Consider the following 53,611-nt stretch of genomic DNA (forward strand, 5'->3'; position numbering starts at 1 on the left):
GAATGAATTCAATCTTCCCTAAGTGTGCCACATGTGTGCAATCAACATCAGTCAAAGTGATCACGAGCTGTGAAAAGTGGCTACATATAAACAAGCCACAGACGCATGCACTCACACACGTCTACCAGAACTGGCAAGAAGTGGAGAAATAATTGATATAGTGCTTTATAAACATTTTGTACCAACTAAGACCCTCTGCAAATTCAATCAGTCTACTGGCTCTGGGCATTGTGACAGAGAGAGATTAAATGATCTTCTAATCAAAGCCATATGGCTCCACCACCACCAGTCTAACCAACAAGAAACACCACCAAGGGCTTGATATAAGGACACCACAGGCGTATAAAAAAGGCCACAGGTATATGACTGTCATAAAAGGATAACTGCCCTTTTAAATGTGTAGTGCTTGATGATCCGTGTCTTGATCTCTTTGTGCTTCCGTTCACTACAGTGTGTATTTTCTGCTAGTACTCTGACAATCTCTCTGTAAAAGTACATTTTAATACAGCACACTGGTGTTTTGAATGTTGTAGCTCATTTAATAGAATAAACAAATTGCACATTCTTGGCAGTTCTCTTTCATTTCACTATACCACACCAGTTTTACAGAGGTGGGTAACTGGGGTAAGTTGTTAGGATGAAAATCCACAGCTTCCTTTCTCAGTATATGTATCAAATTGCAATATTTCTAATATAATATTTTTGAAAATGGGCTTTATATTATAAACAAGCTTCGGGGGAAATTGTTTGAGCAGGTAATCCATCACAGAAAGGTTTTGTCTCTTTTTTATTTCCTCCTTTTTCACTTCACCTGCATGGAAAATGGGAAATATTTTTGAATCAACCTGCACTTGGACACTACAGTACAGCAATTAGACCTTGCCACAAGTAAAAGCAGACACGGTGGGGTGGCTTTTGTAATGGATTGCCAAATCATTTGGCAAAATAAGCAAAGTCTAGTATCAGCAAGACAGGAAAAAAAGTTGCTATAAATCCTAAACGGTGTTATCAAAAAGTATTTGGCCCCTTCCTGATTTCTTTGTGTTACTTTCTCACAGAAACAGAAACGTCCACGACGCAGGACTTTGTGTTCTCAACCTGTGGGTTAAGCCTCTACTAGCAGTGCATATGTAGTTCTTGGAGACCTCTATGAGCCAAGGATCTAGGGGGGTTACCACAATAACAAAGGCAATTACTTTTTCACACAGTCAGGTATGTTTGGATAGATTTTTTTTTACCTTAATAAAGTTACTTATTATTTCAAAATTGCATTTTTTTTTCTTTCTCATAGTTACCACTGTTGCTTCACTCAAGGACATGAGTTTAACTCCACCATCTGGCCTTTCAGTGTGGAGTTTGCATGTTCTCCCCATGTTTGCATGGGTTGTCTCTGGGTACTCCGCCTTCCTCCTCCTCGCCAAAGACATGCAGTTAGTGAGTTTGGGTTAATTGGTGATTCCAAATTGCCCATAGGTGTGAATGTGAGTATGAATGGTTTTCTGTCTCTGTCAGACTGTTGACCTGTTCAGGGTGTACCCCCACCTCTTGCCCTATGGCAATTAGGAAAGGCTCCAGCGCCCCCCAGCAGCAACCCCCCCCCCCCACAACCCTGATAAGGATTTGGTTTTTACTCTGGTTATTTTCATCTATTGTTAAAATGTGTTTGATGATCTGAAACATGTAACAAATATGCAAAACAAAAAAAAGGAAAGGGGGGGGGGTGCTCTGTGTGCTGTACCTTTGGGTTAAGACTGTAGTACTACTATAGTAAAGCATATGTAGTTCCTGGAGTCCTCTATCAGCTGAAGACGTAGCAACCCCTTCTTAGAATTATCACAACAAAGGGCAAGTCTTTAGTGCTGACCAATCCTAATCTTATCTAATAAGAGATAATATGCCATAAAAGGAATGAAGAATGTCCAACATGAAAGCCAGGACCCTGCCATGCTTCCAGTCCAGCTGGCTGGAGAACAGTCAGAGGGCAACTTCCCATGCCTTTCAGTCCACCAAAAACAACTAAGCCTCATTCCTTCACTCCACCTCAAATCTACATTTGGGTTTTAACAAGTAAACGCAGCATGAGCTGACTTGCAAGCTAATAGGTGAAGGAAATTGGAGTGGCCAAGGTCGCATTCAAACAGTGTTAATCTTGTTGTTGGGGGTGTAGCGCAGCTCCTTTGAAGCTCCTTAAAGCTGGTCTTGCCACGTCTATGTCAATCTGCAGAGGGTCACAAACACATCAAAGGCAGACTGAAATCTGCCCCGTGGGACACAAAGGAGTTTGTAGAACAACATTAAACTCTATTAACATGGAGCTACCGAGCAAAAAAGGCGTAGAACATTAAACCTTAGCTGGAGCTGCTACTCAGTATATAAGGAATAACAGTTACTATACTTGTTCAGTTATGCAAGTTGACCTGAATGCAGGAAGGTGTATGCGTAAATGTTTTGACCTCTGGTGATGAGAAAACCATTCTCCATGCCTTATGTTTATAAGAAAGCTTTTTACGTCAACATTATGCCCCTGACGGATATAATCACACATATTGTTACATGGGCAGCGTCACCAGAATATATAATATAAAGAAGCCAGAATATACATTAAAAGATGGTAAATAAAACTGCATTTTCCTTCACGATGTTCTGGCTGTGAGGGGCCTTGAAACACATTTTAACAATAGAAACCTGAGAGTTTGTGATTACTGTCATTTGATTACAGGAGTAGTAACAAAAGAACAACTAAAATGTCAGGTTTCAGTCAGAAGTAGAAATACTGCAAAACCTACTAGCTTTAATTCTGATTTGAACACAAAAAAGTACCATTTGATGTCTGAATTGATAATTCTTGTCATGCAATACCATTTAATCATTAAAACTAAAATGTATTTGGTAACTTGAAGGCAATATTTTTTAATAAAACAGTACACACCACACATTCTTTGTGCCATCTGGCACATATCCAATTGTTTAGGAAAATTGGAGCTTTAATCCAATACCCTCTTCTCCACTGTGACAGCTTGGTGCATCCTGGGAATCTGAATATGTGCGTTGGCGTTTTGCAAGTGGGAATATATTGTCAAGAGACTGGAGTTGAGAATCTTGACAATCGGGTGAAGCAGTCTGAAACATCTCTGGTTTGATTTCTGGAAAGGTCTGATCAGGGTAGATGAGCTTCAGATAATCTTCAAAGAGTTCTTTAAATCTCCTACATGTCACGGCAAGTTCAGTGTTACTCTGGCACTGAAGGAAGATAAAACGAAAAGGATGAAACAGTTTTAATAACAGGTGTCAAGAACTGAATAATAGTTATTGTTGCAGAATATTTGTCTATGGTACCTCACAGCAGGCCACACAGTTTCCAAAGATGAGCCTGATGTCTAATACAAACTCTGCGGGGTTTTGATAGCACATACTCTGCTCAGCCTCTAGACGGTTTTTCACTGTGGAAAAACTCACTGGTCCCTTTATAGTCAGACTGTCATCAGCATGTACCTGTAGTATTTAGAAAGGAAATGATAACAGAACAATAACACATTATTGTCATTTTAGTTTTTTCAAATCTGTGGTGTCCATCGACATGTAAACAGCATGCACATGGGACTATGGAGTTTTACCCTGTTTTGCCATGTAAAAGTTCAAATAAACAGCTATTTCAAGCCAAACCACCAGAATCACACTGACCCCTCAAGTCCAATTATCAAACACTGCAAGTTCTGGGCCTGCAATGAACTTACGGTTTATTTACAGTAAAGCTGCTCTGCCTCTGATTTCTAATTTCTGTCATCACTGATAAATATGGTGCATTACATACAATTAAAATTACAGTTACAGTAACTCCATCTGACAGTAATCCTGTTAATTTTTCCACTATAGTCAGTCTTACGTTCAGACTCACCAAGAGAGATGCAGACTTTTGAAAGACTGAGTTGAGCTCACTGCAAAACAAGTACAGCAACAGCCTCTCACACTTCTGCAACACAAAAAATAAGCCTGAATTAATACATGTCAGAACAACCAAACACATTTCTCCCATCTGTGGTGTGTCAAGCAGAATATTAAACTGGTAAGAGTTGTCTCTCAGGATCTCTCAACACCGTTCTGCTTTGTGTCAGCCCTTGCACTCTTACCAGTTGTTATCAGTTATTAAATGCATGATGCAATGTCAGGCATCTAGCCCTTCAGATACTAAGTTTAACAAACCACTGTTTTAAAGCAATGTAAATGTTTTACCATAAAAATAACAGCCTTGAAATCCTTTTGATGGTAAACTGATTTGTAACAGGGTGAATGACGTCTTTATTTCTACTCCCTGCCTCCAACGCCTGTTCTGGCAGTGTTGTACTTGGAAGTGCAGGTGAAATCTCCTGGGAAAATGAACTGCGTAGCTGAAGACTGAGCCAGCAGACAAGACCCTAGTGTGACAGCACAAGTCTTGGTTGCACGTAGGAGAAGGCAGTGCACTGCAGAAGCAGATGAGAATATTAGCTAACCTAACAGCTATCACGTACAGGATGACTACACATTTACTTTTTCCATCAAACATTTGCTTTATGCATGTTATTTTTTTTTTAAAAACAGAACTTTTCTTGTTAAGATAACAAACACAAAATTAGACAAGGAACTCCCTTCTAACCCAAGCTATTTCAATTTTATTTATACAGCACAAATCATAACACGCTTCAAGATGCTTTATATTGTAAGGTAGACCCTACAATAATAGAAAATCCCAACAATCATATGACCCACTGTGAGCAAGCACTTTGGTGACAGTGGGAAGGAAAAACTCCCTTTTAACAGGAAGAAACCCCAGCTGAACCAGGCTCAGGGAGGGGTGACCATCCGCTACAACTGGCTGGGCAAGAGAAGAAAGACATGAAAAAACTTGATGGTTCATTTCCCAATTGACTGACACTCCTGTTCAGGGAAAAGCAGATGAGCTGCACTATTTTACTACTTACAATTACTATTTTTTATTGGTGTTTGTACCCATGATTTAAAATCGTACATTTAGGAACATAAGCGCTGGTTACAAATTAAAGTAATGTCGTATAAACTAACAAGTTTTCTGCCTCCTACACACTATAAACAAGTAACATCCCCACATAAACCGAGACGAGTATTTCTATAAATGTAAAGTTATCTGAAATGTGCTGAATGTGAGAATGAAAAGACCAAATTTGAACATTCAGACATTCGGCCTATATTAAGACAACATAACTGGTGGATCAAACTGAGGTAAGATGGGATGATCTATCTTATTGCAGAGAACGCAGCTGTATTTACGGTTTATATCTTATATAATGTAGTCATAATGATAACTGGTGATTCTCTGTTAATGAATGAGTGGATTTGTTTTTTAAAAAAGATGCTGCTTACTGGTGTTTTACAAAACGGCTGTAAATTTGGAAAATACATGACTTATCAGATTATGCTGAATTCTGAACTTAATTTGAATTACTTGGCATTCAAGTCATTTGGCTATTGTAGTATTATCATTATTATAATTACATAAATGGTAGTAAATCTTTTTTTTTTTAAAAAGCACTGACTCGTTTGTCCACAGGGGAAAATGCTCCTTCAAAATCCGTCTCCTTCTTTATCGTTTTGGCTTCAGGTTTGCAGACATACTCCATCTCAGGCATTAACAGGTCACAACAGAAAGTGCAAAACCATTCCCTGCTGAAAAAGAGACCATTTACAGACTGAAAACAACAGCCAGTAAGCAGTAACTCACATCAACAAGTGCATAATGCTGCAGTCAGATGTAAATCTCACACCTCCAAGATGTAAAAATCAACTTGCCAAAAGTGGATTTGTTCTGACGTGCTTTTAATTCCACAAAGAAAACAAGTGATTGAATTGCTATTAAAATGAAAACATATGAGCTGTGACATTTTCATCCAAGACCAGTAATAAATAAAGTTTGATGGAGCTGACCTTGGAGATTTGAGGAGAGCTGGAATGTGGCACGTCAGATGAAAAGCTTTATGACATTTTTGGCAGCACAACAGCTGTCCTGTAGTCTGACACACAGCACACGAGGCCTCATTAGAGTCTTCCAGTTGGGTTTTATTTTGCTCTACCTGCTGCTGTTCCCCCACTGAACTGATATGAGTTGGAGGTCCAGTCTTACTCTGGCCCAGTGGCTCACTTGGAGCGTGTGAAGAGCAACAGGGTTTGTTGTCTGTGCTATGTATACAAGTCTGGACATCTTCACCTTGGGAATTTATTTGGGATTGGTCATCTGTGCTGTCGGGGAGGCTGGCTCTTTGTTTGGGATGTACCTAAAAACAAGAAAACAAGAACTGAAAATAACATAACCAACATTTTACAGATTTATCATGGCGCTGAAAGTTTTCATGATTGGTTATTACTGCATTATTATTATTATTATTGTTGTTATTATTATTATTGATAGTAGTAGTAGTAGCTTTAGTTTACATAGCATTTCCCTGTCTATTCCTTCCACCGTCTTGTATTTGTCAAAGTCAAAGACCATATGTACAGTTATACACAGGAATTTGAAACTGCAATGCTCCCATGGCCCTCAGTGTACACAAAAAATCTAAAGGGAGAAAAGGGGAAAAAATAATAAAATAAAATAAAAGTCTTATGTACAAGACAATACAATACTATACAATTATTTATGTATGTATTATTAAATACGATTTATGCATCACTGCCTTTTCCAGTCTTTGATATCATGTCTAGTTTGTGTCTAGTTTGAGTCTTCTTGTCTATGAGACAAGAAGACTCTTTGTCTTCTGGTTATTTCCTGTTTTACTTTGAAGGTGAGCTATCTGTTGTGCTTCCTCCTACTTTCTGTTCTTCCTCCCTCTGTGATTGCCATCCTTGCCCAAATTGTTTTCACATATTGCTCATTACTTTTACCTGTGTTCTTCTACTTCCTGCTGCTTGCTGAGTTAACTAGTCCCCTGTGTATATATATAATCCTGTGTTCCTCTTTGAGAAACACTGACTAAGCCCATTTTATAGGTGGACACCTGATTTGTTGATGTACTGATCAAATATGGACGTTTAAAGGGAAACGTTGGTTTTCATTTGCCAGTCATTCATAATATTTAATTCATTTATGCAGCTCCAAATCATAACAACATCCACCTTAAGATGCTAAACAATCACAATCATCTTTTTAATCACTTTTAGCCAGATTGTTTAACACAATCTTGGAAAGTGGCAGGATGCCTGAGGAATGGAGAAGTGTACTGATATTGCTGTTCAAGAATAAGCATGATGTGTAGATCTGTAGTAACTATAGAGGGATAAAGGTGATGAGACATACCATGAAGTTATGGGAAAGAGAGGTGACGATCAGTAAGCACCAGTACAGTACAAGTGCACTGAAGTCTGCTTCAATCACTACTCTCTCCCTCCTGGGGACACAGTCTAAACACTTCATCCACCTCATTCCAGAATTCCCCTTTCTGTTCTGACATCCAACCTGTGAGACATATGCACTGGCAACATTCAAGGTGACCCCTTTTCCAGCTTCATACTCATAATTCTGTGTAATACCACCTTCACCTCAACAATACTAATCTTTTCCTTCAAGATTACTCAATTTCTCTTCGATACCATGGTAGAATCCACCTCCAATGGTCTTAGCCTTGCTTGCCTTCTACCAGGTTTCCTGCCCCAAAAAATAAATCTACCCTACTTCTCTCCATCATGGCATCCAATCTGCTCCCTTTATCAGTCATAGTACCTACATTTAAAGTCCCTACTCTCACCTCTCAAACTCCTGTCTTTCCTTCTTTCTCACTGCCTCCTAACACGCCTTTCCCTGTTCTTCTCTCTCTCTTGGCTCTCGGCGAAGGCGGTTGCACTTTTTTCCTCTCCTCCTTCCCCTTATCTTCCCTGCTTAGCCTCTTGTCCTTGTCTTGTCTCGTGTGTATTACTTTCCCTCGAACAGTCTCTCACTGTCGTTCTCTAAAACCTAAAAGAGAATTATGGATGGGAGATTGAGAGACCAGTGTCTGAGCTGCTCGCATAAAAAGAAAATTGACAACATCAACATGCGGACACCATGGCGCCAGCTGGGGCTGGAGCCGAACAAAAACTCCCTGATAACGACTGTGTGATGACTTCCCATCCCATGCACACATTTCCCTTCCCCTTCCAATGCCTTTGATGCTTGTTGCCTCCTGGGAACACGAGGCGGGTCTGGGCCCGCGCTGGAGAGTCGGTGCGGTGGCAGGATGACTGCTGTGTTGCCTAGGATTACTCCTTATCCCCTACCCAACCCTCTTGCTGGTCACGTGCTCTATAATGTTGTACTGTGGACATTTACTGTATGTGCTTTTCTGTGCAGAGGAGTTTTTTTTGTTTCCTGTTCTCATGCTGTCCTCCTGTAGCCCAGCATGAGTAGAGGTCTCTTTTTTTCCTCTTGTACCTTTCCCATTGTAGTGTACATTTCAGTGTTTTTTCTGTAATGCAACCATTCTCTGACTTGTATCCCCATGTGATGTCCGTGTTGTATGTGTAAGGTCGGGGGGCGGGTTCATTCCACTGCAGGGCAACCTGCCACTGCATGTGGCAAATAAACTTTGAACTTGAACTTGAACTTTCTTTCATTGTCTTCAGCTTACAGTAGCACAGTTTTCAAAGGGACCCTATTGGCCAACAAGACCAAAGGCAGTTGTTGTTAATGCCGATCTAATATGGAAATCTCATTCTTTAAGATATGCATGGTTGAACTGGCCAAGATTTACCCTTCTTTATACAACCCTCACTGCTTATCCGGGCTTGGGAACAGCAGTAGGAATACACTGACTTGTGACTTGTGAAGTTACAGATAAAAGCAACTAGCAACAATACAAAATCTATACAGTATTTGAAATAAATCATTCCCTTCTTACATAACTACTTTCATCATCTGGCTCATCTTTGATGACAATTATAGGCCTTGGAGATGATCGTTGTCTCTTCTTTGCAGCAGATCCCACTGCTCCACTAGCCTGGTGTATTTCTGGGGCTTTCCAAAAAATGCTGCTTGGGAACAAAGCAAAAATCAATCAAAGATAAATTCACTTAAGAGACCCATAGCACAGAGTTAATAGTGCCATAACAGAACAAAGAGATAATCTGTGCTTGTATACTTGCAAAAGTGCGCATACTGCTCCCCCCTACCTTGTTTTTTTCTGGGATACTGGAGTGTACACCACTGAACTTTGATGTCTTGGTGCTTCAGAAAAGTTTACAATGCATTTGTCCATTATAAAAAATACAACATTACACATATTCTCTATGCTAAAAAAAAACTGCAAAAAAAACAATATGCAAAAATAATTGCAAACATACCATTTCTGCTTGACAAGGAAGTTTCTGCTCCCTGAGGATAGTTTGGTTTCACTGTATACATTGGACCAGTTGAATCATTTCTCCTGGTCATATATGTGGGCTCAGTCTAAACACACCATTGCAAATCAATTACTTAAAAGCAGATATTATACCATGACAATGCCTTCAGTCAATACAGGAAGTTGCTTACCCTCTGTTGTGAATGAGGTAAACTGACACTACCACTGAGGGGTGGCGGAGTTATTTGTGCATAGAAAGGTGTGGAGAAAAATCCATCCATGGGCTTGGTTTGGTAGGTGGAGCCACTTCCTGTCCTTCTCTGCTGATACTATGATGAATGGAGACAATACAGAAAAAGGGAGAGCATGCCACAATCATTTTACTGCATGTGATAAAAAAGGCCCCACCATTATGCCGCAATCTAAAAACCCAATGCAATGTGACCACAGTATGCTTTGAAAAGTCTCAATCAGCTTTCCAGATTTGTCTGCAGAAGACTGCTGCTCCTTTACTACTAGTTTCCTGTGCAGCTTTAACAACTTGTTCACATCAGTAGAAAACAAATGTCTGCACTTTACATGCCAGTATTGTCCTGCTGCAGAATTGAAACCCAAACATCCAGTGAAGCAGACTAAACAACTTGAATAAGAAGATATTATCAAGCCTTACTCAAGAAGTTTCCCCTTTGTCCTCTGTTACATGCTGGCTTGCTGTTTGTCATGCAGATTTATTTGATTTACTTTATTTTTGAGCTATAAGTTCATCCAAAACTAAAATCCTTCCTGACAAGGAAAGACATAAATTGCTCAGGATGTGAAAGCTGTCAGCTCTATTTAGGACAATGCCATCTGCTGTCTGTGCTTGTTAAGAAGGCTTGTCAGTCAAACTTAGGCAAGCACACATCCACACTCACACAAAGAAACGCACAGTAACCTGGGGAGAAAGTATGCTCCTAGTTGAGCTAACATGGTTGGGCAGAGGCCTCGTAAACCTGTGGTCTGGTTGGGGAGGCAAACTGTGGGAGGGAGAGCCTCTCTGTAGGGGCCCTGGGACAGTTTGCTGTAGTTGGATGCTTTGGTGCCATGTGCAGGGGGGAGGAGGTGGTTGGGGCTGCCAATGAGCTTGGGGGTTTAGCTTGTCCACCTGCATCTGGAGCTGAGCCAGAGTGCTATGGGGAGCTCCCAGGGCAATGCTGTGGGGTGAGCCTGAGGAACTCTGCCCACTGTGGGTGTGCTCATGATGAAAACCACCCAGCTGGTGGCCTGGTACACTCTCCACCATTAAAGTGCCTGAGAGGACATACACACAGAGACAGGATGAGCATAACAGGGAGTGATGAAATATATACAGTACAGAAAGAAAATTCCAGAGAACTGTAGGGAGATATATGTAAAACTCGAGGCAGTTAGTAAGTAAAATTATGCTAACTTGGGTTACAATTGGATATAAGCAACAAAAGATAACAATTTCAATTAATTTGTTCCATTTAATCAGTTACTGTATAAACTGTGAAAAATCCACATGTGATCGTATTAGTTTTCTTGTTTTTATATTTCAAAATGCTATGTATCCAGTTTACAGTTATGGAAATTCTGCTTTCCTCAGACACTTCTGTTGACTAAATTAGACAAATGTTGCATTTCATTATGATTGTCAGCCTCAGATGAATATAAACAGTAGGGGTGCAACGATACACAAAATTCACGGTTCGGTTCGGTTCGATACTTTGGTGTCACGGTTCGATATTTTTTTCGATACAAAAAAATGTTCATGCCTTTTTAATTTGTCATTTATTAAAATTATAAATATATATTTTAACTCAAAAGTACAGTTTTTAAATTTAATGTTGCTGAAACAAAAGTAATTTAAAAAAATAAATAATCTGATTGAGGAAACACTCATCTTTGGAAAAGAGAGTTTATTACAGAGAAATGGCTCTTTCCAAAATAAAAGCTATACTATACGCTTCTTCTGGGCTATATTCTCAGCAGCATATTATAGCGGGTCAGGGCTGTTCGGGGTTCTGTTTGTACAGTTATGTTTTGTTTATGTTGCCATAGTGACGGGTGACGCCCTCTCGCTGCGACGGTGTGTCCTTCCGGGGTCAGAGGGCGCCCTGTGTGTTGTTGTTGTTGTTGCTGTGCGGTTGCCGCGCTGAGCAGTTAGCTAGCGGCAGTGTTCTTCTGCAGATGTCAATAAACGGCTGTGCTCCCTGGCTAGCTCACGGGAAGCAAGACCAAACGATACCTCCGTCTCCTCATTGTCTGAGCTCGCCACAATATTAAACATATCAGGTCTCCATAAGGAGAATCATGTGCTAACGGCTGTCTAAATGACTCGGGTAAAGTTTGTAGCATGCATGCTTGTTGTTTTTGTCTGCTTCCACTTGTCTTTGCACTAGGATGATGTCGGCGTAAATGTGCAGTCATATTCGTTGTGTTCCCACTAGTGCTGTCAGCGTTAATCTCGTTGAAATGACGTTAACGCCACAACACGGCAAATCTCCGTTAACGAGCTATCCTGCGTGGGGCTAGATGGCCAACACGTTAACGAGCTAACTGCGCTAACACACTAGCTCCCACCCATGTAATTGAGCATTGCGTGGCACATCCAGCATACTGTTTTACTTTAGTCCATGACGCGCTTACCTTCAGGGTCATACGTCACATGAAAACCAAAATAATTCCAAACGCCAGATCTGAATGAGGGTGGGGGAGGTTCAATTTGCCATGTTGCAAGGAGAGCTTAACTTCTGTCTCGCTAGCTTGCCCTGCGCTCTTCCTTCTGACTATGCTGTCTGTGTGGAGCGCTCAGTGGATCTGCGCTCGACAGTGCAGCCTAGGCGGAGTAGTCGAACGCAGATTCACTGAGCGCTCCACACAGACAGCATCGTCAGAAGGAAAGTTGATAAAATAAATTACAAATGTTGTATTGTTCGATACATATGCGTACCGAACCGAAAGCACTGTATTGAACGGTTCAATATCGATACGAATATCGTTGCACCCCTAATAAACAGCTAGACAAGGATTTTCATTTAATGCTGAGCTCTGCTCTCAATGAATCCTTCATTTAGATAGATAGATACGTTATTGATCCCACAAGGGAAATTTGTGTGTTACAGCAGCATGATGAAGAGTAAAAACAGTACAGTACATACCATGTAAACAACACAATTAAATAAAATGCCACAGGTGCCTAGTAAGGAGGCTTATAGTGTGAGATAGTCCAGGAATTTATATATTTACAACAGTGATAAAAAAACAAACAATTAACAGTAAAAATGAAGGTAGTTCAAAACAGTCAGAGTAAAACTGACATTGTGTGAGAGAGAAGTGCAAATGCATTAATAAATAATAGGATTTGTCATCCAAGTTTTACTGGCCTTCAGCTAACTCCCCGTGACCATCTGACTCTCCTCATGCCTGTTTATTAATACTGTGCAAGTCTCACTTAGATCACCACCACAGATACAATCTTATGGAAGAATGCCCCTAAAATTATTAAGTAAAATTGAAATAAAATTTCAAGGTATACAAGTTTACTGGAGCAGAAAACAAATAATCCATTCATTCTCAGGGCTGTGGATCACATCATTTGTTAATCTCTTACCCAAATCAACATTTGAGGCCCAGTAAGAGGCTCGGCACTGGAAGCGTATGGTGCTCTGCGGTACGAATGAAGCACTGCATTTTGCCTGAAGGAGGTTTTCGATCTGAAACAGAATCTGCAAACAGAAGGAATGTTATCAGTCATTTTCAGAGGAGGAACATGCATGCTGCAAAAGCCATATGCTTGCGCTTCATCACATCCGAGACATACTAGGCTTAAAGACAATCTGAGATCAGGAAAACAAGACTGTGACAAGATACTGCTTTATGGTTAATTGATTAAAGAGGCCTCACCAAACGTTTACAGTACAAGAGGGCCGTGCCCCCATTCTTGGCTGTGGCCCATTTGATGAAGTCGATGACATGATCCAGGTGTTGGGAGAGATAGCCAATGTCTTCCTGTTGTTTACGCAAGAGACTCTCGTGATCTTTTGTAACAGCCTGCAAAAAAAGAAAACGAAAAAGAGGAGTGCAGTGTTAAAGCAGCTTGAGTGGCGGAACTCTGAGCCTCGAGGCCACACGAAACTCACCATACAAATAACATTCTTCTGGAAACAACTCCACAGCAAGCTACAGGACTACAGAGTAAAACTAGTCCATGATAGTTTTACTACACAGTATTGTTTTGCTGCATGTAATCGTCTTTGTCATACCTCAAGTTGATCAAGTAGAATTTTGCCCTTTTTGTTTATCGCGAGGATTAAACTGCTGACAGATTTCTTTATTTCATCACATACAGAAGTACGGTTCTGTTCCACCAGAAGAAGTCTGAAAAACATACATTTAAAGTGTGACTAAGAACAAAATATACATTTATTAATATGGAAGAAGTGACTTTTTTTTAACTAGACATCTTTAAGGAAAAATGAAATACATACCCACTATTTATGGAGTCTGATACCTCTTCTATCAGTTTCTTTTTCTCCTGTAACTGATGAGTCATATGCTCCATGTGCTCTTTGTGGTTTTTATAAGCATCTTCAAGGAACTGATAACTAATTCAAAAACATTAGTGAGTTAATACAGACAGGTTAATATGCATAATATGCATAATGAACTGGGGGGTGGGGGTGTAACTTAATCTCTCAGTGAATTTTTTTCTCCGCCTCAAATGCATCACATGGAGAGATCACAGTATCAATCAAATCAATCCATGAACAGTGGTGAAAAAAAATTGCAATAATAATGTATTGTGATATCATTTCGAGGGGTGCCTGGTGATTCCCACTTCTGTCAATCAATATTACTGAAACAATGCGGTACCTGTGGTCTTTATGCTTGGTGAGTTGGCAGTCCCGACAGGTAAGCAGGTCACATGTCTCACAAAAGAGTTTCAGTGGCTCTTGTTTGTGGATATGACAGAACATCGGCCTCTGATTCGACACAACACAAACGTCTGGAAAACAGCAAAAGGCTCACCATAGTTATTTTTAAACTAATTCTTACAGTATAAAAAGCATGCAGTGCATACTGATGTATACTTATCATTTTGCCCATTAAAATATTGCGGTAGCAAGAATCACATGATACGTCAGCACAGGCATTTAATTTTTTTAAAACAGCTAAATGAGCAGGTAGGTTTGAGTACCTTGTGATACTTCTGACTTCTGTCTGATCATATGGTCTTTGGTGAATTTGACTCTTTGGTGGGCCTCCACACAGGTGGTACACAAGTACTCCACACACTCAACACAAAACCCAGCAGCTTCTGTGTTGTCATTGCAGGTCATACAGAGCTATAGAAAGAGGAGTCAAGCATCAAAAGTTAATAAATATTTGGAAACATGACGTGGAGATGATGGCTCGGCACATGTTTTACCATTTCTTGTTCAATCAAGGGAATGCAATGATGACCCTTATCTGCTAAGTTGATATCAGTGAAGTTTCTACTGACAAGCATTGCTTCTGCTGCCCAGATTTCAGAGCTACAAACCAACAGAAGACAAGGTAGCTTTGTTTTTACAGATATCTCCTTTAATATAGTGTGCACCTGCCCATTAAATCACTGCAAATGGAAATCATCTAGTGCCTTATTCTGGTTCTTACAAGAGCAATGTTTTTTTCTGCATGGCCAATGACAAATAAAAAATACAAGTAAAACTTACGTAGTTATATTTTGATAATTACCCTCAAAAACCCAGCCTGTCCCCAAATTGATATTAATTCATTTGTTACCAACCTGGACTGCTCTCTCCACCGTGCTGCTGGGAGCCTCGAATGACTCCTTCACGAACATATTATCCACCACATCTGCCGCCATACATTCCTGCCTGCACACCGGACAGCGGATCACGTTTACTGGAATCAAGCAGGAGCATAGGTGTTGGTGTAAATCAGTAAAACTGTACATTTCTGGTATTATTTACCATCAGATTATATTTTTTATGACATTTAGACATTTGGGTGATTATGGTTAGAGGTAGCTACAAGCATTTGTAAAATGTATGCAGTTGTGCGTGCAGCTGCTCTGGTTGTAGAAAAGGTTGACAGCCATTAATCGGTCCTTGATCTGTGTTTGTAAACAAAGTGACTCACGTGGTTTGGTCGCGCCGTCGTCGCTCTGGGAGACGGACGGTTCCGTCACGTCCAGATTCCTCGACGGTAAAGGCAAGCACCTCTCGCAGAAAGTGTGCAGGCACGGCAGAAGTTTGGGCTCCTTGCTATGGAAGCTTAGATGACAAACGGGGCACGTGTCCAGGTCATGTTGGTCGAGTGCACCGGACCGCTCCTCTCGCGTGCTCTCTGCTTCGTTCTCGACTGACAGGACAGCAGTATGTTCCGACTCCTGTTTTTCCATCGCATCCATCGGAAACAGTTTCTGTTCTCCAAGTCTAGTTTACTCTGATTCAACGGCACGTACAGGGAGGGTAGTCTGAAGCGTAGGCTATATGTCATTGCTCTCTAGCCGAAGAGAGCGCCTACTTCGTACCTGCGTTGTCCTCCGCGCGCTCTCTATCAGTTCAGCATTTGTAAGCGTCGAGGGTATTATTGTCTACGTGTGATATTTTGGGGAAAATAATTTTTGGACTGTTGCAGCAAACAGGAAGCACTAAAGAAAAAAAAGGGTACCTGTGTCGCATGCTCGTGTGCCCCAGATGTTGTTGGTCAAATTAGAGCGCACGCGCTCGTTGAGGTAAGAGTGGGGCGGGGTCAAAATCTTGATATGAGAGCCACTGGCTGCGTGTGCTGTGCTATCAGGAGGACAAAGTCCACTGAGCAGCAAGAGTTTGCCTGATTCTTGTTATTCTGAAACTTTACACAGGGTTCAGTTCAGTACAGTAATACTGTGTTATGCTTCTGGTGACGTTATTTATTTATGGCACTTCATGATAGGCTGTGTGAAATTCAAATGTATTAGGTTTTGTTGGCTTCAGGCTTCAGCCAGGCCTATGGACATTTTTTTGTAACGTTGTAACACTGTTTGCTGAAAAGATACTCACAAAGTGCTGGTGTCATATTCACATTTGATTATGATTATAAGAGTGTTTTGTTCTCAAGTTAAATGGCATTCTGAAAAGCTGGTGAAGAACTGTTTTAAAAATGGACACACTGCTCTGGTTCAGATCAAAGTCACTTGTGCAATTGAGTGGAAGATAATGTCTTCATGGTTCAAGGTTCATGGCCAATCTATGGGTTAGCCTTGAGAGAAGTGCGCTGCAGTTCAATTGTCCACATTTTGGACACAAACATGAATCTAACAGCGGAAAGCCACAGAATCCCTTTGAGTAATGGTAACAGTATTCCACTCCTGGGACTGGGCACCTATGGGGACCCTCAAACGGTGAGGAAAATATCACGTAGTCTCTCTATTTCTAGATTTAGAGTGCTGTGTTTGATTCCCCGTTTATGCGAGGCTTGTTTACCTTTAGTGATTTGAGTTTCACTGAGAAGTACACACTGTGGCTGTAGCTTAAAAAAAATCAAATAAAATGTATATTTTCTGTGATTTTTTTTTAAAGACACCCAGAGGCACTGCATTGGACTGTGTCAAGCTGGCCATAGATGTGGGCTACAGGCACTTTGATGGGGCGTTGGTATATTTCAACGAGCATGAAGTGGGTCAAGCCATTAGGGAGAAGATAGCTGATGGAACCGTTAGAAGAGAGGACATCTTTTACTGCGGAAAGGTAATATTTGTTAGCTTTTGTTTAATCAACTTTCATTCCTATAAACCTATAAGAATTAATCATGTTATTGCAATGGTCTGTTGCCTGGATGTTCAGGTTGTTTAAATTGTTTTTTAAATTTAGCAATGTTATTTTTCTCAGCTCTGGAATACCTTCCATCCACCAGAGTTGGTGAGACCAGCCTTAGAGAAGACATTGAAAGCCTTAAAACTGGACTATGTGGATCTCTACATCATTGAGCTTCCAATGGCCTTCAAGGTTTCTAAAAAATAATTTTACTAATTTTTACAGCAAAGTATTTTTAATTATTTATGCAAAATTAGATAATAGGGGTTCAAACACAAGAGCTGCATAGCAAATACTTCAAATCTGGCCATTGCCACATTACACACATTAGAATCAGATAAGATTATGTAGACAGGTGTTTGGTTAAGATTGGGTACCTGGAATCAGTATGTTTCTTTGTTTAAGCGTTTTGACCATGAACACATTGTGTCACCTTAGGTCACTATAAATTATATGCTTAAATAACCACTTTTAATGCAAAGTATTTAATTATGCATATATTTTAGCCTGGAAAGGCCTTTTATCCAAAGGACCAAGATGGAAACTACATCTACCACCACACAGATCTCTGTGCAACATGGGAGGTGAGCTCTATTAAAACAATGGTCATACTATGTAAAGTCTTTGCATGTCTACTGCTCATCTCTAATATAATATCACTATGAAATTAAAAATCTGTTGTTTTGTTATGTAAATTGAAATACTTTTTTACATTTGTATTAGCAGCTTGCATGAGAATATGCTTTTCCTCCACATGTCAAGCTAAGCATGACTTCATTGCAGGGCTTGAATGAATGAATCCCGATCAGCACATCAAGGATTTCATTCTTCATGTAGTTATGTTATCATAGGCAGAAAATATTAAAATCAACGAGCAGAACTTAACACAACCTTTGTAGCGACATCATAAAGCCGTCACTACAAATGAAATCTAACGATTGAGCTCTTGAGCCACCTCTAAGTTCTTTATACTTTGATTTTAGGAGCCAGACTTCCATGTGATGTTTAAGAGGTCTTGAGAACCAGTTCTCCAAGCTATTATTCTTAAGTCATTGGGTGGTTTTCATTTCTGCATTTCGGCCAGTGGTGTCGGTGATTCTGTCAAAAAGTGGAATGTAGAACCGAATGGTTATCACTCATTGATTGGCCTTCCGTGACCCCAGATCACAATGTTATTGAAGCAGTGTTGGATCATCTTGACAGAATGGAACAAAATGCAGTCAACACTGAAAGAAGAGCTTTGAATATCCTTCTAGCAGCCTGGAGAACTATTCTTGAAGACTACTTAAAGGAGTTGCAGACTGTGTTAAAGAATAAAATTGGGCATGTCTAATAAACTTTCAAGCTTGTTAGAATTCTAAAAACTCTATTTTGTTATATGTATAATTTTATATTTTGGTTAGTCTGCACCTATTTTCCATTTTGCAAAATATTTCTTTAAAAGGGAGATGGCTCACGACTTTTGTACTTGCATTTGTACTGCATGCATCTAATAAAATATTAGGTAGGCATTGTTTTATCTTATTCAAGTGTTCTTACATGTTAATACTGGTCAGAGTGTTTTTTTCTGCAGCACATTACTCTCAAGGACAGTGTCATAAACAGTTTTTTTTCCTTGTGTCTTGTATTTTTCTTGGCTATCTCAGTTAGCCTGTAAAGATTACTACTATCAATCTTTGATAAGATATTAATATTTTCTTCTGTCAGGCTTTAGAGGCTTGCAAAGATGCTGGACTGGTTAAGTCCCTGGGAGTCTCCAACTTCAATCGCAGGCAGCTGGAGCTGCTTCTGAATAAACCTGGTCTCAAACACAAACCCGTATCCAACCAGGTGATCCCAGTTTGTTTCCTGACCCCTAATGACATCTCAATGAGGGTAGTTTACAAAGTAAAAAAGTACTGTACGGCATACATTGGTATTCTGGGTTTTTAATATGAAGGCATTTCTAAAATAGACTCTCTGCCAAAAAATAGTCAAACACTATGCTGAAATACATTTTCTTTCATTAATCTAGATTAAATGGAATAGATTTTACTTTTGATTCCCATCCAGTTTCCTTCCTACTTGTAAGACTGAGCCCTGTCATCTTTTTCCCTTCTTCTTATTTACCTTTAGGTCGAATGCCACCCATATTTCACACAACCAAAACTTCTGGAGTACTGTCGTCACAATGACATCGTGATTGTTGGCTATTGCCCAATTGGCTCCTCCAGAGATGCATCTTGGTAGGTTTGAAAATATATACACTTATGTAGGCTGGTGTGAGGTCATTGTGATTTTATCCCCCCTGTTACTGCATTAATGTGAGACTGCAAAAATAAAAACAAATTATTGTTGTTACCAAACCCTCAACGTGACCCTAAGCAGAATTCATTTGGTAAATGACATGGTGTGTATTTAACTGTGTCTCTTTTATAGGGTGAATTTGAAATGTCCTCCTCTGCTGGACGATGAGGTGCTTGTATCCATTGGGAAAAAATACAACAAAAGTAGTGCCCAGGTGGCCCTGCGCTTCAACATACAGAGAGGAGTTGTAGTGATCCCAAAGAGCTTCAACCCTGAGCGGATCAAACATAACTTCCAGGTACTGTACCAACATTTTTAACTCTATGTGCACGTAAAGTCAAAGTTATGGTACCATTGCTGCCCGGTTTTAACTCTTACATGCATTTTTGGTTATATTTGACCATTTTGACATTGGAGAACAGTAAATATACCCAAAATGCCACCTTTCTGGCCTGAAATTTGATGATGTTCCCTAAAATGACCCAAAATTAAAACTATTTTAAAATGTTATACTTTTGAGCAGGTGCTACAAGTTTTTGTAGGCTGATGCGCAGCCCACATCCTCAACTCTGCTGTTTAAGCCCCAAATGCATTTTCCTTACACATGTGGCACATTCAAGGGGAAATAAACAGGCCTTGCAACAGTGTGAGATTTATTGCCAAGAAGCATTGTTACAACAAACAAATAATCCACCAAACACAAATATCCGTAGGTTTTGCAACAAGTTTAGTTATAAGTGTAATTATATTATTAGCCTACACTGACTGGTGCTTGTGCTTTGCACCTGTAAACAAAAGTAAGCATTATGTAAGAAAATAATCGAACAATAAACTAATTAGGACCCATTTTGTCTGAGCTAAGTGAAATTAAAAAGAGATCGAAACAGGGATCAAAAGAGGAATTAGAGGTCATAAGATTATAAAGTCACCTGATCTGCCATTTCAGTAAATGTAAGAAACGTGCAAATGCTGCACAGGCAATGCTTTGAATGCTCAGACTATTTTGCAATAAGCAAGTTTTTTACTCTAAGTTTAAAATAATATTGAATTCACAAAGACATGAGGACAGCCTTTAATGTTTGTAGTGATTATACATGGTTATGCAATAAATCCAACCAGTTCCAGAATGGTTTTGCCATTTTCACCTTTAATAAAATCTCATGAAATCGTTATCGCTATTATTTTCATGTCTAAAGTAAATCAGAGCACGAGATTGTGCATAATATTTATTTTTCTCCCTGCTCTTTGAAACATTAATTAAAAATTAATCCTCCATTAATGTCAGCTAGACTATTTATACACTCTAAATAGATCTGTAGTTCAGACTTTGTTGTAGACACTTAGGAATCCTGGCATATCATAATGCAAAGACATGAAATATATACAGTATGTAAGGGTTAAACAGTTGAATGAATGAAATAATGAATGGATGAATTTAAACAGAAGCAAATTATTTTTTTCAGATATTTGATTTTTCACTGACTGAGGAAGAAATGAAAGCCATTGAAGCACTGAACAAAAATATTCGGTTTGTTGAGTTGCTGATGTAAGTACAAGCTTTGACGGACAAATATCTAAACATTTTTTTGTTGTATAATGCATGAACCAAATCCTCGATATTAATGGTAGTAAACACTTTTTTTTAAAACTCAGGTGGAGTGATCATCCGGAGTACCCCTTTCATGATGAATACTGACCTTTGTAACTTTTACGTGATGTACTTGATTTTTAAGAAAGATGGAATAAATAACAGAGAAATAAAAGTTCACACATTTGTTGAACCAGCTTAGTTTAGTTTGCTACCAATTTGGTACATTTTCCACTCTAAACACTAGAGGTCTCTAGCTCACAGTGGATTAAAAGAAGTCTAACAGGCCCATAATTCATTGTTAATTTCACCAGCATAAACAGCAGCTGCATTTAAGACTAAGATCTTGAGCCACCCTTCATTTCTTTAGATTTGCATCCAAGGAGCCAGACATTTTTTTCAAATTTTTTAAAGTGGTCTTGAGCAATAGTTCTCCAAACTTTCTGCAGGTCTTTCAAAGTTTTTCTTTGGATATTGAATTATTTAAAATCATTTTAGTCCAGTACCATTTTCACAGGAATGTATCTTTGGGCACTTTGTTACTAGTAGCCTGTCACAAAAATTCACGATTTGTTCGTGTATTTGAAAAATGCCAGTGATAGCACAATACAATAGTACTAACGACAAAAAATGAAATACTATTTTTGCACCAATACAATGATAGCCAAAGAGCTATTGGCAAAACATTTGGCATGTCTCACCATGCCGTGCGCTGTGTCCTTAGAAAATCTGAGGAAACTGGGTGAGGAGAGGACAAAAGAAAAACCAGGCCTAAAAAAAACTATTGGCAGCAAAAATCTGTCTAAAAGTCATGTCTTCATGAATAGGAAAATATCAAGCAAATGCCTGACATAAGACCTGAGAGACGCATCTGGCCCTTCAGTTTTTATCAAGTCTCATCAAAAATGTTCTCAGCGGAAGAGCGGCTGTCAAGAAGCCATTCTTATCAATCAGAATCAGAATTAGCATACTTTATTAATCCCTAAGGAAATTATGTGGGTGCAGTTGCTCCAGTACAGTAACAGAAACAATACAATATGTTACAGATTTAAGAAATAGCACAATATATACAAATCACTTAATATTAAATTATCAAGGATCAAGGACTGACAAAGGTGAATAATAAATATCAAGGATTGACAGAGGTGATTATAAATTAAACTCAACCAACTATATGATTGTGGTGGTTGTGTGAGTGAGCCGTGGTGTGTAAAATGCTTTGAGTGCTCAAGAGGAAAAGCACTATAAGAACCAATCCAATGACCAGTAACTGAAAATCAGTGGCAACATTTATTATAGAGTGAAGAATACACTTTATATTGTAGGGTAGAACCTACAATAATACATAGAGAGAAAAACCCAGCAATCATATGACCCCCTTTAAACAAGTACTTTGGCCCAGTGAGGGGCGGCCATCTGCCGTGACCAGTTGGGGTGAGAGAAGGAAAACAGGATAAAAGACATGCTGTGGGAGAGAGACAGAGGTTAATAACAAGTATGATTCAATGCAGAGAGGTCTGTTAATACATAGCGAGTGAGAAAGGTGTTACGACCCGTCTAGGGCCAGGCCATAACATGAGCGAGGCACTCGCTTCCCTCCCCAAGACCCAAGCAGTCACACGCAACAAATCCGTTAGATGTGAAGTGATTTATTTACAAGGTGAATAAAGAGAACCAAAACGGGAGTGTCAACACTTCAGGGTGAGCCAAGGCCAAAACAATAAACAAAACAAACCTACACAAATCCCGCACCCCTGACCTCACCAAAATAAAGTCAAAAATAAAGACAGAGTCTGACCTCCTTAACCAACTCAAAAACAGGAGAAAACGGGTGATCAAAATAAACGGCAGCTCACCCCTACCCACTCCACTTCCACAATTTTCGCACGTATACTGCAGCCAGCGGCTACCACAGGACTACTGCTGGGTGATGAGGAGAAATGCGAGGACCTCTCCCGCTGTAGCACTCCAGCCTCCTTTTATTGGGCGGGTCCTCCAGCTGGATCCAATCACGCCGGGGCAGTAAGTCCACGCACCAATCGGAACAGGGCCCTGGCACAGCTAAATTAACATAGACAAAAACACAGCACCTGCACAAACAAACACACGGACATACAAGTTCGTAACAAAGGTGACTGAAGAAGAAATACATGCATCATGGGAATCCCCCAGCAGCCTACACCTATTGTAGCATAACTAAGGGAGGATTCACGGTCACCTGATCCAGCTCTAACTATACTTTAGCAAAAAGGAAAGTTTTAAGCCTAAGCTTAAAAGTAGAAATAGTGTCTGTCTCCCGAATCCAAACTGGAAGCTGGTTCCACAGAAGAAAACTGAAGGCTCTGCCTCCCATTCTACTTTAAAATACTCTAGGAACAACAAGTAGGCCTGCAGTGCGAGAGCGAAGTGCTCTAATAGGGTGAAATGGTACTACAAGGTCATTAAGATAAGATGGGGCCTGATTATTTAAGACCTTGTATGTAAGTAGCAGGATTTTGAATTCAATTCTGGATTTGACAGGAAGCCAATGAAGGGAAGCCAATATAGGAGAAATATTCTCTCTCTTTCTAGTCCCTGTCAGTAGTCATTGTAAACATGTACACAGGAGGTCATTAGAGAGATACAGCAGTGAGCGTGTACAGTCATCTGTATTACATCGTGGAAGTTCTGTCGTGGTTTTGAGGTGCATTTCAGAAATGGTGTTAGGGAGCTTGTCAAAATGACTGTCAGGGCACTAAAAGTATATCTGGATAGAAAAACACACACTATGACACCTTAAGAAATAGTACATACATATTTGTTTTGTCGTCTTCTTCCCAAATCTGATTTCTATGTTCTATTAGCCTCCCCAAAGCCCTCAATTATTGAAGCAGCATGAGATCATGAGATATTGACAGAGAACAGAATAAGCCCACAACCAAAGAAGATCTTTTAATGCCCCTCAAGATGCCTATAGAACTATTCCTGCGGACTACTTTTGCAGGAAAGTGTGCCTAAGGTGATCATTCCCAATATTGACTTTCATGCTTGTCAGAACTGTACAAAGTCTGTTAAGCTCTATGACCTTATGTACTGTTTTTGCATGTATCTTTGCAATTTTCAACAAGTCTCTGCAACAGTTTCGCAGGAAAGTATTTTAAGAGGAGGGGTGGCTCAAGACATTTTTAGAGTACACTAGTACACTTTATACAACAGATTGGAGATGGATAGGCTGAGGAGTAGCTCAATTCTTCTTAGGCAGGCCTTCTTGTAGGGTGTATGCGACTCAAGGAGGCCTGATTAAAAAAAAATTACATCAGAAATTATGCTTGGGCGGGGCTTTTCCCACTTGTGGGTATTTTCCATTCAACGGTTATTTAGAATTAAAGAATATGTAAAAGAACCGGAGGCATATTTCAGGGCATGTCTGCACAGGTTTTTCTCTCCCCGTCACGTTTTTATTCAGTAAAGTCCTTTGTGTTATAACGGAATAGGATGTCGGGCCACTATGGCAACATGTTTTCTTAAGTTTGAGGTTTTCAGTTGTTGTGTTACTTATGTCCTTATCATACTCCAGAAAATATAGCAGTATTTTAATTTAACTAAAAAGGTATCAAGTGTGATACAAAGACCAAGATCATTTTTATCCATGAATGGAGGGAACTGTACAGCTCCTGAGGAAAGAACACTGTTGTCTATAAGATTATAATTTTCTCGTTGCAGTTCCTCCTCTGCAAGTTAACAAACTAACACATTTTCATGTTGAAGGTTCCAGTGTAGTGTTTTGGACAATGATCGGTGGGTTATCCAAAAAACTTAAAACCATTTTAAACCTAGCCACTCATTTCGAGAGGCTTAAAACTAGTGAGACAAAATGATATAATTTCAATATATGATGGGGTATTTTGTTGTTTTTTTATACTTTGATGAAAATCATTATTTTAAAACATATGGAAGTCACCAACTGCTATGTTTGCTCCCTTGCTCTGCAGCCACTTTGATCTTCGCATTCACCTTTATTCACCATTAAAATCATGGATGAGGCAAGTTGTCTGTCAAACATTGATGTGAATTGCCTAATAATGTCTGTCTTGTTGCTTTAGAGAGGGTAAATGAGTTCATTTGGATCAATTGGAATTACAGTTGTGGGTATTTTATGACTGGCCCAATGCTTCTTGGAAAAAAACGTTTTTGTAAATAGCTATATAACATCTTTTTTTAACCTTAACCGACACATTTTAAGGTCGCCCAATCCAGTCAAACTGCTGTGGATTAGATTTTAACCTATAGTCTCAGCAAGCATTAAACAAGATGTGTTTACACATATGGTTTAACCAGCACACTTCTGTTTGATCTGTGGAGACCAGATGGACCCTGGAGAATGCACAGAGCAAGTTTGTTACAGGTAACAAAAACTAAACTAAAAACTAAAACGTTGTATAAAAAAACATTTTGAATTAATGAAAATATATATTAAAGTTACACTTCTGAAAAAAAGAAAACTAACTGAATTGATTTTGTGAGATTGAAAAATGAACAAAACTGACATTAGATTTAAAATATACCGAGGATATATCATTTGTTGATTATTTGTTTTGCTTTATTTTATTTTTTAAATGAAATAAAAAATAAAGCCTATATATAGAATTCCAACCTGTAAGAACTCTGGCACAGGGGATAATCAGAGTTGTGATTTGTGGCTGCACACTTAAGGGAGCAGCAAAAAAAGACGAGGAAACGCAGCCCATTGCTGAGCTCTCCAGTGTCTTTTACCTGGTTTTGCTTGTCTACACATGTTGCTACAGAAGCGTATGAAGTAGTTGTAATAATTTAAAGCAGTGGTTCCACCTTGGTGAAGGTCAGAGTTGCATTTTTATCTATGGAAAGGGGCCCTATGGGCGGCGAAAAAAGCTTAGAAACCACTGATACCTGTCTGTACGTGTTAACAGCAGTTAAACTATTTTTTTAGACGAGTTTTTGAACTTCTAAGTTTCTCTTCTGTGTTTTCCTCTGTTTGTCTGACTACTTTACATACTCTGTATTTTTCTTTTTTGATGTAACTTTGAAAAAACTTTACTTACAATGCAATGCTCATATTTGCAACTTTTCAGATGCCCTGTGTGTTCAGTTTGTCACAGTAGAGGAAACTAAAGGGAATCACCGATGGCTTCATTTGTATGGATAATGCATACGTTTTAAAACGATGGAACAGTGGGGGAACAAAGGAGATGGAGTTTAGTGGGTTGGTGGGGGTGGGGGTGGAGTTAAGAACATCTTAACTCTGTCCTTAAATCTGTCTCCACCTCCACACAGATCCTCTGCATTGTGACCTTATAACAAATGCCTTGAACTAGACCGATCTGGACCCCTGTGGTGGGAAAAAAAAATCTGAATGGGCTTCTGGGACTGTGAAGAAGGATTGAGGGAATAAAGCCTCCTTTTTCGTGGTCTGAATTAATGGTGTTTTTGGAGCCGGGACTTCATGAAGCAGGATGGATATTTTAATTCCCAGGAGTAGAAAAATACTGAAGAGAGACAGCAGAAACAACTAGAACGATTCGTTTGAGCAGATGATTCAAAGTTGCACATTCTAAGCATGATGCATTTCTGCATACCAGCCCCAGTAACAAACATGACTGAACATGTGTGCTGATGGTCCACATAGTCCAACCAGTGTCTCCACCGTACTAGTTGCTCTCAGAACAGACCCTGGGAGAATGTGCGCGTCAAAAGGTTACGTAATTATCCCACCACGGTAAGACAGCACAGACCTCTAGTGTGCAGTGTGTGTGCATTTCAGTCTGGGGGTGTCTGAATAGAAATGGATGGCAGAGAATGTGTGTGTGTGTGTGCGTGTGTGTGTGTGTGTGTGTGTGTGTGTGTGTGTGTGTGTGTGTGTGTGTGTGCGTGCGTGCGTGTGGTGTGTGCGCGCGCGCTTATGGGGCAAAGCAGAGGGAAAATCACTCAGCTTCACCAAAGTTTCCAATTTCTCAGTTCTCCGCCCCCTTCACTATATAACAAGCGTGTTATATAGTGAAACCTGAAGCGGCAGCAGAGCTCCATATGATCTGCTCTCTCCTGGAAACTGTCACACTTTAACACTATGAAAGGTGAGTAGCTTTGATTATTAAACACTTTATATTGTTCTGGGTTCACAGATGAAAAAAATAAGTGAAGTCATTGCTCCAGAAAGCTTCAAACTTATTTGGTACAGAAGCTTAGTGAAAGCTCTTGGGACACTTAGTTTATTAACCTGATCTCTGCACTAGTTCCCGATTTGTCCATGAAGTACTGCTGTGTAAAAAGACAAAAACAAAAAAACGTACTAACATTTTTTCAGCAAGCCGTTTCCTTCATTGTCTGCAGTTATTAGTTCTGTTCATTAAAAAGAAAGCCTGCAAAACCTGATTAAATGCACTTCTCATCTAAAGCAAGAGCTTTTGATTAAAACGCAATTCTTATTAACTAGCTGTGCTTTTCATTGCATTGTGTCTATCAAGCATTAATTTTTTTTCTTAGATGTAACATCAAAAATTACAAAATGTCAGAAAAACTGATTGATTAGCTCAAAGGCTAAGCTTATTCATTTATCTCTGAGACGACTTCTCGTGCAGTATTTAACTGATGGCCGATAAATCCAGTGTCCACATACAAGCAATGCAACTTACAACGTGTAATTTTAGAGTAGATGGCGTGAGAGGATTTGATATAGTGACGACAGGAAATATACACAGCTGACCGACAGTGTGGTGTTCAGTATTAAAACGTGATTATGAAAACAAAGTGTGAGGAAAATAGCCTTGAGAAATCTCCGTGCTGTTGGTTCTTGGCATCTCACAGTCAAATAATGACCGGGGCAAGTTGCACATAATGAGGCTCCGACCGTTAGCTAACAGCAGTGTGCGGTTATTTCGTAATGGATCTCTTCCGAGAACAGGTTATGGCAGGTGTCGTGCCAAGGTAGTTATCCCCGACAGAATTTGTTTCCAATGCGTCGGGAGCGCGCACTGGACAGGGAGCGCGGATCCAGTTGACTCCTCTACCATTCCAACCAAGCAGGCGTGGAAACTGATATGCTTTAGTGAAAAAGTGAAAGATGAGTGTCGTTACATAACCGTTCAGTTTGTAGCTTGCAGCAGAAAACGTTACATTCAGCGTTCTTACGTGGTGTCGGAATTGATTATTCATCAACCCGAGAACTTGTTGCCTAATTACAGGATAATCGCAACTGTGTAAACTTAGTCTGATTGTTGGACATCGATGGAAGTTATGTCTGCTGGAACCAAAACTACACCTTTCTGAGTACATCACTGAACACAACCGTTTTAGTCTTGTAAAACACAACCTAACTAAGCTTTAAAGGGAGGAAAAATAACCCGTTGATTGTGAAATAACTTTGCCATAGATCAAGTTGTTGAGTTTTCTTCCAGCCTATCTGAGTGATAACAGATTTTTTTAATACATTACTGTTTACAGTCCCACTGAACTTAGAGCAGGGGATGTCAAACATAGTCAGAATCGATCGGCAAAGACTGCAATCCGGCCTGCTGAATGGGTTTACAAAATATTAAAGAAGGTACCGTATAAATATTGGAAACTTAACTTTAAAAAAAAAAAACTTTACAGTTTTCACTGCTGATAAAGACCTATACCCTACAGCCATTCATTATGCACCAATGTTCAGTTCAGTAATAGATAAACAATTAAATGACAGAAAAATTGCTATATTTCACTGTCTACTATAGAAACGTCCGTTTTATGAATATGGGACAGTCAGTGAGCTACTGGAACCTTTTCTGTAATTTTACACATGTATCATGTAGAGAAACTGAGATGTGCTGCCAAAATTGTAATTGTAAATTGTAAAAATTTTATTATTTCATAATCTCAGGGATTAAATGTGGAAAGTGTAGTTTCACTCTTTGGGCCCACTTAAGATCAAATATCCAAAAGGCTGATTCTGTTCATCTGAACGTAGTGTTTTCAGTGGGAGGAACGCTTCGGCACTCATCCAAATGACTTCTTCAGTCTCAGCTGACTGCAGGTTTTCACAACCTTATAAACAGTACATTTGCACAATGACTTAAACTAGGCCACTGATCAATGGTCTTTGATCAATGGTTGTTGATCAGTGGTCATGACAATTTGCACGTCAATGATCAAGTTGTGCACAACCATTACAAGTAAACTTTTTAACTTCTTTCCACAGGCTAATTTCCTTATAGATTTACAGTATTTATGTTCACAGTGTTACCCACTCAAAATTAAGTCAGTCAGATTTTGGATTTGAAAATAATAGCCCTGTGAATTCACCTATATGTGAATATTTTTTGACTCAGTTCAGAATCCTATTATAAGGACACAAAACCCAGATCTTATAATATAGCCCTACTTATCAGGCAACATTTTGAATACTAAAAATTTAGTTTACAATAATTATTTACCGACTTTGATGTATTTACAATACAGTACTGGACCACAAAGTCAGCCTAACCTTCAGTCAGTCGGCCAGTCATTCAGTAGCTCAGTCTGTCGGTCACTCAGTGGTTCAGTCAGCCCATTATGTTTCAGAAAGAGGAAATGTTGGCTCCGTTTCCTAGGAAGAAGGTCCTTTTTGCCTCCATGAGCTTGTTCCCAGTTTTGGCACATTTTCTCACAGTGTGCCTCTTCTCTGATGTCCTGTATTGAACGTGTGTGAATACCTACTATTTCAGCAAGGAAAGGCTATTGTAAGTTCGATCTTTTAGAGCCTATTAAAATTATGCTTTTTGAAGTGAGGCACTTGGCCCACAGAGAAACTGTGAAAAGGGGAGGTAAACTGTGATCTGGCTGCAAGGCCACTCCACTTTTGTTGAACTGAGCCTTCATTCCCACCAAGTAGCTTCCGAAAACAAGAGCTCTATTTTTTACCTCGGCCACAATTTGGCTCTGCCGCTGAGATTTTGGCTCCTAAAGTGGTTCTAACCTCCATCCCTATGTACACATCACATACAAAGTCACTTTTGTGCTCCACCTCTGCCCTTTATCAGCAGGAGCGAATTCCTGAAGATGGCTTCACACAAGGCTTTGTGATAAATGAACCTTCTATCCCCCGTGCTGTTTTCAGAAGTAAACATAGAAAACATGGAGAAACTACTCCTGTTAAACTAGGTCACACTACATGTAACTTGTGTTTGTGTGGATGTTTGGGGTGAAAAAAGAATTGGTGCATTTTTGTAATCGGATTAGTGTGAGCGTGTTTCCTGCAGAAGGATGCAGGACTGCAGCAGTGACCATAATGTGTTCCAGAGAGAGGAAAAAGGGGTAACAGACGGACTGTGAGAAGCCTGTTAATGCAACCTGACAGGAGTGAGCACAGTCAGTGAGCTGTCTGTTTCCTCCATAGAGAGAAATTCTTTCAGTAGTGCTGGCCCCAAAACAGGGTTTGGCAGAGGTCCTGACCAACTTCTAATGTGGTCACATAACCTCAAGTAATTGCTGACCTCATTCAACGCACAAAAAAGATGGCATACATTTTGGCTTTTGTAAATACAATAATAGATGGCACATCATATAAATGTTCACCAAGAACTACCCAAGGTCCTGAAATTGCTTAATCTCCTGTTGAGGTTGTTGGTGCATTATCCTGAATGCAAACATTTTCACGGATAAAAATGCAGAAACAAATCTCAGTCAGAATTGTTGCAGCTGCGTATCATCACAAATGTATAGAAACACTTTTTATGAAGCAATCAAACGTGTTAATTTTATAGACAAAAAAGTTCAGTCTGTACGAACTGCTGTCATGGTTGAATTGAAATGAGAGTGACTGGGACAAATAATGCATGACGTTTTTCAGCAATCTACCTTTAAGCTCTACTGAAATTGGACAAGCCATAAATGCCTTCTGAATGAAAGCTTTATTCTCTGCCTTTAAAACAAATCCTGACACTATGTTATGTTCAATTTCTTAGGTCAATCAAACGATATGGAAAACACGTCCAAGGTGGAAGCTTCTAATGGGCACAGCAGGCCGCTGGACATTGTACCCAGTACAGAGGAGAAGATGACAGAAAGGGGACAATGGGGCAACAAGGTTGAGTTTATTCTGTCCGTGGCAGGAGAAATTATTGGCCTTGGGAATGTCTGGCGTTTTCCTTACCTTTGTTATAAGAATGGAGGAGGTGAGTGTCGCCAATGAACGTTTTTTGCTCGTTACCTCGTTATCTTGAGATATCTTTAGTTTATTTTTGCATTTACATAGTCATACACTGCATCAGGGTCTGGTGGCAAGATTACAGCCACAAGACACTTCAGATTAGTAGATGTAGTAGACTTTATGCATCATTTCCTTTCCTTTGGAAAGAGTAGTCCACCTAGCATGCAAATTAAACTGATAAACTGCAAGTGCTTTGCTTGAAAGTTGGATTAATTATCATTTTTTATAATTACTATCGTATGCATTAGCGTTGAAAGAAAAAAAAAAATACATGAGCTAACGTGTGAAATTCCAAGACAATCAATAAAATAGTGAATAAGTAGGCCAGGCTTGTTAAATCCTTTAAAAATATGAAGAATGAGCCAATTCATGCTTAACTTCTAGCAAAATAACTTTGGAGCAGGATGTTTTACTAGAAACTTTTTTGCAACCTTACCTTGCAGTATGTGTACAATAACTTCAAGATGCAGCAGTCCTAACTGCACCACATTGCTCGAGGACATGTTGAAAACAACTTGGTCAACTTTTCCTTCAATCTGTGTGTGTACAGGTGCCTTTTTTATACCATACCTCATCTTCTTGTTTGCTTGTGGGATCCCTGTCTTCTTCCTGGAGACAGCGTTGGGTCAGTACACCAGTGAGGGAGGCATTACCTGCTGGAGGAAAATCTGCCCTTTGTTTGAAGGTAATCAACTTGTGTTCCCAAGAAATCATTTTATGGATATTTTATGGTGTTAACAGTACCATACATGGATACATTTGTCTAATTCACGTGTTAAATGTAAATGTGTCTGCAGCAGCTGCTTGTGAACTACAGAGTATTCCTAACAAAAATGTAGAACAACACTGAAAAAAGATACAGTACAAAGTAAATGGATATAGGGGATTGCAAGTTGTGCAGGGTCGAGTGAAGGAAACAGTCATGTAACTGAAACTTTTTCCTTACTTGAACTGACAACTTTGGGTGGATCACATCAGACACAGCACAATTAGCTTCAGTGGAGCTTTAGTGTTTACAGGCTGCTGTTAACAAGTGATAAAAACAGATTCAGTACATCTCCAGCTGTGCTTCGACTAGTACATGTCACAAGAATGTGACAATATTAAAGTACGCCTCTGTGGAACTACACTAAACAATACATTTGCACAGTTACCTGACTGTATGTTGGTTCAGCGACAGGTACTGCGGAAAAATAATGACCTAACTGGCCTGACCAATCAAGTCAAAGGATTGGTAATAGTGGTATTTTATTGCTTATCACCAAAAGCGTGTTTTCTGTTTCAGGCCTGGGTTATGGCAGCCAGGTAATTGTTGCTCTGCTGAACATCTACTACATTATTGTGTTAGCCTGGGCCATCTTCTTTCTGTTCCACTCCTTCACCTGGGATCTGCCCTGGGCATCCTGCAACAATAGCTGGAACACAAGTAAGACAAAGATTTTGTATCTCTGCTTATCATATAAACTTAAGAAAATTCTTATTGGTGTTTATGACTTTGCTGTCCACATAGGGTAAATTTCTTTAATGGCCATATTCTAACACAATACATAAATACAATATTCAAGTATCTTACACTGTCACTATGAACAATAATGGAAGAGCATCTTTTTATTCTCAATAGACAAAAGCAGCAAATGTGACCTACACACAGTGTCATCCATGTCGGGCAGTTTGGATTGGTTGAAAAGCCCTCTCTGTAGGCTGTCTATAGATAAATACATATATAAATGAACACAATTGTGATACAATAAACTGAGAAAAAGGGATGCTGATCATTTTTATGTTGGTTAAGATCATAGAAACCAGCCAATTATAATACCTCATGGAATTTCTGTGATTGGTCCTTTCTGTCATACAATTTTTTGTATTCAAGTGTAGACAACCTGTCATACACAATATGCAACATTTCAGAACAGTTAATATCCATGTAAACCACAGGAGGAGTGGAAGGGGCAGACTCTTTGTTCTTCTTGTCACTGACAGTTCTTTGGCATCTGTATCTGTATGTTTGGAGTCACTGCCAACTGAATTACGATGTTTAAGAATTTTAGCATGTGAAGTGCCGAAAATTTTTGCCGGTGCTGCACATACTATTGGTGTAATCTTTAATCAAGGATACCTAGGTCAGCATCTCTAAAGGTCTCTAAAGACTACTTTTAGGGATGCAGATAAAACGTCCTTTTGTGATTTTTTTTCCCATATTTTTGAATAAAGGGAGTGAATGCTGCAGGAAAACTGTTTCTGTCTGTCTCAGTGTCGGCACTTGTTTGTCTTGCCTGTGTGTAACTTGGAAACCTTGGAGAACGCTTGGATTTCTTCACAGGATTGAATGTCTTTTTGTCTGTCCTTCATTCAAGATTCCTGTATGCCATTGCAGAAGGGGAATACCTCCATCAATCACCATGAGAACACCACCTCTCCTGTCATTGAGTTCTGGGAGTAAGTGTCCTTTTGTTTGACCATGTCCTCAAATGACCTTACATACCAACAGATTTACTAAACAAAAAATTTCTTCTAGAGGTTTGGATTAAATTAGGTCAAACTACTTGTTCAAAGTTGTCTTATTTTTGTTTCTCTCCGCTTTTTAACTCTTAGCTTCTGGTTCCTAAGGGTTTGTATCAGTACATTAGGTATGATAATTAGTTTTTCTCCTGTGCGTATGTTTTCGATTTAGGCGCAGAGTACTGAGAATATCTTCAGGTATTGACCACATTGGTTCTCTGAACTGGGATCTGGCTCTGTGTCTTGCCTTTGCATGGGTAATCTGTTACTTCTGTGTATGGAAGGGAGTGAAATCCACAGGCAAGGTAAAAAAAGAAAAATAATAATAATAAACCCTCCCGTGCTAAACATTCACAGTTAGAACAGCATCTGTGTTATTGATGTGCACCATTAAATACCAATCTTCTGCCAGTCTTTTGTTGTTTGTAATAAATGAAAAACAAAGATTTGCGTTTAACCAAACTCATATAATGAAAATCTGCACTGCTTAATGCTACGAAAGATATTCTACTTTTTTTTCATATTTGAAATTTTTGCAGACTAAAGAAGTCACATTTTGGAAAAAAAGAGAGAAAATAACACGTTTAATTGAAATCAAAAAAATAGAATGGTAGGAATTGTTATAAAAGATGTTAGAATCACAAGAAAATGTTGTTTCCTTCCAGGTAGTTTACTTCACAGCTACTTTTCCGTATGTAATGCTCCTGGTTCTCCTGATCAGAGGAGTAACACTGCCAGGCGCCTCCATTGGAATCCACTTCTACCTTTACCCCGACATCAATCGACTGTCTGACCCCCAAGTAAGTTAAAAAAAAAACAATACACTTGTGCTGAGGTGGTGAACAGTGGTTCACCTTGTCAGAAAAACATATGTCCAGGCATGCAGATCAAATCTGGGAAACACAGCCTTTCATCTGTTCCACTAGACAAGTACTAACTGATCCATCTGCTAATTTGGCAAGACTGTGGCATCTGAGAGACAAGCTAATAAAATTTGGGTTAAGGAGAGAAACTTGATATAAACTGACTTAAAACCTGCTCACAATGCAGAGGTCCCCAGTCAAAGTCCAGCATCCTAAGAATCTATGAAAAATAATAAGAAGTAGGGTGAGGGTTAGTGAGTGTCAGAGCCACAATGCAGGATTAAACAACAGAGTATCTGTGAATATATTAAGATGACGACTTTGAGTTCCAGCTGCTGGCAACCAAGCATATATAGAGATGGTTAACAAGAAGCATAAAATGTAGTTGTGATAGAGTCAAAGGAGCTTGCAAAGAAAAGCGTCTGGACTTCTTTAAGTTGCTTGAAGACGTTTCACCTCTCATCCGAGAAGCTTCTTCAGTTCTAAGGTCAAATGGTGGAGAGCCCCAGATATAAACCTAGTGGGAGTGACCCCCCACAGAGGGACAAAAGGACCCCCTGATGATCCTCTAATCGCCTGAGCCAAGGTGGGAAACTGGGCGTGGGTCCCAATCAGCCAGAGTTTCGGGTGTGTTCATTGTGAAACCTGGCCCCACCTTATCATGCGAATTCCTGAGGTCAGATGGCCCAGGATGTGAGTGGGCGTTAAGGCGTCTGGGAAGGGATCTCAAAACTGGATTATAGATGGCAGAGAGTTGGTGTCGTAAACCCCCGCCTCTGTTCAAAGATGGTCGCTCACAGTGGACATAGATGGCTTCTTTCACTCCTCTTTCAAACCATCTGTCCTCTCTGTCCAAAATGTGAACATTGGCATCCTCGAAAGAGTGTCCTTTATCCTTAAGATGCAGATGGACTGCTGAGTCTTGTCCTGTGGAGGTGGCTCTTCTGTGTTGTGCCATGCGCTTGTGAAGTGGCTGTTTGGTCTCTCCAATGTAGAGGTCTGAGCATTCCTCGCTGCACTGTACAGCATACACCACATTGTTAAGTTTGTGTTTTGGCGTTTTGTCTTTCGGGTGAACCAGTTTCTGTCTGAGCGTGTTGCTGGGTCTGAAATACACTGGGATGTCATGCTTGGAGAAAACTCTCCTGAGCTTCTCCTGTATTTCAGACCCAGCAACACGCTCAGACAGAAACTGGTTCACCCGAAAGACAAAACGCCAAAACACAAACTTAACAATGTGGTGTATGCTGTACAGTGCAGCGAGGAATGCTCAGACCTGGGGCCAGGTTTCACAATGAACACACCCGAAACTCTGGCTGATTGGGACCCACGCCCAGTTTCCCACCTTGGCTCAGGCGATTAGAGGATCATCAGGGGGTCCTTTTGTCCCTCTGTGGGGGGTCCCTCCCACTAGGTTTATATCTGGGACTCTCCACCATTTGACCTTAGAACTGAAGAAGCTTCTCGGATGAGAGGTGAAACGTCTTCAAGCAACTTAAAGAAGTCCAGACGCTTTTCTTTGCAAGCTCCTTTGACTACGATGACCTGGATGACTGAGAACCTTCACAGACATAGTTGTGATAGACGTGACAATTACAGCATACAGCAACATCAGGAAGAAGAAACACGAGAAAATAGAGAAGTACCAGAGCCTGAAGGAACAACTGGAACAGATATGGAATATAAGGCCAAAGCATTTCCAGTAGTTACAGGAACATTAAGAGTTGTAACCCCAAAACTGGAAGAACAGCTTCAACAGATTCCAGGCTCAACATCAGAGAGTCCTAGGAAGAGCTAAGATATTGTGCAGAACCTTCAACTCCCAGACCTTTCGTAGACGGTTGGCCTGATCATGTACTTAATGGTTCACTGTGAGACTGGCAGCTTTTAACACCAAAAATTTCTAAACATATGTACTGAATCATCTTTAACGTTTTTGTTGTATTGTACATTTGTAATTTCTTGGAAAGTCACCACTGTTTACGAGAAATTGTCAGCATGACTGTTTGATCCATCCCATAGGCAAAGATGTGATTTCAGGTTCAGATAGATTTTCACTGCTTTGCCTTTTTGCTCTTAAGAAAAGCTTTTCAGATTTGTCAAAAGCAAACACCGGATACAGCACTTAAGATTTTGAATTGAGTGCACTGTTACTTTGTGTTGTTCACTTTTATGGCCTCATAAAGTCACTAGCCACATTGGGGTGGTTGCTCAAAAAAAGCAAAAAGGAACATCCCAGCAAGCTCAGTATCGAGCAACACAATTAAAACAATAAAGCTTTGAAGGCTGTTACTGAATGGCCAAATTTGCATTCTATGTTTAGAATTTGACTTTATGTACTCATCCATCCACCTAAAGCTAACACAGTTACTCCACCCATCATCCTGTCTGTCTGAAAAAAAGAGATAGAAAATATGTTTCTCTTGGCATTGAGACATTACCAAATTGAGAAAAGTTTCCCTTTTTAGCTTCACGCAGAAGACTGACACACTTAAGGACTAGCTGGAGGATCATTGAACAGCTAAAAGATAAAGCCAGTTATTGTAGGTTTATGACAGGGGTGGGCAATTCCAGGCCTCGAGGGCCGGTGTCCTGCAGGTTTCTATATCTCACCTTGGGTCAACACACCTGAATCACATGATTAGTTCATTACCAGGCCTCTGGAGAACTTCAGCACAAGTTGAGGAGCTAATTTAGCCATTTAAATCAGCTGTGTTGGTCCAAGGACACATCTAAAACCTGCAGGGACACCAGCCCTCGAGGCCTGGAGTTGCCCACCCCTGGTTTATGATGAGGGACTGAATCCTGTCTCATTTTTGTGCCTTTAAACTAACTAAACAACTGGTTGCTTTAAACCGTTTTAACAATCACATGAGAGTGGGTTGGGAATATGGGTGGTAACAAGGACACTTGCAGTTTCCTTTGTGCTTGCTTTTGTTTGAATTCCAAACACTCGCCCCACCCCTCCTTCATTGTCCTTTAGAGAATGAACACAAGCCACGTGTATGCAGTCCTAGACAAGGCTGAGTGTAAAGCGTTTAAGAGTTCAAAATATCTGCCTTTGGTTGTAATGATGTGTCCAGAGTTACTGTCAGTCAGATCTTCAGTCCCGGCTGCCAGCTACCTTGAAAAATGCCTCAGTGCAGTGGGAGCATTTTACCAGAAAAGCAATTAGAAAGAGAAATCTCATTTACATGTTGAAGTATGAGTGAGTGTTCTAAGAGTGCTCTGCTTTGTGCCTTAGATGTGGAAATGGCTTTACTAGGAAGCTCATGTCAGGGTTGTGGGGTGAGAAGAGATTTCAGAGATAGTAGCAGTACGTTTCTAGACTTTTTTCAAAAATTAAAAGGGACATGGGAGGTTTCGAAGACTGAGTTCACTATTTGCATTTTTGGGTGTGGTGCTGCCGTTGTGCAAAACAATCTTATCTTACCCTGATCGCACAGTGATCTGGTGGGGCTGTATCTGGCCTTTTGTCCAGTGTCAACTGCTCCTGCAAACTGGATAAGAGGGCAAAGAGAATTTTATGGGTGGGTGTTAAAGGTTTCTTTTAATTCGAAGCAGAAGAAAGAAACAAAATAACAGCGAATGTAGTTCTTGCTTAATGTTATGGATTGAAGTCTGTTTCCAAACATTCAAACTGGACTGAGCCTTTCAGGAACACAGAAATATGCAAACCAAAATAATGTGTAAACTTGTCTGTATTTTCTTTGGTTGTCAAGGACATCTGATTATTCTGTTGGAAATATATTCTCTTAAGGTCATCCCATTTTTTTCATACAGGGTAGGTTTGGTTAGACTGGGTTTTTTCGTTAATAAATTAAATCATCATTTGAAAACTGCGCTTTGTAATATTAAACTGTATTTGATCGTCTGAAACATGAAAATATGACAAATATTAAAATCAAAAACAAGAAAGAAATGATGAAGGGGAAAATATTTTTCACAACACCGTAGAAAGCTGATAAACATTCGTTTTTTCTTTTTCTGTCTGAGTTTATCCTTTTTTTTTTTTTTAAAGAGTCTTTAAAAATGTATTTCTTTCCTCATCTGGTTTCATTTCTGTTCAAAGGTATGGATGGATGCTGGAACTCAGATCTTTTTCTCATTCGCCATCTGTCTTGGCTGCCTCACTGCCCTAGGAAGCTACAACAAATATAACAACAACTGCTACAGGTAATGACTCTCTCTCTCTCTCTCTCTCCGTCTTTTGTCCAGTGACAAAAGACGCTTTACACTCATATATATATATGTGAGCATATCAAGTAATTCTGTTCCATGTAATGTCAGTAATATTTTCAACAATTTATTTTCAGTGACTATATTCTTGTTGTGCTGTTTGCAGGGATTGTGTGGCCCTCTGTTTCCTTAACAGTGGTACCAGTTTTGTTGCGGGCTTTGCCATCTTCTCCATCCTGGGCTTCATGTCCAACGAGCAAAATGTGCCCATCTCAGAAGTGGCTGAATCTGGTTTGTAGTTCTTATATTGTGTAGGTAGGTAGGTAGATAGATAGATAGATAGATAGATAGATAGATAGATAGATAGATAGATAGATAGATAGATAGATAAGATAGGTTTGTACATCAAGGTCCATGCCAGGGGTTGAGAAACCAGTAAATACTGATGTGGGTAGTGGAACAAAGCTAATATGGACAAGGACTTACAATGTGGAATTGATGTAAAGCTACTAATCCAACTGAGAGGTCATATGCAATACATGGGAGTGCAATAGCGTTTGTAGCAGTTGAAGACAGCTACTATTGAAGGTGAAGATCCAGAGCCTATAGCACAGTGGGAGGTGTATTGAGCACTATTGACATAATTCATTTCAATTCTGGAATAATAAGCTAGCCACATAAGGAGATAAATGCCTCTGATGTCAAGACACAAAAACTGCTCACAATACACTGAGGTCTCCAAAATCCTGAGGCACTATGAACAATGAATAGAGGAAGGGGTGAGGATTAGTGAGTGTCAGAGTCACAGTGCAGGATGAAGATAAGTGCCCCACCCCCAGCCCCTGTTGAGATCTGAGGCAGCTGAAGACAGACAGTGATTGGAACAAGAAGAGGAACCGTCATGGACCACCAAGCCCCAACTTGGCCTGTACCTCTGACAGATACCATCAGATCCATAGAGGCAGGAGTCCACCATAGACAACAGGACCCAAGTTGCAGACCGTACAAAGGTGTCGTGAAGACTATCCAACATATAATAGCAGGATGTAAGATGCAAGTTGATGCAGTATATCCCAGCTGGGATAGTGTACAGGGACATCTGTGCACAATATAGACTAGATGTCCCCAAGTCCCGATAGGAGACACTACCAAGGAGAAAAGGTCCTGTGTTGCAGTCTTTGAGTTCCAGCTGCTGGCAACCAACCAGATGTAGTGGTAATCAACAGGCACAACATCAAAGGGTCTCCGTCCAGAAGAGCAAAGTCCTAGGAAAAGCTTAGATACTGTGCAGAACCTCCAACTCCCAGGCGGTTTGTAGAGGGCCCGAGTTTGAGGAACACACAGAGCTTTCATGTATCCATATAGATGTATATTTAAAGATACGGTGTATTGATCAGTACTGCAGGATGTTTATTGGGTGTGAATCAATGCATGGCAGAATACAATTTTCTAAAGCGCAGACAGTTGAACTGAACATGTCAGTATTATATCAAAATATGTGCTTGATTGAAAAGAAAAACACAAATTCTAACTTCAGTGGGATTTCTGTGTACGACAGGTCCAGGTTTAGCCTTCATTGCCTATCCTCGAGCTGTGACCATGATGCCTTTTTCCCCTCTGTGGGCCTGCTTCTTCTTCATTATGATTGTATTTCTAGGACTGGACAGCCAGGTGAGGCCAGCATGTAGCAAAATAACCCACACAAGAACACATACAAAAAGAAAATTCAAATAATAGTCATATGAACACAATCCCAACTAGTAGCCTTTGTACAGCTCTGCTATTTTTCCTCAGTTGCTCAGTACCTTTTTATTAACAGCTGGTCTGTGCACATGCATACACAAATGCAGTACACAACATCAAAAAGTACGCACATCTCATAACTTTGGCTTTTTTCCTGATTAGTTTGTATGTGTGGAGAGCCTGGTCACAGCCGTGGTGGATATGTATCCTTCCGTCTTCCGCCGTAAAAACCGCAGGGAACTCTTCATCCTGGCAGTAGCAATAGTATCCTTCTTCCTGGGCCTCATCATGCTGACAGAGGTTAGTTTGTGCAATTCTTTCAGTTTTAATACATACATAATTTCAAAGTGATACTGAGCATAAATGCTACCAATCCATGGTCTTGTGAATTTAAGTGAAGTACTTACTGGGGCATTTTGTTTGGGTTTTTTTTTTTATGATTTTTTCCTAAGTCAGACTGTTGCCAAGCAGTCTGCCAAACTCATTTAAAGTGCCTGAGTTCACCTACTGTAGCTTCTCTTTAGCAACCTATTAAAATTCCTTCATATCCAGTCACTTGGCACAAATCATGCTGTGACACAGCCAACTGTGAATAACTTTTGTTGTTGGCAAATTGTTTCCACTTTAGTAAAATCCAAGCACATAATGGATAAATGACCTGAAAGCAATATTTTGCGTCATGCAGGTTGTGTTTCATTTGTTTTATCTTACACTTGTGAACTCATGTCTGTCTGTCTGTCTGTCTGTACCCACAGGGAGGCATGTATGTCTTCCAACTCTTTGACTACTATGCAGCCAGTGGGATGTGCCTGCTCTTCGTAGCCATTTTTCAGACAGTTTGCATCGGTTGGGTTTATGGTGAGTTTGTTATTTAAGACTGTCGGAACTTAAAAATGCTCAGTGCTTAATTTGCTAATAGAGACCATCCATAAAATGAAAGGTGTAGATTGATGGTTTGAGTTCAAAGGAATTAAAGAAATGATCATTACTAGTTGAAAATAACTGCAACTTGTTTTATTAAAATAATAGTGTGCTGGGGTTTTTAAGCTCTCTACTGGTCAGGGGGAATCTTGACACTGATCCAACTTTCCTCTGACCACAGGGGCAGATCGCTTCTATGATAACATTGAGGATATGATTGGCTATCGCCCCGGCCCTGCCATTAAATACTGCTGGCTTTTCTTCACTCCTGCAACATGCTTTGTGAGTTTTGCTTTATTAACAGTTCTCTTCTGAAAGTAGAGCAACCTCTGCTGGTCAAAATTAGAAATACATGTCAATAAAACTGGGCTAATATCTTAAGATGATACCAAAATTATACAGTCAAAGTATTCACTGGTGTATTAAATGTCAGTTATTTATCAGTGTTATCATACTTCACACAGGGAACCTTTGCCTTTGCCTTAATCAAGTACTCACCTTTGAAGTACAACAATGATTATGTGTACCCGTTGTGGGCGGATGGGATCGGCTGGATCCTGGCTCTGTCCTCCATGCTTTGCATACCCCTTTGTATGGCATTCAAACTGTACAATACCCCAGGAACACTGAGAGAAGTAAGTCCGAAACTGTTTGGATTTTTCTGTGCATATGAAAAAACTGGCACCTTAAAGATTGAACCACAGAAACAAAACCAGTCAGATTCGTCATAATTCAGTATTTTTGAATGAACAATAGTTCAATTTGTTTGCTTCTTTGTTACAGAAGTATGTATACATATCTCAAGAGCATTTCCTTTTTGCTTTACTTTGAAAAAGTTCTGGATCATCCGTTCACTATTTCTATTGTCTGAAATTGGCAGCTGCCATAGAATTCATCACAATATTTGAATATATTTATTTATATACACCGTTATCTTAAGTGAATAAAGGGAACTTCTATCTTCTGTTGGTTAAGGTATTCACCAAATAAGAATATTGTTCCAGGTTTTCAGCAGGAAAACATCGTAACTTACCATGCCCCCACCTTCCCAAAACCATGTCCCAAATGCAGACACAAGCAAGCAGGTAAATGAGCAAGAGTACCTTTTAATGAGTTTACAGATAAATGACAACTAGTCCTGCAAGGCAGAGATGAAATGAATCCATTGCAAATCCCACTGAGATCATTCCAGCAGGCAACAAGATGAATCCAAAGAGGTGGTAATACGGAAAATCCAAATAACTGGGTGAAATGAAATGATGGCACAGAGAGAGAGGGAGAGAAACAAGACACACAGAGTTCAAGTTTCAAAATCATAATGAATGTCTTTAAGTTAAAAAAAGGTTTATTAGAAATTGAAGAACAATCAATCAGTTTGTCAGACATCATATCACTGACATGCTTTGTTTTTTAATCAATTTTCTGTTCACAGCGTTTTGTTCTTCTAAGCACTCCTTCCACTGAGTTACCAAAGACAAAGCAGGAGCAGGAGGCACTCCATGCCATCTTTGCAGCAGACGGTGAAAGCCTCCATCAGAAAGCACCTCCCTCTCGAGATGGCTACGTCCCTGTTGGTGAAAAGGAGTCTCATTGCTAGAAGTTTGAGGATTGGAATCGGAGTCTATTTAGAGGTCAGTTGTCACTGTGAGGCTCTCAGTGACTGGCCCCATCACTGTTCTCTCTGTATTACCTCACAAGATAAGCTGGTGAAAACAGACATGTATGCAGACTTTTACAGTCTGCTCACCTGCTATTGGCTGCTGGAACTTTCTTCTTTGCATGTTGTCTTCAGTACACAGTGTTGTGCAAATATCCTGAGCTGCCCTTCATTTCTTTATATTTTGCTAGCAAAATGTGAAATGGGTGCAGTGATCTACTGAAACATGCAACCATACATGGTAATAGAGCATGTGAGGCAAAAAGTAACCTTTGGGAATAGTTCTCCAGGCTTCCAGAAGGACATTTAGATGTTCTTTGGCTGTTGGCTGTCTTTTGTTCCATTCTCTGTTAAGATGATCCCACACCGCCTCAGTAATGTTGCCTATGTGGAGGCCAATCCTTGACTATTAGTGTTCCACTGTGTGTTTTTCTGTCCAGGTACATTTTTACTGTATTGACAGTGTGTTTGGGATTACTACTAATCAGACATGTTCAAGATTGTATTACATGGTGGGTGAAAATTTGATAGTACTTTTTTGCTTTCATAATTCCATCATTTTTGACAAGATTCCCAGTACCGATGGTTGAAATGCAGACCCATACCATGCTCCTTCTTTTTTGGCCACTTGTTCTGTTTCCTCAAATTTTTTAAGTACAAATTGCACACCATTCTAAGCTATGCTAGGTTTCCACGTAATAGGTTTTTAGGAATCACCTTGTTGGTGCAAAAATACTCTTTCTATGACAATACTGTTTTTGCAACAGGCAGCTAGTAAAGTGCCTAAAGATACAATTCAAAGTGAATTTTTCGCTAAGTTGTCTGTTGTGTGTAGACACAACACCGGTTAATACCTGGAGTTGGGCAACTTAGGTTTTTGCAAATAATTCACAGGTCAGTGTTAAACAGGTCATATATTAAAAAAAAACATTCCTTCAAAAATAGTCAGGTCTAAGAATTGGGATGAATGAATGAAAAAGCAAACCATCTTCAGAAAGCCTGGAGATCAACCGCTAAAAAAATCAACAGTATAAAGAAACGATGGGGTGACTCAAGACTTTTGCACAGTACTGTACCATATGATGGCAACAGCAACATTACGCAAAGATTTACTTCCGTTATTTGAAAGTGGGTTGACATCTCATTTGCCTGTGGCAGAGTAACGTGACAATGTAAACACTGTTGTTACACAGTGGCAAAGAATTTACATTTGACTGTCTGCTTTCTAAGGAAGCATTTTCTTCTGTTGTGGACATCTCTAATGTTCAGTGAATCTCATTCTGGCTGCTTCATTAAATTTAACAGCCGTCTGCTGCAGACTGAGTGCAGGAAAGTGTCACATGATCGCACAGCTCACAAACCCCTCTGGGCTTAAATTAATCTGCTTAATGTATACAGAGGAGAACCACATTGTTTATCCACCAACAGTTGAGGTGTTCTCTCAGGATTGGTAAAAAAAAAAAGTCACAAAAAACATTACTACACAAGGTGTTTTAGTAACCAATGCTTCAGGATACAAAGACTGGTTACATTTCTACAGATCAACCCACTTAAACTCTGTTTGTTTATTTTTATCTTAACACTGTTTGTACCATTTTAAAGGCTTCTCTGTATAATTTTGGTCTGCTTTGGGCACTGCAGATTTGTATTGATGTTTTATATTAAATGTTTATGTTAAATGTTCAGATTCTTGACATGGATTTAATTTAGTCTTGTTTTAATGTGCCTTATGTCTAATTCTGGGAATGTATGAAATAAAGTTAAAAGGTACCCAAAGCAAAGGGACAGTTGATCCACTTAGATTATATCAGAAGTGAGTTCCAATGCAGGAGATTCATTCCAAAAAAGAAGAAGAAGGAGAAGCTTGCTATCTCTTTCTGCTGTATCGCAATGAACTTCAGCCTGTGTTTCTTTTTCTTTACATGTTGAAATGAATATATGATCACTGATTTTGGAGCATGAACACTTTTTGTTATAAGATTTTATACACTAAAACACTTTTTTTTAAATGAATGAATACAAATACCTTCATTTGGAACATATATTTCTACTACATGTGTATATTTTGTGGGACATCTTCAGTGAATTTGTGTTGGCCTTGATTACAAATAAATGTTTTACATTTTAGCAATTGTGTATGTGATGCCTCATTTCCAGTTATGAACATTTATGTAGAATTTTACATTCAAATCACACAACCCAACCAGGACGTCTACGCTATAGGTAAAAAATAAATGCTGAATTTTATGTTTTGACAATTTAAAGTGTACTTAATCGTACTTAAAAAACATCATGGAGGTCAGTAAACACCCACAACATCACCTGTTCATACCTCTGCCCTCGGGCAAGCGCTACAGGAGTCTGACATCGAGGCCTAAAAGACTCAAACAGCTTCCGCCCACAGGCCATTAGACTCCTGAATAAAACAATTTACACAGTCCCTCTCTTACCTCATCACAGCTATAGAATGCAACTGTATTATTATGTTGTATTTATTATTGTCTGCTATCACACTAATCAGTACAGATCTCTTTGCAAACTTGCACAAGAATAAACAAAAAGCCTCAGGTCTCTGACTCATTTCACTGTTTGAAGATTTATTACTTGTACTTTCTCTGTGAATTTCTTGGACATTTTTATTATAATAATAATAATAATAATAATGTATACTTTATTGATCCCTGTGGGGAAATTCCTCTCTGCATTTAGCCCATTCACTCAGTGGGCAGCCATTGGGCGCCTGGGGAGCAGAGTGTGGGGACGGTACCTTGCTCAGGTGTGCCTCAGGGTAGCCGTTCAGTGGATTCGAAACCCCGACATTCCAGTCATGGGGCCACCACTCTACCTACTGAGCTATCCCTGCCCTTATTTACTCATTTTATTTATTTTTGCCTTATTACATTTTTATAACTTTATGCTATTTGTCATATTAGAATGTCTCTGACTGCTGTGTGAAGTGAGTCTCAGTATAAACTGTATTTCTGTATTATTATTATTTACATATGACACATATGACACTACTTCTGTTTCTAAACATCACCCCTGACACCTGTCTATGCCCGCTCCACCTTGCCTGCACTCTCTTCTTCACCTCTCTTGTGCACTGTGTGTTGCTTTGGAAGTCATTTAGCTCGCCTTCCTTCACTAAACCATGAACCCATCTATCACTCCTACCACACACCTCACCAATGTCTCACTCCTCTCATGCAGTGCCACCCTCATATACTTATGCTCCTAACTGATCGTTGCCCCTCTTCTAAACCCAGATTTAACAATTCTTTCCCATATCATAATGGTGTGACTCATCAGCTTTATCTCAGCACTGCACATCACCCTTCTTTTTGAAAATTGCTTATCCTTTCCCCAGACATCTGCTCACTCTTCATCACTGTGTTAAACTATCTAGTCAAAACTCCACTGCCCTCTCTTCAGGACATATTCATACTTCTACAAGTTTGTCATCTGGACGCACTACCTTTGCACTCTTTTCCCACCTCATAGTTGCCCTCTCCTACCTTACTGAGCCTCTTCACTTCCTGATTCACAAACAGTCCTCTATCCTCCCCCTCATTTTCTTCATTAATCATCCCCTCAGTGTACTCCTTCCACCTTCTCAGCACACCCTCTTCATTTGTTTGTTCAGTATTTTTTTTGTAGATTGTATTGTCATGATCCTTTTATTGTTTTATATTTACTACTTGTGAATAATCTTTCTCACTATAGAATGATGGACTATTTGGAAGTGGCCTCATAACCCTTCTCAGACTGGTGGGCACCGACAGTTGGTTGCCTGGGATAATTTTTGATGTTTTCCCTCTGTGGAATTATGGTAGCACACACCTGAATGCTCCGATGATCACATAATCAAATGCCTTTGATTGACATGACCTCTTAATTCCTCTGAAAGCCATTAAGGTGTGCTTAAATTTTCATGTAGACTGTGTTTCTGCATTTTTGGCTTAGTTTTTCATCAATAAATATTAATGACACCATGTGATATATCATGTTTTGTTCATGTCAGGTGGTATTTAGCTAATTTTAAGGCTGGAGAGGTTGGACGATATTTTATTTTTAAATCTCCTGGTATGTGAACCTAGAAGTGAAAAAGGGCGCACTTTCTCTTTACCATGACTGTAGATGTCATATGCCGCTACACATCATCAGCATGAGAAATCGATGCATATATGTACAACGCCGGAGTGTTAGTCAGTATCAGCCATCATACCAGGTATTCCAGGCAGATGCATATGCACTCCCGGTTGTAGTTTCTTATCATTTTCTGTCTTATAGTACACATATAAAAATGTAGAGGTTTATGAATTTAGTTTTAGCCCTTGGCTCTTCAAAGTAGAAGACATTGTCTTACATCAGTATAAAGAATGACAGGCATTTAACAAACTCAAAAACAAAACATCAGAATCTCTTATACAAGAAAGTATTTATAGGCAGTGACCCTGAGGAGATGGTATGACTAACACAAAAACTTCCTCTGTCGTTTCTTCAAAGTGGTGAAAATCCTCAGAAATATTAGTGAATTGCTTGGGGTATTCTCTTCTAGTGTTTTGACAGGATTCGGCATGTGGTCCTGAAGTAAAATGTCACAATTTGACATTTAGTGTCAGAAGTGTGAGTTACTGGAAAAGGTGAGGTACAGGCTGGAGTGCAGCACCAAGCTATTTGGTGTCAATTACTTGGTGTAACACCAGGTAAATGTGTTCTAAAGCTGTTTTGATACAGAAAACACTGAATTAATCTGGTTAATGATTGGTTTAACAGAACCAATATGTTCGAAAGTAATAATTCCACTCCAATTGTAAAAGGATTGTTACTGTGCTTCTGATAATATTGGGGTTGTTTTTCCACTCTTTTCTTGGCAGTTAAATGAGTCTAAGGTGTGAAACTTTGCACTCCACCTCCCCAAAGACAAAATTGCATTCCTTAGCAAGGCAGCACTGAAAGCAGCCGGTGAAGGGATCCATGTGAGATGCAGAACAAAGACCAAAATTTACATATTTATTTTGGAAATAAAAAAATCTGAAACTGGATGAAAAGAAAATCAGAAACTTGGTGCAGCTTTAAGTGGAAACTTACAAGCAGTTCTGGGTGACTGTAGACTGTAGATATATTTTTCTTTATTTTTCTTTTTATTTATCTTACAAACAATAGACACGGTGAATAATGCTCACGATTCATTTTCATGCATTATATCTTGTGATAACAATTAACTGGGAGGCACATTTATGTTTAAAAAGTGCCATTCATGAACCGATAGCTTCTTTATTTAAGTAAATGCAGTGACTACATTGATGTCAAGACAAACTACTCACAAATGCTTGTCTATTTAATTGCTGAATTAATGCACAATCAAGTTAAACATTTTAGGTTATATTCAGTTAAATTGAACCTTAATTAGTCAGTTAAACGTATTTCTTAATGTAACCGAGGACAAGGGATGAGTAAACGGGGCAAAGAAATAATTGATCATTTATTTATTACATAAGTTAAACATACAAATTCCCAGTCGTTTCCAGACAGGACTTACAACACATCCTGCCGATATCCCAGCTGCGCATGAGACTTACCACACAAACTGTGCGAAATAACACTACAACCCGTCACACCCCGCTTAGTGACACTGCAATCGTGGCACACACTGCAAACAATTCGGGTCTCAGCGCAGCTGGGAATCAGTGCTATGTATGGCCTGTGATCTGAGAGATAAAGGGAAGTGGCACAAACAATTAAAATAAAAAAAACAAAAGAGAGGTTAGTCCGCCCTTACAAAACTTACTCTCAATCAATAACCGCCTCTACGGCTGGACGGACTAACCAAAACAAAATTACAAATCAATCAAAAGAACAAAAAAAAGGACAGCAGAGACAGCACAGCTGAAAAACAAACAACATTATCAATTAAAATATTACCCAATAAAATAGCAATTTTATAAAACCATTCAAAATCATGAAACTAAAACAAACACTCAATATACCTACAATATTGATCAGTTTCCCTGCGCGCAGTCGATCTAGGGCTTGATCAATTCTTCTATTAAAATTCGTGGTCACACTAAAAAAGTCCAATGACACATTAAAAAAATAGGCACATGCAATAGCAAAAGATCCAAACAAAAAATGGCAAAAGTCTCTTACCGACAGTATACCCACTCGCACCTGAGTGAATTAATTGCCTCTGGTTTTTTCCACAGAAGAGCGCTGACTTCACCCCACACACCCACTACCTTTTCACAGCTCTTCAGCCAATCACCTGGCAGCGAGCAACAAACTGCCAGGTGACACTTGTTACAACCCTCCCCTTCAAAGGGCATCGGCGACCCGACGATGAGCTGAAAAGAGAGCACACTTAAAATTTTGCTCATTTTATAATGGATTGTGGCAATTTAAATGGGTTTGAGTGCTGTCCAGCAGTCTTCCTCATTGACCTACGAGACCCTTGCGTCAAGCTGGCAACATCTTCCTCCCCAGGTTCTAGGTCCCCAGAACAATCCAAATGGGGCACCCCCACATGTGTGGGACTCAACGTCCCTTCCTCCAACACTGCAGAATCGCCTCCATCTCCCTGTTCTGTAAACATCTGTTCCACTTCATCAACCATACTGTTATTTGTGGCCAACATTCCGGTTAGATCATCCTGTTTTGACATTTGTAGGCCACTATCTTGGTCTCCATCCAATTCCCTGATTGGAATGTTTCTCAACTCAGTTCGATGTACTTGTCGAAGTGGACCAGTGTGCCCAGCAGGAGCGACTGAATATACTACGCCATGACCAGGAGGAGGTCGCACTACTTGAAAGGGCGTGGGATCCCAAAAATCTTGAATCTTATTGCGACCTCTTACAGAGTGGTTTCTCATATACACCAAATCGCCCTGCTCCAAATCAGGACTAGCACATTTAGAGGAATTCAAATCTCTCTGAACCCTTCTCCTTTCTAACCGTTGCTGCACAACATCATATGCAGCAGCCAAGGACTTTTGGTGTTCCTGTACCCACTCTTCAAGAGTGACGTCCTCATCAACTTCACTGCCAGCACCCAACCAAAAATCCACTGGCAACCGTGGCTCTCGCCCGAACATCAAATAATATGGAGTCATACCAGTTGACTGATGTACTGTGGTGTTATACGCATATGTGACTTGGGAGAGATGCCGCGGCCACCGGCGCTTTTGTTCAGGAGGCAGGGCACGCAGCAAGTCATGAAGTGTACGATTAAATCGTTCACATTGACCATTACCTTGTGGATGATAGGGTGTCGTCCGACTCTTCTCTATCTTATAAATTTTACACAGCTGTTGCACCAAAGCGCTTTCAAAATTTCGCCCCTGATCAGAATGTATACGGCTTGGAGGCCCAAATAAATGAAACCAATGCTTCACTAAAGCCTCTGCCACTGTACTGGCTCGCTGATCTTTTGTAGGGACAGTCTGAGTATATTTAGAAAAGATGTCAGTCATTACCAAAATATTCTCTTTACCATCAGTTGAGGGTTCAAGTACTGTAAAATCAATTGCCAAAATTTCATGAGGCCGAGATGCAGAAATACTACCCATAAAGGTTTTAATCTTTGGCACAACAGCCTTAGAAAGAACACACCTTTCACAATCTCTGCACCATCTCTCAATATCTGCATACATGTGCGGCCAATAATATCGCGAGCGCACCAACTGCAGTGTACGCTCAACCCCTTGATGGCCATGCTCATCGTGGAGTAAACGAAGGACGCGGCCCTGTAAACACTGTGGCAGCACCAGCTGGTCAACCTCCCTCACTCCATCAGGAGTATGAGTGCAGCGATACAACACAGACTCCCTTTGTTTCATCCGCCCCCATTGACGGACCAATTCCCTCGAACCCTTACCAAGACCATCTCTTTCCTTTGAATCTGGCAACCTGGCCACCTCCCAATACTTTAAGAAGGGACCAATCACAGGGTCTTGTTTCTGTAACGTACAGAGATCAGAGAAAGAACAACCAGGTAAAACGCTTATCTCTGCCTGAACACTGGGAATCATCTCACACTGCACTCCAATATCATTAGATAATGGACCATCCAATTCCATTACAGTTCCATGTAGGCGGGACAATGCGTCTGCATTAGCATTCTGAGCCCCAGGCCGATATTTTATGGTCAAATCAAAAGCGGCCAGCTCTGATGCCCACCTCTGTTCTGTGGCACCTAGCTTTGCCGTGGACAGATGGCTTAGTGGGTTATTATCTGTAAATACAGTGCAACGATGACCCAAAAGATACTCCCTAAACTTTTCAGTGACGGCCCACTTGAGAGCTACAAGCTCAAGCTTCATGGAACTATAATTTCTCATATTCCTCTCTGTAGGCTTTAAGCTCCGACTGGCAAAAGCTATTGGCCGCAATTTACCCTCATACTCCTGGGAAAGCACTGCCCCTAGACCCCCATAGCTTGCATCTACTTCCAATGTAAATGGCTTCTGAAAATCAGCAAAAGCAAGCACTGGTGCAGAAACCAGAGCAGCCTTGAGCTGATGAAAACTTTGTTCACACTCCAAATCCCAAAAATCCAATAACGGTTTTGGGGGGGTCCTACCTTTTCTACCTGGAGGGAGGAGTGCAGAGACCAATCTATGCAAGGGAGCAGCCATGCGTGAAAAACCAGCTATGAATCTCCTATAATAACTAGCAAATCCTAAAAAGGAACGCAGTTCTGCTAGATTGCTGGGCGTTTTCCAATCCCGCACTGCAGCTATTTTATCTGGATCAGTAGAAACTCCTTCGGCAGACACCACATGCCCCAAATATTTCACTTGCCTCTGGAAAAACTGGCACTTGGAGAGTTTCACTTTAAGCCCCTCTTTATCCAGACGAGAGAAGATTTCTTCCAACCGCTCCAAATGCTGTTGCACGGAGGATGAAAAAACAATCACATCATCCAAATACAAAAGCACCGACTGATGTCTGCAATCTCCAAACAAACGCTCCATCAGGCGCTGAAATGTACTGGGTGCATTACACAAACCAAACGGCATGCGGTTGAACTCAAACAAACCAAATGGGGTACAAAATGCAGTTTTAATCTTATCCTTCTCAGCCATTTCCACCTGATTATAACCACTAGCCAGGTCCAAAGTGGAAAACCACTGAGCACCAGTCAAAGCATCCAAGGATTCTTCAATCCTTGGCAGAGGAAATGCATCCTTTCTGGTCTTGGCGTTTAACTGTCTATAATCGACACACATGCGTAGACTTCCATCCTTCTTTTGAACAAGAACTATTGGGGATGAGTACGGACTACTACTTTCTCTGATGATGCGAGCTTGCAGCAGCTGTTTGATATGATCCCTTGCCAGTTCATACTGAGACGGAGGGATTCGCCTGTATGGTTGTCGCACTGGTGTTTCATCTATCAAAGGAATTTCATGAGTGATCAATTTACTACAACCAACATCCAACTCATTCTTGGCAAACACGCCGCTATACTTCTGCAATAAAACTTTTGCTTGCCGTTTCTCGCTCTCCTCAAGACTTTCAAATTCAGGCAGATCCAATTCCGCTGCATTGTCTGCCATTGTATGACTGGAAATATAAGCTGTACAACACTGTGAATTTACAGAGACCTGTATTTCAGAGTTACCCTCTGCTAGCACACTGGCCAGTTGAACTGTAGCAATCACCCGACGAGGTGTCAAATAGACATCAGTTTTACCAACATTAGTAACTGGAACAAAAGCCTCCCCTCCTTCTCCCTTTACCAATGAAGGAGACACCAATAGGCCTTCCGGGAGAAAACCATCATCAGGCCCGAGGGGTTCAATCAAGAGGTCAATAGGTGTATTCACAGGCATCTTTGGACAGGTAACAGGAACATAACTTTGCGTTCCAGCTGGAACACAGAAAGACTTCTTACCCTGTACTCTAACACGATGGGGTTCAGGAGAATTTGCCATGGCCTCCATCATTTGGCAGTATCTCAACGCTCTTCTCCAACCACGTGGCGCAGTCTTCAAAACTGGAGCTTCCCAGAGGTCAGAACCATATTGTTTACACAATTCAGAGTAAAGGGGGTTCAATACATTCATTCCTAACACACCAGGTACAGATATCTTTTTCTGTGCCATGTGGCTATCTGTTGGATCTCCCACAATCAACACCCCTCGACGAGGTAGGTGAATTCCCAGGATTGTAACATCCAACTCAATATACCCAGAATAAGGAATTTGTAGGCCATTAGCTGCTTTAAGTCCCAACCAACCACAGTCTTTAAGCTTTTTATCACTGAGATGAGAAAAGTTATTTTTAAAAGAGCTTTCTGTGATTGTTGTGACCATGGACCCTGTGTCCAGCAAACATGAAATAATAACCCCACCCAAATCAACCTCCCCTTCCAAGCATTCACCAACTAGATGACCGAGTTCTACATTACTGGAGCCTTGCAACCCTCCCACCAGTGTGTGGCTCTGTGCACTGGTGGGTACTAGTTTTCCGCCGCCCCAGTAGTTTGGCCATCAGCCCTAGCTGCTCTTTCATGCTGATTTCCATCAGAATTGGGTAATGTCGGGCAAAATCGGGCAATATGTCCA

At 40.1% G+C, this 53,611-nt stretch overlaps 3 protein-coding genes across 10 annotated transcripts; 2 read left to right on the forward strand and 1 right to left on the reverse strand.

Annotated features, from left to right (window-relative positions):
- Positions 1-550: 550 nt before the first annotated feature.
- LOC146570018 (transcription intermediary factor 1-alpha-like) lies at positions 551-16,047 on the reverse strand. 8 transcript variants are annotated; one of them, XM_085282771.1, is made up of 19 exons: positions 15,468-16,047; positions 15,112-15,230; positions 14,521-14,668; positions 14,196-14,328; positions 13,811-13,927; positions 13,586-13,700; positions 13,227-13,373; positions 12,934-13,048; positions 10,255-10,610; positions 9,512-9,649; positions 9,322-9,427; positions 9,151-9,205; positions 8,880-9,012; positions 5,938-6,284; positions 5,550-5,679; positions 3,896-3,970; positions 3,337-3,492; positions 2,930-3,240; positions 551-2,218 (listed from the first exon to the last, which is right to left on the reverse strand). In XM_085282771.1, exons 1-18 carry the CDS (start codon positions 15,736-15,738, stop codon positions 2,968-2,970), a joined length of 2,934 nt encoding a protein of 977 aa, XP_085138897.1. In that variant the 5' UTR covers positions 15,739-16,047; the 3' UTR covers positions 551-2,218; positions 2,930-2,967. The 8 variants fall into 8 exon arrangements, 6 of the variants coding, with proteins under 6 accessions (XP_085138897.1, XP_085138898.1, XP_085138899.1 ...); XM_085282772.1 differs by having other exon boundaries at positions 551-3,240; positions 8,880-9,009; XM_085282773.1 differs by having other exon boundaries at positions 551-3,240; positions 5,550-5,676.
- Positions 15,950-24,725, forward strand: LOC146570019 (aldo-keto reductase family 1 member D1-like). The gene is made up of 10 exons (XM_085282779.1): positions 15,950-16,713; positions 16,892-17,059; positions 17,201-17,317; positions 17,632-17,709; positions 18,833-18,955; positions 19,241-19,350; positions 19,544-19,709; positions 20,875-20,957; positions 21,065-22,542; positions 23,131-24,725. The coding sequence occupies exons 1-9, from the start codon at positions 16,537-16,539 to the stop codon at positions 21,105-21,107; spliced, it is 1,065 nt and encodes a 354-aa protein (XP_085138905.1). The 5' UTR covers positions 15,950-16,536; the 3' UTR covers positions 21,108-22,542; positions 23,131-24,725.
- Positions 24,726-26,901: 2,176 nt separating this feature from the next.
- On the forward strand, positions 26,902-45,168 carry slc6a13 (solute carrier family 6 member 13). Its single transcript, XM_085282782.1, has 15 exons — positions 26,902-27,088; positions 30,932-31,141; positions 31,727-31,861; positions 32,462-32,602; positions 33,534-33,615; positions 33,851-33,983; positions 34,344-34,478; positions 38,614-38,717; positions 38,887-39,011; positions 40,279-40,391; positions 40,626-40,763; positions 41,219-41,321; positions 41,566-41,666; positions 41,849-42,019; positions 42,817-45,168. Exons 1-15 carry the CDS (start codon positions 27,082-27,084, stop codon positions 42,979-42,981), a joined length of 1,863 nt encoding a protein of 620 aa, XP_085138908.1. The 5' UTR covers positions 26,902-27,081; the 3' UTR covers positions 42,982-45,168.
- Positions 45,169-53,611: the final 8,443 nt, after the last annotated feature.

This window comes from Mchenga conophoros, linkage group LG7, assembly GCF_057382185.1.
Source record: "Mchenga conophoros isolate Kocher_MC1m ecotype Shallow Benthic linkage group LG7, M_conophoros_male_GT1.1, whole genome shotgun sequence".
In the NCBI taxonomy this organism is placed as follows: Eukaryota; Metazoa; Chordata; class Actinopteri; order Cichliformes; family Cichlidae; genus Mchenga; species Mchenga conophoros.

Coding starts and splice junctions, on each gene's coding strand:
- LOC146570018 (XM_085282771.1), bottom strand. CDS start 15,738: ATGGATGCGATGGAAAAACAGGAGTCGGAACATACTGCTGTCCTGTCA. Junction 13,928..14,195: donor ACCAAGCATAAAGACCACAG/GTACCGCATTGT, acceptor TTTTTGAATTAG/TTATCAGTTCCTTGAAGATG. Junction 3,493..3,895: donor AAAAGTCTGCATCTCTCTTG/GTGAGTCTGAAC, acceptor TAAATACTACAG/GTACATGCTGATGACAGTCT.
- LOC146570019 (XM_085282779.1), top strand. CDS start 16,537: ATGGTTCAAGGTTCATGGCCAATCTATGGGTTAGCCTTGAGAGAAGTG. Junction 16,714..16,891: donor CCTATGGGGACCCTCAAACG/GTGAGGAAAATA, acceptor TTTTTTTTAAAG/ACACCCAGAGGCACTGCATT. Junction 17,318..17,631: donor AGCTTCCAATGGCCTTCAAG/GTTTCTAAAAAA, acceptor CATATATTTTAG/CCTGGAAAGGCCTTTTATCC.
- slc6a13 (XM_085282782.1), top strand. Junction 31,142..31,726: donor TTGTTATAAGAATGGAGGAG/GTGAGTGTCGCC, acceptor GTGTGTGTACAG/GTGCCTTTTTTATACCATAC. Junction 34,479..38,613: donor ATCGACTGTCTGACCCCCAA/GTAAGTTAAAAA, acceptor TTCTGTTCAAAG/GTATGGATGGATGCTGGAAC.